This window comes from Dendrobium catenatum, unplaced genomic scaffold (assembly GCF_001605985.2).
Source record: "Dendrobium catenatum unplaced genomic scaffold, ASM160598v2 fragScaff_scaffold_1021, whole genome shotgun sequence".
In the NCBI taxonomy this organism is placed as follows: domain Eukaryota; kingdom Viridiplantae; phylum Streptophyta; class Magnoliopsida; order Asparagales; family Orchidaceae; genus Dendrobium; species Dendrobium catenatum.
In genome coordinates, this window is record NW_021319483.1 from 2691301 (window position 1) to 2754310 (window position 63010).

Consider the following 63010-nt stretch of genomic DNA (forward strand, 5'->3'; position numbering starts at 1 on the left):
TCTCCACTTCCCATTACTCCAACGTCTCATACTACTCACTCTACATCTCACAAACAATCTACATCTCCCTCACCAAATACCACGGCTACAACCACAACCTTACCAATCTCTCTAGCACCCTCTCCTCCCAGATCGCTACCCACACGACCCCTTCACCAAATGCAGACTCGCCTCAAATCCAGAATTACTAAACCTAAGCAAATCTTCAATCTCCTTAGTCACACCACACCTTCCACAACTCCGGCTACTTACAACCAAGCGGCCAAAATTGCTCACTGGCGTAAAGCAATGCTTGATGAATATACAGCTCTTCAGCAAAACATCACTTGGTCTCTTTTTCCCAATCCACCAGACAAACTGATCCTCGACTGCAAGTGGACTTACAAAACAAAAATTCTCCCTTACGGTCAGATCGATCGCTATAAAGCTCGTCTCATCGCTCTCGGCTACGATCAGGAGTTCGGCATAAACTATACCGAGACCTTCAGTCCCTTTGTAAAAATGCCAACTATTCGCATACTGCTCACTCTTTCCCTTCAAGCCAATGCTCCAGCTTGACGTCTCCAATGCTTTTCTGCACGGAGATCTTCTCGACGACATCTACATGCGCCAACCTCCCAAATTTGATGACCCTAACAATCCCACCTTCGTCTGCAAGCTCCACAAATCCCTCTAAGGACTCAAGCAAGCACCACGCCAATGGTTTCAGAAATTCACTAACTTACTTCAAACCAAACGATTCGGGTTTAGTCATTCTGATCCCTCTCTTCTTCTATTTCATCAAAACAACACTCGCATTTACATACTTATTTATGTTGACGATATATTTGTTACAGGTAACGATCAGTCAGCCATTCAACATCTCCTTACGCAGCTACACACTCAATTCGCACTCAAGCAATTAGGCCAAATATCCCTCTTTCTCGGCATTCAAGTGCTCAAGACTCTCACCGGGTACTTCCTCACTCAACGTCACTACGCCAACAGAATACTTGAGGACGCCGGCTTCATTGAATGCAAAGCAGCACCATCCCCAGCCACACCGAAGTCCAAACATTCTCCAACAAATCCGCAGCCATTCCATGACCCAACTCTGATGGGGACATCATCAGCGATTTCGACACATGTACCTTCAGGAGATGCCGGAGATCGACGGTCACGATCATGATTTGTATTTTCATCATTTATGTAGTAGTTTATTTTATTTTATGATTTTTTTGTTTTCACCCTTATGGGTATTTGGTAGCTATTATAGCCCAAGGGGCATTTTAGTACTTTACTTTCTTTGTCATTTTGAGGCCTATTTATATGGCCCTTTTCTCATGTAATAGTTAGTTTTTGATGAATGAAAAATATTTTTCACTTATGATCTCTTTGTGAGTTCACCCTCCTCTCTCTCAAATCTCTTAGTGAGTTTTGAGAAGAGCTAGATCTCTTTGTGAGTTCTAGATCTTCTTCCAATTTTCTTTATGATCAAGTAGTGTGAGAACTCAAGGAAATTTCATCCGGATTATACAACCCAGCTCACCCAGCAATCCCGCCTCCCACCCTGTTCTGCAGCTGGCTCCATTGGCCGCCAGCTTCATTGGCCCTCCAGGCCTTTGGCCGCAACCCTGCACTCGTCCCAGCAGCCTGGTGCTCTCCCCGTGCAGCCACCTCTCTACCGCCTCCCAACCTCACGGCTAACAGCCAAGCCGTGAGCCCCCAGCCCACCGTTGCCTTGCAGCCCCCCCTTGCCACCGAATCTCCTGGCTTTCGCCAAGCTTTTGAATTCCAAATCCTGGCGTGTTAATTAACTGCCTAATTAGGAATCCCTCTTAAGGCAAGGCAGTTAATGACATTTCGAGCTATTTGAAATTTGAATTCGTTTCCCTCTCATCAAAGGAAGAATACGTAATGCCTACGTACTGGACCTCTCTTGAGGCCTAACATGAATCCTACATTTAATATAGAAGACCTGTTAGCCTTTGAGACCCGAATCTTAACCCCAAAATCCACTTTTAAATTAGCCTTGTGTGACCCCCTGGTGAGATCCCCCAGCCTAGCTCCACTCCCCAACTTACCTCACTCATCGATAAGCGGAGAAGGTCGAAGTAATACTAGATGATGAGGTCATTTCCCAAAGGAAAGTGGGCAACCGAGATAACCGAGTTCATTGGATAGGGCCACCGGAGATAGAGGATACTTGGATTGCAGGGACGAGCTACAGAGCCTACGCAGATCTACTAGAGTTTACGAGGGCTCCATAGATATTTACTCGACGGGGTCGAGTTTTCTCCCACCTGGGGAGAAATGATGAGGACATCGTCAGCATTTTCGACGCCGGAGATCGACGGCCACGAGCATGACTTGTATTTTGTCATATTTATGTAGTAGCGTATTTGTTTTGATGTTTTTCCACTTTTGCCCTTATGGGCATTTAGTCGCTTATGTAGCCCGGAAGGGCATTTGTGTCATTTCTTATTTTTTCATTTTGGCCTATTTTATATGAGGCCTCATGCATTGTAATTTCAGTTTGATGAATGAAAAAATATTTTCCAGCCTCTATGAATCGTTTCTGCTTTACTTTGCTGTCCAGAAAAAAATTTCTGCATGTTAAGCTTCTTAAGCAAGCATAGTTCATTACATAAGTGTTGTCTTAGCCATTCCAACTCACCTAAGTGTTTAGGCCACTAACTACATTTGAAAACTTTGCTGTCCAGCACTTTTCCTGCACCATTTAGGGACTTTTAGGTGCCCTCAAACCCTTGTTAAGTTGCTGCCCCCCACTCTACACTCAACCCTAAACGCTTCGACAACTTACGCCATTGTGGGTTGCTGTCCACCGCATTCCAACAGCATATAGAGGCCTTAGGACCATCTTACCCTAGCGTTTAGGTGCTGCCCACATCCCAAAATCCATCCTTTACACCTAGACTTCTTCACCAACTATTGTGGTTTGCTGTCCAAACATTTGCTGCACCCAATAGTGAGTCTAAGTGAGCCTAACTTGGTGTCTAAGTGATGTATCATGCGCCCATTCTTCTTTAAGCTTCACTTAGCACTTTCCAATGGACTCGATAGGATTTCAAAAGAGGTTAGACGACCTAGTTAATCTTGTAGGCTCGCTAACAAAAACCACCAATGAGGAACTTGCTGACTCTCCCCACTCTAGGTACGTGACCCAGTCGGTCAATCATGTTAGTCGAAGGATGCCCCACTCAACTTCTCAACTTAGACCTGATCCTAGACAGCAAAGACCTCACTTAGAGTCACCTTACCGTTTATCTACCTTTGATGGTTTCTCGGACCCTTACTACTTTAGGGAATGAGCTAAACAACTAGATGACTATTTTGAATCATGTCATATCCTTGAACCCAACCAAATTAGCATCGCTAAGTCTCACCTTAAATATCGAGCTCTTCAATTTTGGATGAAATTGGAAGATCATAAAGAGTCTCGTGGTGAGTACCCTACTTGGAAAGACATGAGGAGAGAACTTAATTTAAAATATCAACCCTCTACTAGTGGCCATTATCTAGAGCACCACCCTACCCCTTTTGTTGGATCAACCCGTGGACATAACTGTGGTCGAGACCACCCACCCATTAGTAACATCAGGGTTGCCGCCCCACCCTTTGGGTCGTCACTTAACCTAGATGGCCGACCCGCTACTGAGTCTTCTGTTGGACAATTCTCTTATGAGTCCCCACCTGGACCTACTTCTAGCCAGCTCAGTCAACCTTTAGCCTCCTCAGTCTGTGACCCTACAAGTGTTATTTTAATAAAGGAGTACAATAAAAAGAAGAAATCTACTGAACCTGAATACATCCATTTTGTGGATACTATCGATAACGAGGACTTCTTTGAGGATGAGACTGAAGTGATTGAGTTAGACCCCCTGCCGGACTTAAACCCTGATTTAGGAGGTCTAGAACCTTTTAACCTCGAGACCTTAGCCCCTCTTGAGTCTAATATCATTAACGATATCCCTTTGGATAAGGTCTGCCTAGACAATATTGATTTGATCCCGAAAGAGATTGATCTGACCTTGAACACAATGAAATTAAAATAGGAAGATTCTAATTTAATTACTGAGATGAATTCGGATAACTCTGATTTAATTTTGGATAGTTCTGATGGCGACTTAGCTAATCTCAAGTTGAATGTAAGTCAATCAAATTTGTCACATGATTCAAGTGAAACGGAACCTACGGATCTTAGGATTAACATCAAACCTGATTTTACTTTGGAAGACAGTACCTTAAGTCTGAAATCCTTTGAGCCTAATTTGAATAATGAGCTTCCTTTTGTTTCATTAGAATCTAACTTTGGAGCTGCTCCTTTGGATTTATATTTGACTACACGTGTCATTCCAGATTTCTCTCTTACTGTTGTACCCACAGATGTCCTAGGAACTTTTTCCCATCTTATAAGTCCAATGCCGGCAGACGAATCTTTGGGATATCCCCTTATGGATGTGAGTCAGGACCAATCATCCTATTTTATTCCTGATTCCTACTTTTTGCCTGTTATAGCCTCGCCCTACCATGATGAGGACCATCTCTGTCCTAGTTGGATTAATCTGTTCAATTACGCTACTCCCAGTACGAGACTACCTATGAGTTTAACTGAGACTTCCCATAGAAGTACCCTGGTAGCTAAGAACGTCTTCATCACTCCTTCTACACCAGTTCCCTTAGACCGAACACTTTAGACCTCTTTTATGACTCATCCATCTGTTCTAGTATCGTGTTCGTGTGAGTTAGTATGTTGTGTGAGTGTTGTAGTCTGTTGTCTTCCTATTTTGTCTTTTGTTTTAAACTTTTGTAAGCTCATGAGTCTTGTCATTTATCATGCACACCCGATCTCTTGCATTTGCATCTGCATTTCACCTTTAGGAGTTACTCAACGAAATTAAAAGGAAAATTGAACAAACTAACATCCATCTTAAAATTATTGCTGATAACAAAAGATGGTCCAAAGAATTCAAAAGTTGGAGACTTTGTGATGGTACGGGAAGCTGCATGCTCGAAACACCGAACATTTTTAAGGAAATCTCAAAGGAGAATAGTAATGCCTACGTACTGGACCTCTCTTGGGGCTTTAACATGAATCATACATTTAATATAGAAGACCTGTTAGCCTTTGAAGGACCCGAATCTTAACCCCAAAAGCCACTCTTTAAATTAGCCTTGTGTGACCCCACCTGGTGAGATCCCCCAACCTAGCTCCACTCCCCAACTTACCCTACTCACCTATAGCGGAGAAGGTCGAAGCAATACTAGATGATGAGGTCATTTCCCCAAAGGAAAGTGGGCGCCAAAGATACCGAGTTAATTGGAAAGGGACACCGGAGGTAGAGGATACTTGGATTGACAGGACGAGCTACAGAGCCTAGACCTAGATCTCCTAGAGTTGTACGAGGGCTCCATAGATATCTACTCGACGGGGTCGAGTTCTCTCCCACCTGGGGAGAATGATGGGGACATCAGCAGCGATTTCGACACATGTACCTTCAGGAGATGCCGGAGATCGACGGTCACGATCATGATTTGTATTTTCATCATTTATGTAGTAGTTTATTTTATTTTATGATTTTTCTGTTTTCACCCTTATGGGTATTTGGTAGCTATTGTAGCCCAAGGGGCATTTTAGTACTTTACTTTCTTTGTCATTTTGAGGTCTATTTATATGGCTCTTTTCTCATGTAATAGTTAGTTTTTGATGAATGAAAAATATTTTTCACTTATGATCTCTTTGTGAGTTCACCCTCCTCTCTCTCAAATCTCTTAGTGAGTTTTGAGAAGAGCTAGATCTCTTTGTGAGTTCTAGACCTTCTTCCAATTTTCTTTATGATCAAGTAGTGTGAGAACTCAAGGAAATTTCATCCGGATTATATTCATTCTGAGGTTTTCTCCCCACAACCCAACAATCCCGCCTCCCACCCTGTTCTGCAGCTGGCTCCATTGGCCCTCCAGGCCTTTGGCCGCAACCCTGCACTCGTCCCAGCAGCCTGGTGCTCTCCCCGTGCAGCCACCTCTCTACCGCCTCCCAACCTCACGGCTAACAGCCAAGCCGTGAGCCCCCAGCCCACCGTTGCCTTGCAGCCCCCCCTTGTCGCCGAATCTCCTGGCTTTGGCCAAGCCCGTGAATTCCAAATCCTGGCGTGTTAATTAACTGCCTAATTAGGAATCCCTCTTAAGGCAAGGCAGTTAATGACATTTCGACAAGTCCCCCCTCACGGTTTTCCTCCCTTCACCCTAAAATATTCTGTGTGCTCAAGCATTCCAGCCAAGGCAGCCTGCTGTCCTGCACCATTGGAGATCTAGAATTGCTGTCCAAACACTTCCAGCACCCTACAGCAGCTGTCCAAGGAGATTTGGAACATGTTTTCTTGCTTTCCAGCCTGCTAGAAGGTCTCCAAACACCGTCCGGACATTCCAGGTCGCCGAATACACCTTCAAGAAATCGCTGTCAAGAATTCCATACTCCGGCCACCTATCCAAGAACGACGATCCAAGGCTCCTTCCTCCTCGGAACGACCTCGAGTCTAAGGTGGAGACTCTTCTTCCGCTAAAGCCTAGACTAGTTGAGCGTATGGGCTCCAAAGGTGAATGTTCTCTTTATTAATTCGTGGATTCTTGTTTATTGTCGTAGCGTACAATTATTCTTTGCATTTTCTTGAATTGATTGGTTAATCGAATGTCGCTCTTCGTTGCCTAAGCGAGTTAAAACTAAGAATTCTTAGGTTCACTCTTTTATTACAAATGATAATTTTATTTTGGATTACTTTGTTCAAATTTCTCTCTATAATTTCTTAAAGTAACTCCATCGCATGTACGTTTCACATCATCTTGGTATCAGAGCATGGCTAGCATGCTTTGCTTGTGCTAGAAATTTCTAGGGAGTTAGTCATCATTTTATGGCTCATTTGCATGCGTTCCCTTGCTCATTTAATTGAATTTTTTTATGCTTTACTTTGCTGTCCAGAAAAATTTCTGCATATTTTAAGCATCTTAAGCAAGCATAGTTCATGCGTACCCTTGCTGGCTTGAGTTCTCGCAAAGCGAACATGATCATTGGATCTTCTCATTAAACTTATAAGATGTGATTTGAAGTGATGAGTGCTCCATCAAGACTCTTGAATTGATGGGTTGGCTTGGTAAAGAGGAAGAGCCCAACTTCTCTCGATCTTTGCTTGACCTGGTTAGGACACTCATGCAGCCATCGACCATTGATTAATGCGAAATCATATTTGATATAATCTTAGAAAAGAGACATATAAGAAAAGAAAATAGACAACGTGATGAAATGTTTGCTTCATTAAGTTGGCCAAAACTTGCCCTGTTAATAGAGCTTTACAAAGGTGAAAAAATAGGCAAGAAATTAACACATCTTATTCTGAAAGGAAAATTGGAATATTACTGCGGATTTAATGAAAAACTACAACGAGCAATTGATAGAATCCTTAGAAATTAGTCCTCAAGCAACCCCATGCTAGCTGCCTTCGAATCCAGCCAAATCCGTAGCTTGGCATGTGGAGAAAATAGTTGGACTTATCATCCAGGGAAGTAACGTCAGCTGGTTTTTCCACGAGAGGAAGATCCAAGAAAATGGTTGTCCTTAATTGCGCCAGCCCAGGAGCTTGAAACTGCGAAGCCCATCCGGCCATTTATTTGCTAGGTTTCTATCTAGAGAAAACTCCAAATATGTATAAGGTAATAGAATATTATATATTATATATATATATATATATATATTATATTTCCTTGAGCAGGCTGCTCGGTAGTTCACATTATACATTATAAAAAATAGGCAAAGTTCGAAAGGAAAGAACTTGGCCAACAATGAATCTTATAAACTGACGCTATGAAATCTTCATTGATTTTATTTGTAACTTTATGCAATTGTTTTCACTTTAAATAGTTTAGAAACTCATTAATGACCTTTTGTACTGATTTCTGCTTTATTTTTTGTTCCTTTCAAACCTGCAAAGACAAAAAGGCTTCTCATGCTGAAGACACGAGAGAAATATCTAGTAGTCATGATAGTGACACAGCTTTGAAGAGGTAAAACTCAAAAAAATTCTCATCCCTTTACTTCAAGAAATTACTCCAGTTCTCCCTTTCTTAATCTGAAACTTTGGTTGGTAAGTTTCTAATTTTTTTGGCCTTTGATTTCTATAATATTTATTGTGATGATGTATTTACTTTTCTGTATAAGAAACATTCAAGTTACAGAGGCGCTCAGAATTCAAATGGAGGTTCAAAAGATGCTACATGAACAGCTTGAGGTGATCTTCATATCTTTGTGAATTTGGTTGGATATATCTGTGGCCTTGGCATCTTATCTACTCTAATCTATGGCAACTCATGTTAGGTGATTGCTTTATCTGGAAGTTCATAATAGAATTTACTCTTCAAATATTGTGATTCCAGATTCCTCCTTGCAACACCTTTTCTTTGTGAAGGGATTTGAACCCTTACCATTGCATTGGAAAATAAGTTGATGCAGTGTAGAGTTTGCAATCAACAGTCCTTTATTTGGCATTAGACTTTTGAAGAAGAAAGAAGGTCAGGTTTGAGAGAAGGCGAGAAGGGACTAAAAACAAAGAAGATGAAGGTTGTGGGTCTAACTGGTTTTATGGGAGAAATGGCTGAGGAGAGATTGAAAAAGGGGAAATTTGAAGGGAGAGAGCAGTGATCCTGAAAGAGATTGGTGTTAGGATTTAAAGGAGACGAAAATAATAATTCGATCGTCTCCGAAAGACATGCTAAATTATCGAGAAGAATTTTCGGAAGCGTACCTGAATCCATTGAAATATAAAATTGAGGTTTTCGGTCTTCCACGTTTAGAGCGGCGTTCTCCAAGAGAGCGAGAGACCCTTTCTTTTCACTCAAGATGGGAAATGAGAGAAATGAGAACTTAACTGCTTAAACTGGGGACCACGACCTTTTTATACTGTAAGTGTAAATATTTCATTTCAGCCCATCATTAAAATAAAATAAATATCCGGTCTCTACACAAATTAAGTCCATACAAAATTTAATTGAGATGCCACATAAGCCAAATAATAATTTAATACTTAAATAGATCATGAATTTAATTGGCTTAATTTTAGATAGCTTATAATGTACAAAACTTTATTTATATGTATAAGTATATGGGCCCACTTATAGAAATTTCCCAACAATTGGGAGATGCAAAGGAGAGAAAGAAAGTGAAGATGGGAGTGAGAGAGAAATAAGAGAAGCAAGTCCCTATGTATATGTACTCTGTGGTTGCATTGTGCTTATTTGCATTTGTATGTACGCGGCTATCATTTCATAGGTTGTGGGTTGATTTCTTCATTAGAATCAAGATAAATGCATTACCATGAGAGAATCATCGTCACTAAGATCATTAAGATATTTATCTTTCTCAATTTCTACAACAGATGCGAGTTCATAAGCTTTCAGGTCAACCAAAAATCCGTTTAGATAACCTAACGCTACATTATTCATGGATTGAATTTGACTTGACCCTAACCCTATCTATTTTTTAGTGTAATCTTTAAGTTATTTGGGTCAGATTCAGATTGAGGTTGTCCCAATTTGAACCTAACCTATTGATAGGCCTACTCCTTCAAAGAGCTATGCTAAAAGTTTTCATCAAGTAGATCATGAGAGAGGTGTTACATCTCATCATGCATGTATCACATATGAAGATTGAGCATACCCAAGGCATCCCATGCGGTGAATTCCCCATGCATCAAAAGTTTTCAGCCGTGCTCTCATTTTCAAAGCTTGTTGAAATGATGAGCTTGGCCATTTGTTTACTTGAGAGAAACTTAATTTTAATGAGACTTCTTAGATCTAGTAAGAAGTTTTGGGGATCATCATTGGTGTCACATTTTCCAACTTGTCACCTCATTTTAGTTCGTGAATGGCATGTATTGATTCCTCTTCTGATTTGTTGAAAAGAATTTCATGCTCATTTCAGTTTCTCCTTAGAAGGACATAGAAGGTATTTAACTTCTTTACATTGGGCATTAGGAGGAAGTTAATTTTTTTGCATGTGCAGGTGGCAAGACTTTTATTGTCACCTGCATATTCTTCAGTTGTCTGTTGATTTCTAAATCATTGCCACATTGGAAATCCAATCTAGATATTAGACTTCCCTAATGAAATTGGCGGCAAGTAGCTTTTTACGTCTTCTCGGATGGGCCTGGCGAGTAAGGCGGTAATTTTCCCGATCTTTTGCTTTATGGGATGAGATTCTCTTTGTATGTTTAGCCGATGACATATGATTTCTTCGCTGATGCTCGGTATGTCTGCAGTAGGAGTGAGATGAGAGCCAAGCATATTCTTGTCGAAAGTTGTCTTAAAGATTATATTCATTGAACTCCCCGTGTCTATCAGAATGATGCCGATTTGATAGTTGACAATTAAGGTTGTGATGATGATGGCCTCGTTGTACAGGTTCCCCCAGGCTGGTTCATTTTTGCCGCTAATGGTGATGTGTGTGCCTTCGATGGATCGCGAGAACAATGCAAAATTGACTTCTTCATTTAGCAGTTTTTTCACACGTGCGGGGGTACCCCTTCGATCGCCGCTCATGATGACGAGCACTACTCCGGTGATGTGGATTGCTCGAGTCAGCCGGGCCTTTAGGCGCTTTTTTCCACTGGGGCTTTCCATGGTTGCTTCAAATTGGCAAGGACGAATTCTTTAAGCTTCCCAACATTGATGAGTTATTCGACTAGGTTTTGCATGTGATGACATTCTTCGGTGTCATGCCCGTGATCTTTGTGGAAGGCGCAGTATCTCGAGGTATCTCGGGCACTGCCCATCTTTATAAGTGGTGGACGCCTGAAAAATTATTTGTTCTGAATTGCCTCTACAAGTTCGATCGTGGAAACCCTCAACAGAGTATAGGTTGGATATGTATAGGGTCGGTGAGCGACCTTCTTTCTCGATCCTTGGTGTTGACAATGCTTCTATCCTTGAAGGTATTAGCTGAGTGGGCATCCCGTATGGATCGGGGTGTCGTTGATTGCGCTGGAAGCTTAGTCCTTAGTTAATTCCTTCTTGGGACTGGGTTCTTTCTCTGCCCCTCCTTGGGGGGAGATTTCTCCTTGCGGCGATCCCATTACATAAAGTGCTTGTGGAGAATTCAATCACTCAATTGTATTCTTCAGCATTTACATGTCTGTTGGAAAGTTCCAATAGTTTCACCAACATCTTCGGTTGTTGCAGGACAAGTGTGTACTGGAAATGACCTGGTTCTAGGTCTTTCACATCAAGCATTTCTTTCTGGAATTTTAGTACGAAGCTTTTTAGTGACTCATCAGGTTCTTGTCTAATCTTTAACGAAATTTATGAACTTTTCGAGAGTGTGGGCACCGACATAGTATGCGACGAATATTTGCTTGAATTCGATGACGGAGGTGATCACCTCATTGGATAAGCGAGTGAACAACACTGAGTCTTTGAGAGTGATGAAGAAGAGATGACCACACTAGAGGCATTGTCGATATCGAGGAGGGAAGATATAGACTCAAAGGTCGTCACGTGATTTGTGAGATCAGTCTTTCCTTTGTAAGCATCAAGGTGAGATACCTTGAACTTGGGAGGTGCCCTTGCTTCGATGCTTGATCGGGAAAAGTGTTGGTTGGCCTTGGTTTGGTTTCTTTGATTCGTCTAGCTGGCTGGCTGAGATCTTCATCTCTTGCCTAGAGGCAAGCAGTGTTGGCTGTTGTATTTGAAGCATGTGCTTTTTTTGGAGGCTCGCGATAAGCATTAAGGTTAGTTGGTCCTTCGGGCATGTTGACGATTTGCGGCTAGTCGCTAGCAGCAACGAGAGTGTCCTAAATAGACTTCAGAAGCTGCACTTGGTGTATTATGGGTTCACATGTTCACCAAGGTCTTCGGTTACCTGATAGATTGTAATTTTCTTGCCTTCGTCATCAGATCCACGGTCACCACACCTGGGAGGATGTTAGATCCTATTTTGTTCGGTGGATGATGTCGGGTATACTTCGGGCCAACTGTAGACTGAGATTCTGAAAGTGAAGTTGATGAAGTCAGAATATGAGAGGGTGCCAATATATGACCCGCCCTAAAAAGCCAACCCAGACCTGACTCGAAAATGTCATGTTTGGGTCGCCATGTTTAACAAACGGGTTGGGTTCATGTTTATTTTTTGATCCGATTGATATATCGGGTCGGGTCGGGTTAACCCGCGAACCCGAAAATAATCAGTTTAACATGCCTCGCTCGGTCGGCTCTCGCCTCACCCGTTGCGCTCGCTGCATGCTCGCTTGCCCTCGCCCTTACTCTTGCTTGCTTGCTCACACTCGCGGGTTAGCGGATCGGGTCTCTCAGTCGAGTTGGTGCCAAGCCAAGTTCAGGCCTAAATTTTTCACCCGTTTTTACAAACGAGTTTGGTTTCGGTCAAACATATTAAGAGATGGTCAATTTTAGGTTTGATCTGAACCCTACTTGAAAACCTATTTTAACACCTCATAGAATACGATATAAAAAGAGAGAGAATATGGATTTAGATAACTTTTTAATATCCAAGCCAAATATACAAGAGTAATGAAAGCGATGGCTCTGAACTACAAAGCTTAAACTAAGAAAAGAGGAAAATTACACAAAATATCCTTTTCTTAAGAAAAGGAAAAAATGTCACCCCTCTTTCTGTCTTACTTCCTCTCAACCCCCCCACCCTTTTTTATAGGGCTTATGGAGTTACATGTGAAGTGTATGGGATACAATAGTTGTCTCATATATCTTTGATATAGCTTGGCCATCTATGCCTAGTGAAGGGCAATCACCATGAGAGAGGATGTGAGTATGATGAACTTGTGGATCGAGTCGGTGTCAACAGTAAGCTGGTCTGAGGTCACCTCGTTGAGGTGAGGGGATGAGATCGGGCCGACGTATAGCAGGAAACATGTATGAGGTTGCCCCGTTGAGGTGAGAGGGGCGAGTAGCGTCTTGACATGGTCCTGAGGTCAATCCGATACAAGAGATGTCTTGTGGGGAGATATGTATCATTAGCTTATTGGTTAATGTGTCTCGCATGGCAGACTTTTCTATGGCCGAGAGGGATAAAGATTTGTCTAACTGAGAGAGGAACTTTTAAGGATGCCCTTACTGGGGAGGGAAACTATATGGAACATGTAGTCGAAGCTGGTCTGTCGTGCTCCAGTGTTAAGCTCATTCTCAGCTCCTGAGCGAGTCCCTCGAACGGACTGTAATAACACGTTATCAGCTTAGTTATAAGAGGTAGTCAACCCAACCTTACCGAATGATTTTATAAAAAATTATGTGTTATTTCACCCATGGGGACTTTGTAGATCTAGAGTGAATAATTGTTTAAGAAGACAAATTCAATTTGACATTAGCTAACATAGGGGTTTTTGTTTAATCAAATATATCATATTATTCTTACTCAAAGATATTATGGAACGTATGAGCTCTAACTATGAAAATAATTTAATGGAGTCATTTTGTAGCAAAATCACTCAGTCTGAGAGCTCAGATCATAATTGTTTACTTATGGTGCTATTTGGTTGCATAACGATCGGTTATATGACACGTGTCACATCCTTATGAGATATTATTTGAGAATGAATTGTAATGATACATTTGGCAAGATATTAGATTTTTTTAGCTGAAGTTATTCTCAAATTTATTACCATCGATAAATAGTTGCGGAGGGTGGATCGATTTTGTTTTAAGTTATGTAATATATTTTCATTTGTAATATTTTATATTATATAATTTTTAAATTTTTATAATTTTATCTAGATATAACCCCAAAATTATTTACATCGAGATTTGAGAGATTTTTATAGATAGCCCCTTACGGTTGAGATTTACTTTCAACGTAGCTATTATTGGGGAGATATTGGAGTCAATTAAAGTATATATATTTATAACATGTTAATTTGATTTTGATAATTGACTCATTTGATTGAGATTTATTTTTAACACGGTCATCATCAAGGTGACTTTGAAATCACTATAAGTATTTATATTTATAACATTAAAAAAAGAATTTTGAGAATAGACCCCTCCGATTAAAATTTTCTTTTAAGGTGGCCATCATTGAGGTGTTTAAATATTTTTACTTCGTTATTTATGACCTTATTGACTCTACTAAAATACTTGTAAATGATTGGATCTCATTTATGTTCATTTTTATTTTTTGGTATGCTCATTTGTTACACACTTTTTTATGCATTTGTATAACGTATTCACATGCTTCTCTATATACTTCATTTATTACACTTGCTTTTAAAGTAGCGGGGCATTTTTGGAGCAACTTTACGTGCTTTGAGGCAGTACCTATTCTCAAGGCGTTGTCATGCTTCTCAAAGCTTACATTTAAATTTGATGATCATAGTTCGATGTACTTGAGATTTGAAAACATCTAATTTTAATTTTTTGTGCAAATGCATGCAAAATTTCATTTCAAAATTTTAGAAAAAGATTTCCTTCCACCTTTTGTCCGTATATATGTATGTGTTGCAGAGCCAATGACATTAAAGGCGAGTAAGAATCCTTTTAAGTATTTCAGGATATGTTTGTCATTTTGTGTGATAGGTCCTACACGGAATCATTCTTCATTTCTGTATATAGGAGTGCAGCTTGGCTCACTGCACTCTTCTCAAATTCATTTGAGTTTTCATTTGTTCAGGGGTGTTTGAGATAGTTTTGAGTGTAATATGGAGATTTTATTTACACCCATAAGTGAGTTGATTCATTCATTATAAGTCCCTTGTAAGTTTATTTTCAATTCAATACTCATTTTCATTTTATGTATTTAACATTTTATTTGTATTAACATTATCGTTGTTAGGTCCCAAGCTCGTGATGAGAAAAGTAGAGGGTTGCATTAATTAGTTAATTGCAAACATAAAACTTGTCAAACAATCTTGATATGAATTTTTAATATATTATATTAATGTTAGATTCTTGGAATCGACGCGATGTATGATTTGAAAACAATGAAAAGTGTGTAAGTGTTGTAGCACTGACACCCGCATGCAGTGTTAAATAAGTAAGGGTTCCCACATCATGGATGGATGTGGGAAAATAAGCTAGTCCATGAAATTAGAAGTATGATAGTAGTAAGTGTAAATAATGTTATGTTTTATGTGTTAATTTATTAGTGAAAATGTGTTCTTTTAGTTGTGTTTATGCAGTAAAACACAGAAAAGGTGAAAAAATTTAAAATATGGTACATCGTTGCAGCTTCAAACACAATACAGTTGTGGTGCCATCATTGACATCGTCGGAGCACCCAAATATGGACATAACGGCGCCCAGTTTTTGTTTGACAGCCTCGCAACGTCGGAGGAGAGTCAGCGCCATAAAGCCCATCCAACTATCCAAGTACCACAAAGCCCATCCAACCTTCAGCCAGAATCCTTTTTCTATGAATAGTTTGTCTGTAATGTTAATAGAGGAGTTCAATCACTTGTTTAATTTTAATCTTTATAGTATTTCTCTGATTTTTTTTCTTATGAATGACAACTAAGGAAATTCAAATAACTACTAGATACATTTCATTAGAGTGTTTGGCTTATGTTTGTGGAAGCAATTCTGTAAGTTTAAAGATGAGTGTAGAGGAGATTATTGAACTCATCCAATGATATCTTTTCTTCTATACTTTCTTTCTATTGTTTAATTAATGAAAATGAATATGTTTCACTTATTCTTCATGTCTGACTAATTTCTCTAGTTTTGGATTGATGGTGTAAATGAAATATGTAATACTAATGAGTTCTCTTCCTCAATAACTTCATGATGTTTTCAATATACTAGGTTTTCATTCAATGCATATAGTGATCATATGTGTAGTTAATATCAGGTGTAATGTGGAGCCTGAGAATAGGAAAGTAGGCACAACCAGATATGTTGGATTAGTATGATGCAAGTATATGCATAGTAATTGTCATGTATCAAATTTATAGAGATGAATTATCATTAGGGACTTTTAACAGTACATACTTTACTTACTCTTCTAAGATTTTCATAGGGTGACAGACTATGCGAGTTTAGAGTGGTATTGAGGTTGGAAGTGTTTAATCTATTATTTGTCTATTCACGCTTGACAGAGCGGTTGGTGATGCATATGCTCTGAATAACATCAATATAAAAGAAAATAATTAGGAAACATATTGTATTTATATTCTATCAATTCAAAACAATTTATTCCAATAGTGTTTCATTTAATTATTCTTTATGTTAAATTAAATGATTAAATCTTCTCTAAAATTTATTTTTATTGAGTAGGATAATTGTTGTAGTTGAAGTAAATAGTACTATTATTTGCAAATAAATATTCTTTCTCGTGAGATCGATACTCTACTCTATCAATATATTACTTGACTCAACACGCGTATATTAAATGAGATTTTAATAATTTTTATATCAAAGCAAACCTAAGTATTGTTTAGAAATTAATAGAGCTCTAAATCATTTTCACAATTCTTTAGGTTACTCTACCATCCCCATCAGATAAGAATTTAGAATATAGGTTTTATTTCAAATAAATTAATGAAATTAATAGATATTATGATTCATAGGAAGATAAATATTTTATGTATTCAAAAAGCTAAATGGTTTGGAGAAAATGTTTAGGAGATTGATAGTGTAGAAGTTAAATAATGACATTTAGGTAGGAGTCTTACTAGAATTGGTGATGTGATTATTAATAAGAATTTGGAAGATAATGTTATAGAAACTAATAGAATTACTACTTTAATATTATTGTAGATGATAAAATTATTAATATTATTAGTTCTTATGCTCCTCAGGATGGTTTGAATGTGTATAAAATTAAAATTTTGAAATAACTTAAAAAAATATTAATTCAAAGGATACCTTTTGAAAAAAGAATTTTTATTAGAGGAGATTTAAATGGACATATTGGTAAATGATAAGAGATTTTAAAAGCATTCGTAGTGGTTATGTATTTGGAGCGACTAATGAAGGTAGTATAATAATATTAGATTTTACTCAAATGAGTATATATATATAAAGGTTAGAGTAGCTCCAATGGTAGATAAGATTAGAGAGAGTCGCCTAGATGGTTTGGTCACATAAAATTTTGACCTTCCGATGGCCGTTGTTAGGAGTAGATATATTTAATCCGATCTATGTTAAGAAAGATAGAGATAGACCTAAAGAGACTATTAGAAAGTATTAGAAATTGCCCTTTATTGTTAGGTTTAAATGAGAATTTGAGCCTTAATCAGATGTAATTAAGAAAAAAGATTCATGTAGCTAACCAAACATAGTAGGATAAAGGCTTAATGATATTGTTATTGTTCACATTTTATTTTTTTTCATATTTTTGTGGTTTAATGAGTTATTAGCATTTTGTTCCCCAAGGATGCATTCAAACTAAAATTTGACAGCCTCATCTCCTACATGTAAGGGGCGCCATCAGAAGTGGTAGGCCTTCCCACCTCGCTTAAAAAGCAAGATGGTCGGTGTTTAACAACACCATGATCAGGGCCTTCTACTCCAACACTAAAAAAAATGTGTGTTCTTCATCACATGCATGAGCAGAAATATAGATTGTTGCCTTGGAATAATGTGCATGCACGCATGCTTTTTTCACAAATTTTTATGTTTTGTTGGAATAACGCGCATGATTACTTATTCCACAAATTTACTATTCGTGTTGGAAAAACACTCACGAGTATTTATTTCGTAAATTTTCCCACCATATTGGATGAATACTCATTTAACAAATTCTTTCACCACATTGAAACGACGCGCACTAGTGCATACTTGGGGACTTTTCAAAGTATACTTGACGATGATATAATGATAAAATTGCAAGGCGATTAAAACATAAATTTCCCCTTTCTCCGCAAATATAAATATTCTTTTCTTTCTTTTTTTTGTTGTTTTCTTAATAAATAAAGGAGGAACTACTACAAATTAAGCAGAAATCCTCCATTTTAAGAAAATAGGAACTCAGGTGTTCCAATCTCATTTGGGTTCCCTTTGTGGGCAAAATTATAATGAGAAGAATATGACTGTTCTATCTAAACCGCTTTCTTTCCTTGTCAAAATCTACGTGATGAGCAGCTTGAAACACCAATGTCATATCATCAGTTCATTTGACTCCATTCTCTTCATATTTTGCATATTCCAGGTGCAAAGGTCTTTGCAGCTACGCGTAGAGGAACATTCAAGATACTTGCAGAAGATAATTGAAGAGCAACAGAATACAACAAATTCCTTGGTTTCTTCAAACCAAAACCAAGCCTTGAAATCGCAGACCGAGTCCTCCGACCAGTCCTCACCGGTGCGACCCGCCGGTTCAATCTCCTCACCTACCAAAGATAAAGATTTGGTGACCGAATTCAAGAAGAGGAAAGTCCAATAACCAAGCATTGAAGCTGAGCATGAAATAAGTTCCTGATCTTTGTATTCAAGACTTCAACAGATGTTTGAGAATAGAAGAGATTTGGGTGTTGTTTTTTTCCCAATTCATATGTATAATAAAACTTTAATTTAAGGTATAGCATTGAAGCCTTTGTTTATGCGTTGAATAGTTAAAATCGGGTGGATTCTGCAACCTGAAGTATGATTGTACTATCAAATATTTGCTAAAAGAAAAGAATTTGTACTCGTAGTAAATGAGCATGAAGTATGATTGTCGGTCTAGCACCTACCAATGATGTATTGTACATTGATTTTAAAGTAGACAGAGATGATGAAGAACAAAAATATGATGAGCACCATGATGACTTCATGTATGTTTCACTTTTAAAGCATCCAATGGATGTTACCACTCATATGCAGGGCGGAACCCCATGCAACCTGCTCCCCCCATAATTGTAATTTTTTGTACTAAAAAATTGTTTTAAAAAAGCAATAAAAAAGTCGTCACAAATGAAGTCTTTTATTTAAATATTGTAATATTTATTTTGAAGAGAGACTATGAGATTGATTTGTATTCATGGCAAAACAAATGAAAGTGAATGCAAGTCAATGCAAGAATTAGATCCACATAACTTGAGACACTGCAATTTTGATCATTTAGAACTTAGTTCAAACACAATTTCATAGCTAATGTTTGAACTCTTTGTTCAAAATGGAAGCTTGAATAAGGTTCCAATATGGTTCAAACCCCATATTCCATATTCAAATTAAGTTCGAGCCCAGTTTTGAAAATGTATTTTGAAGATAATTTTAAACTCAAAGTTTGAAACATAAGTTTGGACTAAGGCTTCGTTTGGGATGGCTTCCTTACTGTTTTTTAAAATAATTTTTTACATAATTTTATTGAAGTAGAAATTGTTGAGCTAGAAAGTTGCTTTCGAAAGTAGTAAGAAAGCTGTCTCAAACGAAGCCTAAGTTTAAGCCGGATTCAAACACAAATTGCACATACAAACCAAGTTCAAACACTATATTATGGGTTTGAATTAGGTTCAAACCTCATATAAGTGGTTCAACCTTTTGTCGAACTGGATTGAAGTTCTACTTCGAATATAGGTTTTAACTTAGCGATCAAAACAATTGTTCAAATTTAGAACTCAAACTAATCTTTTTTTTTTTTGCAAGCACGAAACAACACCATGAGAGGGATGACATTGGAATGGACAATGAAAGGATTGTAACCTAAATACAAAATAAATAAAAAATCTCATAATCTATTGACATCAGAAAGGATGGAGAGAGATAGATTTGTTGAAAGCTTTGATCTTTAATATGTTCAATCTGGAGGTGGGCGTCTAATCAATTTATTAAGGAGATCGACAAAGAAGATGAAAGATAATAGTAGGCTTGAGTTTTAGGGTTTGTTTGATTAGCTAAAAAAATGCATTGTAAAATCAATGTAGTATAAAAGTAATACAATATAAAAGCAATATTTTGGAATTGTTCGGATGAGTGTAAAGTAATTTTTTTTGTTTGATATGAAGTAAAATGAATATAGTATAAAGCCCAAAAATGATGCAGCCCGACGAGTGGCAGCGACGATGATGGCCAGTAGCGGGTGGCTATAGTGGTGGCCGACTACTTGTGGAGCGGCCGACAGTGGTGCTAGATAGTGGCGCCGGCAATGGATGCCGGTGATGGTGGTTGGCGGTGGTGGTAGTTGGCAGTGGTAATGGCTTGTGGCGGCGGCCAGTGGGTGGTGGCGATCGGAGGTGTTGGGTGGCAATAAATAAGCGAACTTGTTTGCGTTGTAATCAGTTCTTGCTCAAAATTAGATGAATTTAGTTTATATCAAAAATGAATTAAAATTATTTACACTATATTTATTTTAGTTTACTTTGCATTCCTTTTTTATTCAATCAAATACTAACATTTTAAAATTCCAATTAATTTATATTTATTTTACTTCAAATCAAATAGCTAATAAATGACTTTAAATTTTTGTATGAATAAGAAAACTTATTCCTGATATTTTAATCTTAAAAAAACTGAGTAAGAAAAGTAATTTGAGGATTTTTAATCAACAAAAATAAAAGACATGTTAATCACACAACTTTCCTTGGCCTATTGGTTGAGAGCTAAGGCTCTCAACTAAGAGGTCTAAGATTCGAGTCTATGTGTATATATCGTGTGTGTATGAATTTGCCTTAAATGACCTAAATGTCCCAAAAGAAAAGACATGTTAATCTAAAACTGTGCAACCAGAGCAATAAAATCACGAAGTATGATGACAGATTTGGCAATCCAACAAATACGGGTGGCCCCACCCCGCCTCCGGGTTCAGCTAAATTGCAGTCATAGTGCGCCTCACTGATCCATTAACCCTGCGTATGCCCTCTCTTTCTAAAATCTCCACCTCTCTGTTCGTATTCGTTTTGCTAAAACCTCCGCTGAGAGGACGGCGGAGGCCGAGGACTCGAGGAGCTATCGAGAGGTTGCAGCGTCAGTGTAGGTTTGCGTGATTCTTTCCTTGGAACTCCTCAAAACTTTTTCTTTTTATTTATTTTTCCTGTTTGTATTCTTTCGATTCGCGTGATTGCAATAATGCGACTTGATCTGTCGAAACTTTGTGTTACTATTTGCTCAGCCTTGCACAGTTTAATGAATCCCTAGCTGAGTTTATAATTTTTTAAGCATTTTTTTATTGGTTTCTGGGTGATTTTTTCGTTCGGAAGTTAAGTATTTAGGGTTTCTTTTTTGGCCGCTCAAGCTCCGTACGATAATGCCACTTAGTTCTGCTCAACTTCGTTGTTCTTTCATGATTTATCTTGCTATTCTGTTGTTTCCCTTTCTTAAATCTTCGAAAAATTGTGGGGAGCTGAAGAGGGAGGAATATGGTGCCTACTGGTGCCGGTTGGATGTTTTTGATATAATGAGATACGGAGATGATGAACGATTTTAGCATTTCAGTTTGAATGCTGCTTTTTTGTTAAATCAACAAGTGTGCCTATGATAGATGCTACTACGTGGGGTTTTAGATACATGGTACGTTAGTGATTATCTGGTAATTTCTCTCTATTTAAGGTAGCAATGAACACTGAAGCAGGAGATGCAGTTGAGGCCCATGGGATGGCCGTGGACAAGGATAAGAGCAGGGTGCAGTGTAACTATTGTGGGAAGGAAGTACGTGGATTCAACAGATTGAAACACCACCTGGGAGGTGTTGGTCATGATGTAACTGCATGCATTGGGGCCCCTGATGATGTTAAGGCACGGATGAAGGGTTTGTTGTTAGAGAAGAAAAAAGAGAGGCTTCTCAAGGAAGTTGGGGAGATATACCATCCTGATCTTCCTCTAAAGAGACATATCTCACCTACTTTAAGTGACCCTAAACGTGTGCAATCAAAGCTGACCCACCTTTTGCCTACATCAAGTGATGGAGAAGGTAGCACAGAAATGAGAAATGGGGAGAATCAAAATGTCGTTGACCACGCTGGACCAAGTCAACCAGCTTCATTGGATAAGGGAAAGAATGTCATGGAGTGTCCACCATTTGAGAGTGGAAGCGTTTATGGTGGCATCCATATTTTAAACAAGATGGAAGATGCAGATGTCATTGTGAAGGAGGAAGTCAAGGACGATTCATTCTCACATGTAGCAAAGCTTATAGGTTGCTTCTTCATTGAGGCAGGTATTGATCCCAATGTGATCAAATTATCATCTTTTCAGAAAATGATTGATGCTAGCATTAGCTGTGGATTTGGGTTTAGGGTTCCCAGGCATGATGAGCTTAAGGGGTGGATCCTTGATGAGCAACTAAAAGAAGTGTGCAGGCATGTTGAAAATGTTAGATCTTCTTGGGAAAGAACTGGATGCAGCATCCTGTTAGATGGTTGGACTGACCAACAGGGAAGAAGCTTGATTCGTTTTCTGGTAGATAGCCCACAAGGCACAATATTCCTAAGATCTGTTGATGCATCAGATGCGATCAGCAATGCTGATGCATTGTTCTTGTTGTTCAGTAAAGTTGTTGAGGAGGTAGGAGCTCAGAATGTTGTTCAGGTTATTGCCCATGAGAAGTCATGTTACATGGAGGCTGCTGGTAAGAAGCTAGTGGAGAAGTACAGGTCTTTATTCTGGACGGTCTGTGCAGATTACTGCATAAATCTCATTTTGGAGAAGATAGGAGTGCTGGATCATGTGAAGAAAGTCTTGTTTGATGCGAAGGCCATCACAAGGTTTATTTACAGTCATTTGCTGCCTTTTGAGCTGATGAGGAAGCACATTCAAGGGAGCTATCTGGTTAGACAATCAAAATTGAAATCAATTTCAGATTTTCTGACCCTGGGAAACATATTGTCTGAAAGAGAAAACTTGATTCAAATGTTCAGATCGGAAGCATGGAGCAGCTCCGAATTGGCTTCTAAACCTCTGGGAAAAAAGATTTGTGAGCTAGTCAATGATCCTTTTTTTTGGGCTGCATCTGCTGATGTTACAAGGGTCACAAATCCAATTATTCGCGTTCTGCAAAAGATTGATGGTTGTGATACTGCTCCAATGGGATTCTTATATGATGCCATGGATAGAGCAAAAGAAGGAATTAAAGGAAATCTTGGAGGTGAAGAAGCAAGATACCTGCCCCTGTGGTCTATAATTGATGAAATATGGGACAATTATCTGCACTGCCCTCTTCATTCTGCTGGTTATTATTTAAATCCAAATTTATTCTGCTCAAATGATTTCTTTGTTGACACTGAGGTCACTAATGGTCTCCTTGGTTGCATAGTCCGAATGGTTGAGGGCCCTACCAGTCAAGCTATGATAGTTCCACAACTTGAAGCTTATACATTGTTGTCAGGGGCAAGCCTCAATGAGATGGCAGTGGATCAAAGATCAAAAATGCCACCAGGTTTGGAAGCCTCATTTTCTTTTATGTTAATCCGCTTTGTTTACATTGGTTTTTATAATACGTAAATGGAAAGGTACTTTTATCCTTGTCATTTTTTAGATGTGATGACTTGCTGGTTAGTTCGACACATATAGGTGTAGATGAGGATTTCTTAAATTTTCATCATTTTTTCTTTCTTAATTAATTTTTTGAATTATGTCAAGTCATTCCTAATTGTCTATGTTGCATTTTCTAGTAATTGAGGATAAAATTTAAGTTTTTTTTTTTTTTAACATCTAATATATTTGTTTTTTAGGTGTACAGTTTCGTAGATTTACATGGAAAGCATGAATTACTATGCATTGGAATGCTGATTGTAATTTTTAATCTTGAATTTGTGTATTAGAAGAAACAAATTGATGCACTTGTGTTTTGTTTTACTATTTAATTCAATGTTTCATGTATGGAATGCCATTATTCTCACGTTCTGCTTATGTTGCTCTTTTCTTGATGGTCTTCAAAGAGTGAAAGAAAGTGATTTAATTAAAAGTAAAAAAAAAGAACAACAGGAACGTTTTCTCTTATTTGACACTAGGCCAGGGAATAAGCTGAAGACAATACAACTCCAAGCTAGAGAGTTGATAAATCCACTGGGCATTTTCAATGGATATATGTACTTTCCAAACTTTTGTTAGCACATAAATTTTTGTTTCATGAACAATACTACAATAACAACAACAACATCAAGTCTTTATCCCATTACGTGGGGTTGGCTACATGAATCCTTTTTCTACATTGTGTCATGTTAATAGGTCAAATTCTTATTTAAATCTAATAAAGAAATGTAATTTCTAATGTTTCTTACGAAATCTTTTTAGATCTGCCTCTACCTTTCTTAACATAGGCCAAATCTAATACATCTACTCTCCTAACCGGGTCATTGGAAGGTCACCATTTTATGTGACCAAACCATCTAATGCAGATCTCTTTCATCTTATCCTCCATTGGGGCTACTCCAACCTTTTCGCATATATGCTCGTTTTGTATCATGTCTCTAATAGTAAAGCCACTAATCCACTCGAGCATCTCATCTTTGCAACACTTAACTTAATATTATGCTTCTCTTTTAATGGTCAACATTCTGCACCATAAAAAATTGCAGGTCTCAGCACCATCTTGTAGAATTTCCCCTTAAGTTTGAGCGGGACTTTTCTATCACACAATAAACCCGATGCATTCCTCCACTTCAACCATCCAACTTGAATTCTACTTATAATATCCCATTTATTTAACCATCACTTTGAACAATAGACCCAAGATTTTTAAAACATGTACTCTTATTAATGATTTGATCGCTCAAAGTCACAATCCTCCCCCACTCTATTACTATTGAAATTATACTCCATATATTCAATTTTAGATTTAATCAAATGAAAACCTTTAGACTCTAATGTTGACTTCCATAATTCAAGTTTATCTTCAACTCCCTCTCTAGTCTTATCAACAAGAAGAATATCAAGCATACACAAGGGTACAACCTCTTGCAAATGTCTAGTGAGAACATCAATGACTAAAGTAAAAAAGATATGGGCTTAAAGTTTATCCTTGATGTAATCCAACTGAAATAGAAAAATACTTGGTCAAACCACCTTGTGTTTGAACACAAGTAACAATTCATGCCTACATATCCTTAATGACTTGAATATAAATATTATTAACCCTTTTTTTTTCTAGAACTCTCCATTGCACTTCTTTTGAACTTTTATCATATGCTTTCTCTAAATAAATATCATATGTAGATCCTCGTTATTCTCTCCATACCTCTCCACCAAACCTCTCAATAAATGTATAACTTTTGTAGTAGATCTACCCGCCATGAATCCAAATTGATTTTCAAAATTATTAGTATCATATTGTAACCTATACTCAACAACTCTCCCATAGTTTTAAAGTATGATACGTCAACTTAATTACTCTATAATTCACACACTCTTGGACATCACCTTTATTCTTAAAAAAAAAAAGAATAAACACACTTCTTTTCCACTTATCTGACATCTTTTCAGTCTCCAAAATAATATTGAGAAGTTTCATAAACCAAGAAATTCATTCATCTCTTTAGTATTTCCACACCTTTATTGGAATATCATCAAGTTTAACAACTTTTTCATGCTACATTCTTTTTGAAGCCTGTCTAAATTCGGTTTTACTAGTTTGCCGATAAAAAAAAAAAAAATTTCATTTAGGGTGCTAAAGTCATTGAAGTCAATCATATTCTCACTATTTTCAATGAAAAGCTTATTAAAATATTTCATCCATTTTTGTTGAATTTTCTCTTCTAATAAAAGCATTTTTTTTCATCATTAATGTACTTCACTTGAATTAAATCCTTATTTATCCTATTTCTTTGCTTGGCTAACTTATACATATATCTCTCGCCCTCCTTAGTATCTACTTTATTAAATAAATCATTAAAAGCTAAATTCTTTGCATCACATATTATTTTCTTAGACTTTTTACATGCATCTTTATATCTTTTCCAATTTTTTGAGTTTTTACGTCTAAATTAATTTTCATAACAAAATTTCTTATTTTTGATATTTTCATGCGCATTTTGATTCAACTAACAACTATTTTTACTATTTGGAGCTTCTTCTTTTGATACTCCAAGCACATTCTTTGTAGCATTCTTAATATCATTAGTTATTTTTCCCACATAATATTAACTTTCTCACGTACAGTCAGAATCTTAAGATTTTGAATCTTATTCTTAAAAATATTTTTGTTAGTGTTTTTTAAATGCCCCCATCTAATACTAGGATAATATTTATTTTATTTTTCATATTTCACCCCCTTCATCTTAAAGTCCTAAAGTAATAAGTAATGCTGGGTACATAAACTTTTACTCAGAATAATTTTACAATATTTTCAATCTAAAAGATCTATTTTCTTATAAAAAAAATAATCAATCTGATTTTTATTATAATCATTCTTATAAGTGATGGGATGCTCCGCTCTTTTCTTAAATAAGGTGTTAGCAATTATAAAATCACTCGGAATTACAATCTATACGATCTATGTTTCATGAACAATGAACTTAAAAATTGTATAACTTTTAGCTAAAGCTACCTTCTAACTTATAGTTAGCCAAGAAAATCTAATTGTATTTAGTTTTTGTTTAATATTCATATGCTATTAGTAGAGGGGTAAATTGAAAGAGTAAGCAAAGAAAGCTTTTTCATTACCATGCATTAGGAATCTAATTTGTCCTTTCATGGAATTTGGATAGTTGAATTTGGTAAGCAAATGGATGTCTCATTGGCATAGTGGTCAAATATCCTTTTATGTGGTTTTACCTTTTTTTTTTATCGAATGTAATCATGTTGAGTTTTTATGGGCTGTTGTTATGAACTATCCATCTTAGGTTTAGAACTGTTGAAGTTTTATGTTCCATCAAATTGCAGCGTTATGGTGGGCATCTTATGGGTATCAGAGTCCTGAGTTGCAAAAATTTGCCATCAAAATCCTAAGCCAGCCTTGTAGCGGTGCTCCAAGATTCAAGCTTAAAAAGGATGTCTCAGAGCAGATACATGACAAAGGAAGGAGTTGCATCGAACAGCAAATGTTCTGCAATATTGAGTTTGTCCAAAACAATCTCCGTCTAAGGGATACCCCACTATATTCGGATCCAAGGGACTGCATTGGTCCTGAAGACTCTTTCCTAATGGATGATTGGATTTCAAAGGGCTAGGAATTCCAACGTGACTGCAACTGTATAAGAAATCCAAACTTCTTGCTGGATCTGCCCCTTCTTTGCATTGATGACCGATCTTCACATTGACCTTGGATTGGACGATGAAATTATGTTTGTGTCTATTCTTTCAAACTTCACAATAAGCAAACGAAGGCTTTGATGGCGCTACTGTTCTAGTTCTGGTATGAAAGTTGCTGATTTTGTTTTGACTCTTAGTGTTTCTAATAATCTTCTTTTTGGATAATAAGCATGGCTTTGCTGTTATATTTTTGTTAATGGTACAATACATTTCTTTTATTAGCTGATATTCATATACTTTTGGGATCATAAATATTTTCGCTTTGTGTAATATGAATAATGGCTAGTCACATCTAGCTGAAACATATCAATCTTTTTAAAGAGCCATTTCCTTTCTAAAAATAATCACTTTGAAAACTTCCAGACTATATATATGTTTGTTTGTGTTGGGGGGGGGGGGGTGAAGATGTAGTCAGCAAGAGCTAAAGGAAACTCCAGTTTTTTTTTGTATTGTATATAGTCTTTTTTTTATCATTCTTTTAATGATTTATTTTAAGGTTATTTGAATCTTAAATACTTAAGAAATCTTCCTATTATGAACCAAAAATGTTTTTAACCTATGTTACATATATGTGGGTAATTTTAGTTATTAATCCATTGCACATTATGATTTCCTTGAAGTATTTGCAAGGTTAGACTTTATATAATTCATAAAAGGGTGTACGTAGTGGTTGGAGCTCCCACTAATATAGAGTTTGAGGAGGGGTTTATGTTTATGGCCTTATCTTTACATTTGTAGTGAGGCTATTTCAGTGACTTAAATTTGGATCTCTAGATTACCCAAGAGGCAACTTAATCATTACTTTGGAACCATCCTATATTTTATATAATTCATATAAGACAAGGTTAAAATCATGTTCAATGGTTTGGCTTTTAGCTAAAATGGTCACAGCTCAAATTGGCCTCCAACTAGTCAAATTGGTATCTTACTAGTCCATTTTTTGGGGAGAATGTAGTAATTAACAGGTGATAATGCTCCACATCACTACTCTTTGGAGCTAAAGTAACCTCTCTGTGTTGTAAGTAGTCTTTTTTTAATATCTTTTAATGATTTATTTTAAGGTGTATTAGAATCTAAATACTTAAAAAATCTTCCTTTTATGAACCAAAAATGTTTTTTAACCAATGTTACATATATAGTAGTAATCCATTGCACATTATGATTTATTTGAAGTATTTGTGTGATTAGACTTTATATAATTCCTAAAAGGTTGTACTTGCTTGGAGTTCCCACTAATATAGAGTATGAGGAGGGGTTGATGTTTATGGCCTTATCTTTACATTTGTAGAAAGGCTATTTCAGTGACGCAAACTTGGATATCTAGAGCATCCGAAGTAGTGATTCCCTCCCTCACTCAGGAAAGCAGAAGTTTCCAATATAGTCTATAAGGTAAATGCTCAGTCCATTGGATGCCATGCATAATGAGTATAAGGATCTCAAAAGAACCTTTTTTCGTTCTATGAGCTTTGAGGTGTATGAAGTCTCATATTTTACTCTTGCAGCGGAGCGCCCAAGAGGCAACTTAATCATTGCTTTTGATCCATCGTATACTTTATATAATTCATATAAGGCAAGGTTAAAACCATGTTTAATGGTAGCTAAAATGGTCACAACTCAAATTGGCCTCCAACTAGTTAAATTGGCATCTAACTGATCCATTTTTGTGAAGAATGTAGTAATTAACAGGTGATAATGCTCAACATCATTACTCTCTGGAGCTAAAGGAAGCTCTATGTTGTATATAGTATTGTTTTTTTTTTCAATATCTTTTGATGATTTATTTTAAGGTGTATTAGAATCTTAAATACTTAAAAAATCTTCCTTTTATGAACCAAAAATGTTTTTAAACTTATGTTATGTATATATGGGTAATTTTAGTTAGTAATCCATTACACATTATGATTTCTTTGAAGTAGTTGCGGAGTTGGATTTTATATAATTCATAAAAGGGTTAAGGGTGTACTTAGTTCTTGGAGCTCCCGCTAATATAAAGTTTGAGGGGTTGATGTTTATGGTCTTATCTTTATATTTGTAGAGAGGCTATTTCAGTGACTCAAACTTGGATCTCTAGATTACCCAAGAGGCAATTCAATCATTGCTTTTGACCCGCCTATACTTTATATAATTCATATAAGGCAAGGTTAAACCATGTTCAATGGTTTGGCTTTGAGCTAAAAAGGTCACAACTCAAATTGGCCTCCAACTAGTCCATTTTCATAACAAACATACAATAATTTATTAGATTATTTGATAGGTTGTTATAATATCATTTTTATTGATATTAAAAGTAAGGAGGGGCATGGTGTCACGACCCGGCCCGGTTAGCTCGCAAGTGCGAGGCGGGAACAGAGATCGGACATAAAGAAGATAAAAGAAACATTACAAGACAATTAATATAACTCCAAAATTGCGAGGACTAAAGCGCCATTTTCGGGTTTTACACATGGCATATGAATATTATATGATTAATTAAATTTTATGCCGAGTTAGTTTGAATTTTTTGTAAGGGGACTTTTTTTTTTCTTTGTGGGGGGGGGATAGTTTTAATTTTTGAATCTCTTGATGAGTGTATGTTTTAGTGCTGTTAGCACATAGTAAACTTTTGAAAATTAGAATGAGAAGAGAAGAGAGTTGAAAATGGGAATCTTATGATCAAATATTATTTTCTTATTTTATGTAAAAAATAAGATGAGAATTTGTACATTACTAAGTAGATAAATAATTATTAAGAAAAGAAATAAATATAGAAATTTGTCTTTAATTTTGGAATCCAAAATTTACTATGCAATATAAATAAAATTTTATTGTCCATGGATTATTAGATTGTTGTTGATGGAAAGCTAATATTCACATATTAGTAGATCATTATTGATGAAAAAGCCAATATCCACATATTGTGGAATTATTGTAGATTGAAAGTTATTGTCTACAGATTGTTAGATTGCTATAAATGGAAAGTTGTCAACAAAATACTAGGTTGTTATAGATGGAAATGTGTTGGCCACATGCTTAGGATTATTTAGACCTCCCTTCAAGCTAGGTTGTATATGTTGATTATGCCCAACTTATTGATTATTTTATCATAACTCATTCTAGATAAAGCTTTAGTGAGGATATATGCAGTTTGAGAATTTGTTGAAATTTAGTTTTGTTGGACTATTCTATATTCAATTTATTGAGATGAAATGTTGACCATTTTTAATGTATTTAGTCCTATTATAGTGGACATATTTTTTTTGCAATAATTATTGCAACATGATTTTCAGAGTATACTTTAGGAGATTTTCACTTGATTATTTTATTCCTTTAACAATCTTTTTAACTATCATCCCTTCGCAAACACCAATTATCAATGCCCTATATTCAGCTTCAGTAGTACTTCTTGAGATTATAGATTATTACGTTCTTGTCCATATAATTTTGTTTCCCTAATAAGTACAATCACAAGAGGTCTTCAGTCTAATGCCTCCAACTTAATAAGCATCCATTAAAAAATTGTTTTTTCTTTGTTTGATGACTTTTTATATAACATGCCTTTTCTTTGTGCTTTTTTGAAGTACCTTAAAATGCATTTATTAACTTTCATGTGGTCTTTAGTAAGGGTTGTTTATGTACTAGTTTACAATACTAATAGGGAACTCAATGTTAGGATGGGTGCGATAGAGGTAGATGAGTTTGCCCACAAGGCATTTATACCCACCTTTATCAATAGGTTTGCTAGTAGTGGTGATCCATTTTTTTGTTGGATTCATTAGAGTTTTTGCAGGCTTATCTCCAAGCATTCTTCTTTTAAAGCAAACGAAGAATTTATTTCTTTTTGGGAAATAACATACTGTGTTTTGATTGTGCCGCTTCCATACTAAGAAACGATTTTAGATTTCTCAAGTATTTTATCTCAAATTCTCTTATCAGAAATCCTTTTAATCTGATTAACTCTTCCTCTAAGTCTCATGACAATATAAGTTCAACTGCGTACATGATAAGAATCACTTTTTTCTTTCTTAGGTGAAGGAGAGTGTGATCAGTTTTACACTTAAAGTACCTATGCTTTTCAACATATTTAAAGCATTTATCAAAATAGGCATGAAGAGATTGCACGAGGCCATATATAAATTTTCTAAGTCTACATATCTTATTGATGTTTCTTTGATTTTCTAATTTTGTTGGGATGAATACTTCTTTGATGAATACTTCCACCTTAAGGTTTCATTAAAGAAATCATTCTTTATTTCAAGTTTCAATATCTGAAATCCAAATATAAAATTTAGTAAACCTCATGCTATAGACCGTTTGATGGTGATGCTTAACTTTGCTGTCAAATGTTTCGCTTTGTGCTTTTAATTTTCTTCATAGCGCAATATGTGTATTGTTCTTTGTTAATGTAATATGTGATCCTTTTTTATGGCCCAATCATTCTTATTATTTTTTTCATCAAATTTTTAGTTTTGTGTAAATCTTGTGGAGGGTTTTGATACAGGAGAGCACAACAGGCTAGGGGCATAATGATGTGAACCATATGAAATGAAAACCAATAGGAGTTACTTCAAGAAATTAAGAAGTTAAAAGATTAAAGTTTTGCTCCTTTTAAATTTAACGCGAGCACATAAAAGTGAATTAAGAATTTGAAAATGTTAACTTTATTAGGTCCAAAGAAATACAATTGAAATTAACCGTAATAATTCATTCAAAATTCCAAGAGATTTAGATGCAAGGTACAATTAACAAAATCCAACGCTTAACAATGATAATTTCACCTTGAGGGCCGTTTCACTCAACTATTAGTAAGCTTTAGCGGAGAAGAAGATCCAAATGATGAAGGATATCACCACTAGAGAGAAGGCGCCGAAGAACTTCGTTGGTGGAGAGGTAGCCGGTGGGGATGGATGTCGTAGGTGGCCGTCGAGACTCCAATTGTAATTTGAAAATCGTCGGTCGATGATGCTTGCAAGGATCGGCATGACTCGCTCCAAATATTCTTCCACGGTGGTTTCGTCTTCAAATCCTACGTCGAAGCACGGAGATCATAGGATGTTGATGCTTCTGTCGGCGTTGAAGACAAGACCCCATTCACGCTCGGGATCCGCCATTCAACATTGAAGAGAATAGGAGAGGGGCCGTCCACTTCGTCTCTAGGCTTCTCAATGCACGAGAGAAGGAGAGAAAGGGGAGGGGGTCGGCGGGATTCTCAAGGGAGAAGATGAAGCCAGCGGATGCAAGGAGGGAGAGCTAAGGTTTGGAGAAAATATCTTAGGAAATTATGGGAGGGATTAATCAAATCTGAATTTAGTTTCAGTTTTGAATAATTTAGGAGGGGAATTGACTTGAAATTTGAATTTCAAATCAATTGTAATTAAAGATTTAATTGGGGAATTAATGGGGAGCTTGAGGGGAGGCCGGCGGTTACAAGAAAGGGGAGAGGAGGGGATTAATTCCCAAATCTGAAATTGATTTCAGAATTAAGTAATTTGAGAGGGAAGATTTATTTGAAATCAATTTAAATTTCAAATAAGAGAGAGCATTGAATGACCCAATTAATGGGGAAGCCCATCCTTGGGCCGGCGGCAAGGTGAGAGGGGGAGAGGGAGAATGGTGGTGAGAGAGGTTTCCAAATGGGTGTGATGATGTGGCGATTAATTCAAGATTCCAATTTAAATTAAATCGAAATTGGAATTTGTCTTGAAAAACTTTCCAAATTTGGAATTCCAAATTAGGAAAGATTTTGAAATTCGAAATTCAAATTTCAAATTTGAATATGGCGTAGAGATGGGGTGGACGGGTGAGGGGAAGTCGCCGGCAAGGTGGTTGGCCGGGGCCGTGGATGTGGCCGGCGGTGATCCTCCAAGGGGCGACGGCAATAGTAGTTGGGGGGAAATTTGATGATGTGGTGGAGGAGAAGATGAAGGGAAATCACAAATGATCAGATAGGATAACTAACCACGAGCCGTGGACTCTTCCTACGACTGGTGGGCCTTGCGATTTGCTCTCCTTGAGCTCTCTCCCTTCTCAAGCCCTCATGCAAGAAGAAGTAGAAAATAATACACCAATTTCATTCAAATATTCATTAAGCTCAAAATAATGCATGAGACTACTATATATAGGTCTCAACTCATACAAAGATAAAATACGAAATTGCCCTCTGGGCTACAATAACAAAGTAACTCTCCACAGGGGTAAAAATGGAAAGACTGCAACTAAAATAAAATAACAATAAAATACATCATGACATCTTAATCAAATTTAGAGGCGTTGAATCGTGGCCGTCGATCTGCGGTTTCGCCGGCGATAAACATGTCGGTAGCGTCTGTCGATGTCCTCATCACATAAAGGGCAAGGGATTCGGCCCCCATTGTGGGGCCCATTAAACCTATTGTTTCATATGTGAGAAGAGGAATTAAGGAAGGGATAAATTAGAAATGTTTTCCTAATTGAAATTCAAATTGGAGAGGGAAATATATTAGGAAAGGGGGGCTGATTTAGGAAAAGATTACTTAGAAAGGTTTTCCTAGCGGCATCTAGGTTGTTTGGGAGAGTTGATCTACCTCTTGAATTGTAGATCGCTTGTATCTTTTTTTTATTATTGAAGTTATTATAAAATATCAGCCATCTATATTCATATTTCTGCAGTTTTTTCATTGTGTTTGCTGTTTTTGTCTCCTAGACGTATCAGGTTTATAGTCCTCAGTTGCAGAGTTTTACCATGAAAACTCTGAACTGGTGCTGCCAAGATGTCTCCATGTACAAGCTTGAGAAGGATCACTAGGCAGGTGAATGCCAAGGGAGAAATTTTGTGGAACAACATGAGTAGCTAGTCCTTAGTAATATCTTATTTTGGAATATCTCATCAATCTGGGATCAGAAATGACCGCTGTGTTCAGAGGGGTCTGAAGAATGATTTGATTGCAGAGGACTGTCAAGGGCAGGATGAGATCAAAGATGACCCTTAGTAGAACTTGGCGGATGTACAAGCTAGTGAGAAATCAGCACTGTTACTTCTCTTGCCGGTATTGATTTTGTCCCCAATTAACCGGAAGAAAATATCATGATCTATATTGTTTATCCTTCCAAACTTTAGAAGAAGCAGTATTTGGAAGAATTAAGGATGCTGGCGTGCTAATTTTGGCTTCAATGAGTTTGTCCGTTTGGCTTTGGCTGTTTTTGAGTTGCGGTAAGTATTTTAAATTTATTTTTAATGGTAGGTTAGCATATACTGTATAGTCTTATGGCTATTAATTATGGCAAGATTGTTTTCGGTTTTCCTGTTTATGGCGCATCACATTTCATTTGTTCTAGAATACCCATACATATCTGTGATAATAAAACTTTTGTCTGTGTAAAAGATTGGCAAATTGCTACCTATAGAACGAAGCATAGCCCTCTATTGTTCTGCAAGCAAGTACTATACATGCCTTCTGATGTAAGCAAAATACAGGGACCCAAATTTTTGCTAGAAAAATACAACCTTTCTAGATAATATAAAAAGCATAAAAAAGACAAATTAAACAAACTTTACTTATATAAAATAAAAGACTTACAAACTTGACTCTTACAAACGACACAAACACAAATTAAAGACATAAACTCCTAAAGTTGCTTTCCTTGAGAAGAAGGATACAGGTGTGGTGTAAACTTGTGGATAGAAGAAGAGGTTAGAAGCCAAGATGAAAGAGGAGAAGCTCGCAAGCTTTCCTAGAAGAGGAGTAGAAGAGATGGAACAAGCTCGTAAGCTTTTCCAACAAAACCCGCAGGTTTACATTTTCAAAAATCATTCACATAACATGCTTTAAACAGCCACAAAACATCTTATATTTATAGACAAGAGAGGGGAATACAAACAGCCCCAAAAACCCTTCATATTCTTAATTAAATAAGGGAAATGAAAAGCCAACAGTCAACTCCAGGAAACAAGGCACCATAGCCACGGAAAAGCCCCCCAAAAGCCACTGGAAGCAGCCCAGCCAGGAACCCGAAGAGGCAACCACAAGAACCAAGGAGGCAGCCGTGGGAACCAAGGAGGCAGCCGTGGGAACCAAGGAGCCAAGGCACGGGAACCCAAGAGCCATCCACGGGAAACGAATGGACAAGGGGAAGAAGAAGAGACAAAAATTAATGAGCTACTAATAAATTAATAAGTGAAGTAAAAACATAGCTCATAATGAGCTAACTCTTAGTTCAATAAATGAACTAAAAACCAGCTCAAAATGAGCTAAATCTTAGCTCAAAAATTAATGAGCTAGCAAGCTCAAGGGAAGTCAAAACCCAATTTTTTTGGGTTTGATTTGCGCCCCCCTCCCCCGTCTACATCACCTTCTTGTATTGTTCTAGTATATTAAGGAATGTTAGCAAGATATCTCTTATGGTTTTTATGTTTCTAAGCTTATAGGACTCAGGAAGCTAAAATGATGTGATTTCATATGTTCTATCTGCTGCTTGGAATTAGGATGATTATGCTTAGTAATATTTTTCTTCGTTTTGAAGTTGCCACTCTGAAGTTAAGCTTAGTATATGATTCTGGATTATATATTTTTAAATTGATGCTTTTTTTTTCCTCGTTAATAAGTATTTGAGTGTGCCACTGTTCCACTTTAAAAACAAGCATTTTATCATAGTATCCTAGAGAATTGACATAGTAATATAGGCTCAAACGTGATTGGTTGACTGGCTTTAATGCAGCATTTTGTTGCTTGTGCGTGCTTAGATATGTTTATCCTCTATTGCATCAGCAACTATAATCCTGCTCCATAAACATATATGAATTTTGATCTTGAAGCTGGTTCGGTTGTGTTTTATGCATTCTATGATGCTAATATTTTTCAAAAAAAATTACGCCATTTTATTAGGTTGAAATTATTACTTATAATGTACGTAATAACAACACAGAGAGCTGTTGCAGCTTCCATGTATTGGTATAGACACTACCTCTGCAAATCTATATCAGCCACTCAAGCATAACAACTCAAGCTATCACAGCCATTGAAGGAAAAGTAACTTCTGCTGCTTTCCTATCTCTCTCCTTCTCATCTTCTGTCACGACCCGACCCAGAGACTCAAATTAACGAGGCGGGAATGAATATTCGGACGGTTAATACATATTTACCACAGTTATACATAACATTAATTACTAATATTCCTCAAACACTAATGAGCCACTAACACTATTTGTACATTGAATATGAATTTAAATATAAACACATTTTACTTGTTTTTATTTGAGCGTCGTCTTCTGTAGATATACTTCTCTTTCAGTCATTAGAAGATTTATATGAAAATGTTAATTTGATAGAGTGAGTTTACCAAGTAAACTCAGTGAAAAATCATACATATAGCATAACAATTTTACTTAAACAACCGAAACATATTCATGGGCTTTCTTTTGCATTTACATGTATCCACACACACACACATCTATGTTGCACCGATACACCTATTTATGAAGGCGTGTTGTATCCGATACACGGATACGCCTCTGATACGCCACCGATACGTGTCAGATACGCCCAAGCCGTATCCAATTAAAATACTATTTAATTTCAAAAGGACACGCATATCCGATACCCGTGTCCGTTGAAAAACAAAAAAAAAATCCGAAAAAAGACGCATCATATTTACTTCCATGGTTGCGAGCAAGGTTCTCTCATTTCCGAGATGGATTTGAGTTTCTTGATGATATGAGAATATTAGAAATTACTAATCTTTCACTTGATGAGCCTGAATTAGAAGCTATGATATTTATTGAAGATATATGATATAGAGGTTCAAAGACAAACCAGTGAAGAAGCTAATCATATCATTCATTCTATTGAATAATTGAAACTTCATGTGATAGACAATTTATGTTTATTCTTTTGTTGTTGTACTAAATATTTAATGCTTACTTATATTTTGATATTATAAGCTACAAGGTTATAAATGATGTTGTTGTCATTTTTTTTTTGTAATTTTAAATATTATGCTTTGATTGCTTTCTTAATTTTTATGTATGATTTAACAATTATAATGTCGTGTCCGCGCCGTACCCGTATCTTGTATTTTTAAGAATTGACGTGTCCCATATCGTGTCGTATTCGTGTCGCCGTATCCATATCGGTGCAACATAGACACACACACACACACACACACACACACACACACATATATATCTATTTGTCGTTATCAAATAACATATTCTTTTCCCTTTTTCATTTAGTATAGGAGCACCGTCTAAATGTACTAATAAAGGTACATCCATTTCTTTTTCATTTCCATTTAAATTGCACGGGTACGTTGCTTCCCCAACTAGTATCATACGGGGGTGAATACATATTTCTTTTCTCTTTTTCATTTATGCTTTCATTTACATATTATAAGTTTATTTTATGATTCTTTACATATATCTTTATAGGTATTTCAAATCAATATACAATATTTCATATATATATATCAATTTTTAATTATCACATATACATTTGAATATACATTTGAATTAACATTATCTTGCACATAATAACATTCAACAAAAGTAAAGTAAATATACAAAGTATTACATTTACAATTTAAATAAAAATAATACAATGAAAATTTCATAAATAACTGTAATTACCTACTTTAATTGTTTCTGTACTTCAATTCCTTTCAAATAATTCGTCCCTGAGATAGCATTCCGCAATGCAACCAAAAATTGCACATCCAATTATATAAATCTTACCATCTTTAATTTTCATTAATTTCACATAAAAATTTTCCAAATACAATCTTACCTCAAATCTCTTTTTGAAGTTGAGATTCACCACTAGTTTTCTTCTCCCTATTAGATGATAACTTATTATTTCATCAATTAAAGAAATTCAAAATGATAAATTTGAATGTAAATAATAATTAGATTACTTATCATTTCCTCCGCTGCCAGAAAATGAAAGAACTTCAAATGCTAAATTTTCTTTTTTTTCTTTTTATCCTACACTTGAAATAACATCGATCTTAAATTTCTAAAAATTTGAACATAAATAAATCTTAAATTAAAGGTAATTACACTCGAATACTTAGTTGACATTCTTCCAATTTTCTTCCCTTTCCTCACTCAAATTGCTTCCTCTACATTCAAATTAAATGTCGACTCTCCCTTATGTTTCAATCATGGGATAGATGATCAAATAAAAATGAATACATCTTTCAATCTTGCGGATTTCATGACACTATCCCTGTCATGATTGCTTACAACAAAAAGCCATATACGGGCTCCAACAAGCACCAATACAATGACGGTTCTCGACTTTTTGAGGAAATTTTCTATTATAGGGATTCAAATTAGCATTGCTGATCGATCGCTTCTCATCCTTCATCACAATTGGATCAGCTTATGTGATATGATGCAAGAGTTGAGTTACACAAGATTAAAAAGAAGATTTAAACACTAGCTCAACCAATTATATAATCATGTTTCAAATTAAATTTGGCTACAAGAATTCGTAGTGTTTAACTTGTTTAGGCAAAGGAATTACAAGGAGATAACCAAACTATTTAAGCAAATACAAAGGAAAACATAAAGTTAAAAGCTAGTGACTGGAATCCAATGACTAATACGGAGTTGTTCACCTTGAGGCCTCTTCTCTCTTTCCTACGAAACTAGGTTGAGCGGCGGAAGATCGTCCAAACTAGTAGTGAGGTTGCCACGAGGAGGGAGGAGCCAAGGAACGTCGTTGTTGAGAAGGAGCTCGGAGGTGGAGGTGGCACGGGAGGATGACCTTTGATGATCCACGTGTAGACGGAAAAGTGGTCGTCGATGGAATCCACTAGTGTTGGTAGAATCCGATCCAAATACTCTTCGACGGTGTCGTCAAAATCAAAGCCTACGTCGAAGAATGGTGATTTGAGGATGTCAACTCTTCCTTGGTTGTCATACGCAAACCCGAAGTTCCACTCGGGTTCCTCCATGCATTCTTGAAGGTGAGAATGGGTGGTCGCCGCAAGAGGCTCTCCAATGGGAGGGAGAGAGGGGCGGCGGGTTGGAGAGGGGGAGGGTTTGAGCCGTGGGATTGAGGGAGAGGTGGCTGTTTTGTGGGAGGAGAAAATTTGAGTTATAAATTCAGGTTTTGATTATGGAAGAAAAGAAACGGACATTAATTTCACGTTCAGATTTTGAAATTGAAATTTGGTTAAGAGGGAAAAAAGGAATAAATGAAATATTAAAAGGTGATTACGTGGCAATTAGGGAGATAATTAAGGGACAAGGGTGGCCGGCCATATAGCAAGGAGAGAGACTTTGGAATTTGGAAAGTGGGGCCCACGTTTGAATAAATAATTCCTCCAATCAAATCTGAAATTGTAATTTCAAATTTGATTATATTTTAAGTAACTCCCAAAATTGAGTTATTAAGAAGGAATAGAATTTGAATTTCAAAAGGAGCATTTATCCCCTTAAATGTCTTTCTTAATTGGATGAAACCCAATTAGGAAATTAGCTTAATTAGGGGTAATTGGAAATTCAAACACGTTTGGGTCCAAGGGGGAGATCTGGCGGCAAAGTGGATGCTGGGCGGTGGGCTAGGGATCACGGGTGGCTGCAGGAAGGGGGAAGTGGGGGTCGGTAGATGGGCTAGCAGCGGGTGGGATCAATTGGCCGGCGGCCAATTCTCTGGCCGAGCCAATAGGACCGGCGGCAAGGAGGAATTGGGGATGGGGTTCTAGAGCTTGGAAGCAGGAAATTTTTTTTTTTTTTTTGGGAGAAAACTCAGAATTTCTAAACTCACGCACCTCTTCTTCAAGCTCTCAAAGGGAAGTAATAAGGATACCGGAACTCACACAGAGATCCACGGAATTTCCCTCAAGAACTCACGGAGAGAACTAGGGAAATGAAGAACTCACAAAGAGATCAATAGTAGAAAATTTCATTCAATAATTCATTACCTCATACATGATACAAGGGGCCATATAAATAGGCTCCAAATGAAAGCAAATGCAAAAGTCTAAAATGCCCCTCGGGCTACAAGATAAAACTAATACCCACAAGGGTAAAATGGGAAAAAACTGAAAAGCAACAAGTAATGTAAGAACTGCAGATACAACAAATCATCAGTAGTAAAGGCTATCCATCATAGTTGTCGATCTCCGGTGTCGTCTCTGATAGGCGCGCCGGAATCTCCTGTCGATGCCCCCATCATTATGCCTTCTCATATGTGTCAACCGCATTCTTATTACTGGCAGTAGCAACAAAGCTGTTTTAACGCTCATACAAAACTTGCATATGGAATTCAAAATGAAACGGCAAGGTTCCATCTCATTCTTTCTAGGAATTCAGTTTCTTCCTATACCTTTCGGACTATTCCGTAATCCGGAGAAGTATACACATGAACTTCTAAAAAAATGCAGCATGGCTGACTGCAAACCTTCCCTTAATCCTATACTTTTGTAGCTGCAGATGGACAACAGCTCCGGCAAAGACTTAGGTTTCGTTTGGGATGACTTTTTTACTGCTTATTAAAACAACTTTCTAGTATAAAATTATTAATATTTGTACTAAAAAGCTGTTTTAATAAAAAAATAAAAATTTTGTACTAAAATTAAGAAAGCCTATCCCAAACAAATTCTTAGACAAACCAACACTATTAAACCGCATTGATCTCTTTTTGTTTAGTATTGTGTCATATATATACTTGTTCGCTCTCCCATATCAGCATGAGTCTCATCCTTGTGAAATTAAACTTAAATGGTAAACTGCACTTTTTATTTTCCCTAAACCAGAGCAAGTGGGCGTATTGTCCCATTTGTTGTGCCCATACAATTGAATTTGCATATCTAAGTTCAGATATGGTAGGATCTAGAGCCATCAAAGCACACTTTTTTTGTAATACTATATTGTTTCAAAGTAGCTATGTTGACCATGACTCTGTTGTAATCGGTGGACCATAAGCTCTGATATTGGAAGTGCTCGAGATTTCTCTCTGATTTAACACCTAATAATCAACTGAGGACATCTGTAGAGAGTTTAAATGTGCCTTCATTCCTTTTCTGTCGAGAGAAATTTCTTACCTCTATACTTGTGGCTTCCATGTAGTAATTTTATTGTCTGCTCTTGATGATATCAATGAAACTTGGTTATGATTTTGATATAGATACATTTACTGGGAGTATGTGCTCGCTGGACAAAAATACAAGCTTGGATCACCTTGCTGTTACTGCCTCATAGTCACCATCTTCGGTAACATGACAACATTTACTTGGACAAAAGGACGACTCAACAATATCCTGCTTATTCCGAGTCAGGAATCACCTTCTACATCCATGATTAAGGCTTTGTTTGGGACGACTTTCTTATTGCTTCTTAAAGCAATTTTTTAGTACAAAAATTTTAATTTAATTTTGTACTAAAATGTTGCTTTAAGAAGCAGCAGGGAAGCTGCCCCAAATAAAGCCTAATACAGTGCTGGCAAGTCGTTATGCACGAGCAATGTCCTGCCGCATTCTTTACACGCAACACTACCAAACACAACATGACTCTGCTGCATGGCATATCAGAGCTGAAATGTTATTTGGTGAACGGTTATGCTCTTGTGGCTTGCTGCGGGAAATGATGAAGGCTTCGTTTGGGACGGTTTTTTTACTGCTTCTAAAATAGTTTTTTAGTATAAAAGTTGAAATTTTTGTACTTAAAAGCTGTTTTAAGAAGTAGCAAAAAAGTCATCCCAAACAAAACTGAAGTGAGAGAAGCACTGCTCTTTTGCAGATTGGAGTATGTTTGACTAATCTTTGATATATTCAGAGATGTTTTTGCCCAGGATTACGCACGGCTTCATGAATGGATACATCGCTGTGATTGTTAGAAAATTGATTTTCATTGTCATCGGCTGAAACCGTAAGATGCCCAACCCTGGCAGATTTTCTATAATGTAATTTCTTCGCCGTGTCTGCTTTTGTCGATCTATTTTGTAAGTTTTCTTGATTTAAAATTCTCCGTGGGATTGTTTTTCGCGAATTTAACAATAACTGGAATCCTTTTTTTGTTCTATTCTATTCTTGACCACCTGAGATTTTCATTGAACACCTTTTATAAGAATTTTATGCTGATTGATGCTATTGTTGTTATGTGAGGCATTTGGTGTCATTTTACTGATATAACTCATATAAGAGAGTGAATATGAATTCCATCAACGATGATCACGCACAGCCATCCCATAGCCATTACAGGCTTTAGTTCCACTGTTCAAGGCAGCTGGTGTGTGAATTAAATGATCTTTTTAGGCTTCGTTTGTGGGACGACTTTCTTACTATTTTTTGAAGCAACTTTCCAGTAAAAAAATTTTTAGTTTAAAAATTTTATATACTAAAATGCTGCTTTAGAAAATAGTAAATAAGTCGCCCAAGGCTTTGGGTGGAATGGCTTTCTTATTGCTTCTTAAATCTATTCTCTAGTTTTTTTTTTTTTTAACTAAAATTCTGATTTAAGAAGCAGTAAAAAAGCCGTCCAAACGAACCCTAATGCTTCGTTTGGGACAGTTTTTTGGCTGCTTTCTAAAATGATATTTTAGTACAAAATTTTCTTGAATTAAAAATTTTTATACTTAGTTGTACGAAAGCTACCTAAGTCATGAACAATTATTACGTCCTCCGACCGGATGCAGAGAAGCATCCGGTCGTAGGCAAAAAAAACTCGGTACCGTGGTGTACCAATTTTTTTGAAAAACTCGGTACACCATGATACCGAGTTTTTTTTGCCTACGACCGGATGCTTCTTGCATCCGGTCAACTGAACCAAATAAAAACTCAAGTCATACAGTTCAGATGTCGGATAAAAAACTTGATTGACTGTTGAGAAGAAGCCAAGGTTTTGCTTTTGACAGACAAAAGGTGTGTGCTGGGAACTGTAAAGGGTGAAATTACTATTAATTTTAATGTGGAGAGAAAATGGTTATTTATAGAAGTTTATGGGTCGGTAAGAGAAACCACTTAATGTTTTTTTTTTTGGACATTTAAGTCATTTAAGATAAATTTATACACACAACGCATACACTTATACTCGAATCTTAGACCTCTTAGTTGAAAGCCTAAGCTCTCAACCAATAGGTCATGGAGAGCTGTGTAAACCACTCAAGTTCAACTCATATACAAGATCAACGCATACATTATTAATATTACATTTAAGATTAAAAATATAAACTTTTATTTTAAAGGAATATTATAATTATATTTTAATAATTGTTATAATTATATAAATATATTATGATTTAAACACTTATAAGGAAATTATAAATCATGGAAATGCATTAGAGAAATTTAATGATGTTATGATTAATTCAATTTATATCATATAATACATTATCAATTTTTTAGAATACCTAAAGCTTATTATATAATTAATTAATTGATTTAAACGTATGTAGAGGATAAGTATTTGTTTCTATACACAATACAACTCTAAATGAGAAGTTTCTTTAAGATAATTCAAGAGTTAGCATTAAAAAATGTGATGAACTCTTGTTGCATTTCCCACCAAATTATCCCTATTATCAATTCACTAACTCTCTTTTGTATTCTTTAAATACTTATTGAAGACACAAAAAAGTGATTTAAATGAGATTAAATTTCAAATATGTTTGAAATAAAATCGTGAAATTAGGTCAACGACGTGTGCTAGAACAAGAATTCTGATTATAATGGGTGCTTGTCGGGGCTCACAAATAAGAGCAAATGCAACCATGGAAGTTGGGAGCTTGCAAACATAATTGGTGAAGCTCGAGGCTTACGATTAGGACTAACTTATAGATGATAATGATTTCATAATTGGCGGGCTTATTCATGAGTTTAAGTGCATGAAAATTTTTTAAGGCAAATTATATGCAATATCATAAAATTTTTAAATATTTGAATATGCAGCATCAATTTTTTTACATTTAATTATATAATTTCTTAATATCTACATCACATCAAAATAAATATATTTAATGAAATTATATATTTATAATTTTAATAAATTAATAATAACATTTTTTTGTAATTTGAATATTAATCTATTATATAAATATGAATATGAATAGGTCTGTTACTCTTTTATTTCTCCCCGTCTACACCTTTGCTTTTCTCCTTCGCTGTAGCCTCATATGCCTTTGGCCGTCTCGGCTGCTAATGTGGCCTTCCTCCTCCATTGCCCCATCCTATAGAACCGCCAACTGATAAGACTTACTGAAAGCTAGTTCGACGCCCTGCTTGTGGACTCCCGTAGACCTAGGATATGATTCCAAGGCGGGAGCCCTGCAGAAATTTCCAACGCGGAAGGTACCCTTCTCCGTTTAAAACCCTCAGTTCCGTTTTTCCGTGCATGCGTTTTACTAGCACGCGTGGAATCACTTCCGTATTCTCTCCTTGTTAGCTTCATCCAATTAGGGCAGAATAGAATTAAAACATCTAGAAATCGTACAACTATTTTTGTTATTTTTCTTTCCTGTATGATTTATACTTTATAAAATTAAACTCTTTACGTGTGGCCTTTTTGGAACAATATAATTGTTGATGTGTATATGTTTCGGTGAATTCTGTTGAAATGGTGGTCAAAGATAGGATCATGGGAGTCGGCATTTTTTTTTTTTTTTTGCAATAGGTATCGGAACTTGGGTCATTAATAATAATGAGCACAAGTTTTATATCTTGGGTCTATTGTTCAGAGTGATGGTGAAATAGATGGGGATATTATTATTTATAATTCAAGATGGATGGTTGAAGTGGAGGAATGCATCGGGCTTGTTGTGTGAAAAGTCTCTCTCAAATTTAAGGAAAAATTATATAAGATGGTGGTGAGACCTGCAATTCTTTATGGTGCAGAATGTTGGTCATTAAAAGAGAAGCATAATATTAAGTTAAGTGTTGCAGTGATGAGATGCTCGAGTGGATGAGTGACTTTACTCTTAGAGACATGATACAAAACAAGTATATATGTGACAAGGTTGCAGTAGCTCCAGTGGCATATAAGATTATATAGAGTCTCCTTAGATGGTTTGGTCACATAAAATAACAGCCTTCCGATGACCCATTTAGGAGAGTAGATGTATTAGATTTTGCATATGTTAAGAAAGGTATAGGCAGACCTAAAAAAACTTTATTAGAAAACATTAGAAAATACATTTATTTATAAGATTTAAATGAGAATTTGACTCGTAATAGGACCAAATGGAGAAAAAGGATTCATGTAGTCGATCCCACATAGTGGGATAAAGGCTTGATGTTGTTGTTGTTGTTGTAGGTATCATAACTTGCAACTGGTACAGTGCCTTTATAATATTTAGAGCGCACTGATGTTGATGTTTAGAGCTTTGCACTTAGTTATCCTACAACTGTAGAGTATGTATTGTTTGTAATACAGGTAACTAGTTGCAGCTCAATTAGCATATTTGGTAGAATGGGGAGTAAAAATAGTTGGATCATTTCTTCGATTATAAGAAAACTAATAATTAAGTTGGAAAAAAAAGTTAGGGTCAGGATAACCTGACAAAATTTTCAGTTAGGATGAGCCTTGAAGCCCTCAAATTTATTTTAAGATGAGTGCAATACAAATTAATTATTTATTGCACTCATCTCAAAGCATGGATGTAAATGAGTCGAGCTTGAGTCATGCCTAACTCGAGCTCAGGAGGCGAGCTCGAGCTTGGCTCATGGTAGTAATTGGGGGCTCATGAGTTTGCTGAAAAAATAATGAGAAGGCGGGTTGCGGGCGGAAGTAGAAGAACAGGCAGAAGAAGAACCAGTTTAGAATAAAAGTTGTATGCTTTAATTAGCCTTTAGAGCTTTTTATTTGCCTTAAAAGCTATATGTTTTAATGCCTTATAAGCTACACCTGTACTCATTGTTGTCTTTTAAAATGAAAGCTATGCTTTAGAAACATTATATATATATATATATATTACATTTATTATGTGCACTATAATTATTAATTTTATTTTAAACATTTAAATATAAATAATAATTATTTAAAAGATGATTCGAGCCAGCTCGCTAGCTCATGAGCCAAGCCTCATCAAGCTTGAACTCGAGCTCGAGCTCGCGGCTCTATAAGCTCGGCTCACAAGTTCATTAATGAGTCGAGCTCAAGCAGGCTTGTGACGCGAGCTGGCTCGGCTCACTTACACCCCTATCTCATAGTAATACTAATACTGCAAAGCTCATCCTAACTATTTTTTGGTTAGGGCATTCTTATACAAATTTTTTTCTAAGGACTAAGTTTCCATAGATATTTATTTTAACAAGCAAAAGCTTTTGATGGTATATTCCATCATATGACATGTTTCGAGAGGATCAACAGGTGGACAATATCTAATTTTTTTAGATGATTGATAATTAAGAGGTAAGGTTTGAATTTTCATTTATGTGTCAATCAAAAACAAATTTTTTCAAAGGTGAGATATTTTATCTATCCTGTGTTTGGGCCCGATGCTCCATGTACTTTCTTCTTTTACAAAATTACAGTTGAAGAAAAAAAAGATAAAAAAATATAATATGAAAAATAAATTAATTTTTCAATATCACAAACAATTGCGTAGACAATTGGGATAAATTTTAATTGAAAAATTTATAAATCTTTACATAAAATGGCAATTAAGAGTTTATCTTTTTCCACTAAAAACTAAATGCGATCAAGGAGACCGACAGCAATTGCTTTGAGCTTTCCATGACTCATTACTGAAATGTGCATATTGCTTTCATTACTAAACCATTAATATACCAAAAGTATAACTAGCTGCGCAAAACACCATCTCCATATTTCTTCAACTAATGCAAAAACGAAGAAGGAAGATTGTTTCTACATCTATTTTTGATCTGTACAAAAGAACATCTTAAACCTAGCATGCACAAATATCTGCAACTTTGTTGCAGTGGATTATACTGGAAGATAATCTGCTGAAATTAAATAAGGAAACCTAGATCTGGAGTTTGAAAGGGTAGGGAATGCCACCTATTTGGTTGGAAGCTTTGTCGGAGGAAGTTAAGGAGACTATATGATGTGAAACAAACATGCGGCAAGAGTTGCTTAGGTTTTAACAATAAATATTGAACATGAACTTTGCTATTTAAGAACTTATGCTTCACTCAATTCAAACTCGTAGAATTTTCAATAAAAGATTAAGTGATGACAAAAGTTACAAGTAGGATAACAAGACAATCACAATAACTACGAAACAAAATAATAATGCTAATAGCAAGTAAACAAGAATCATAGTGTAACATCAAGATATAGTCACTTAGAATTCCTTCTCACTCAATCACTCTTTAGGGGTTAGCAGGTGAAGACGAAGCATATGAGGAAAGAGACTACCACTAGGAAGATAGTACTGACGGCCTTTGTTGATGGAGAGGTAGCCGAGGATGGAGAAGGGGTAGATTTCCCAATGAGAAGCCAATGCGTCGTAGGTTTTTGAAGGTCAATTGTCTCCGCTAAGCAGTAGAGGATTCAGTTGACGTAGTCTTCCACCGATTCGTCGTATTCCCAGTCGGGCTCGTAGAAAGGGTATCAGAGAATGTTGATGTCCCCTCGGGCGTTGTAAGCGAAGCCGTGGTTGACCTCAGGATCGGCCATGCATCAAGGACGATGAGAATGAGAGAGGCGTTTGTCTTCTTCTCTTGGTGTCAAGTTTCATTAGAGAGCTAAAGTTTTCCAATGGAGGGGATGCAAGCGAAAGAGAGGCGGTCATGGTGGGGAGAAGGGGAAGGGGCGGTTTGTATGAGTGCTTGGATTAGGTTAGAAAAAGGGAGGGGAAAGTTTTAACCAAGATCTGAAATTAATTTCAGATTTTAAGTGAAATTGGTGGGATTTATTGAATTTTGAATTCAAATTCAAGTGGGATGGAGGGGTATGGGGAAGATTTTAACAAGTTTCCAAATGAGGTTTGCCAAATAGGAAAGAGAATAAATGACCATCTTTAATTTAAAATTAAATCGGATTGAAATTTAAAAATTTTCCTTATTTGGAACTTTGCAAATTAGGAAAGTTTTTTAAATTCAAATTTTAATTTCAAATGATGAAAAACTTTCCTATCTTGCCTGACTCAATCTAAGGAGCCATGATGATGTTTGGAGTCATCATAATGGTAAGGAGCCATGTGAGGGGCGGCGGCAAGGGGAAGTGGAGAGGAGTTGGGGTCGGGTTGGAGGAGAGGGGCTTGGGCCATCGGTTGGGGCTTGAGGTGGTGGAATTTGGGAGAGAATTTAGGTGGGGAGGATGGCCAGGGTGGAAGAGCTAGGAGGGGTCGGTGGGTGGAATGGGGAGGAAAGAATAAAACAAATTGAAATAAATGGAACCACGAGCCGTGGACTCTTCCGACGACTGGTGGGTATTGCGCTTGCTCACATCGAGCTCTCTCTCTCCCTTCTCTAGTGCTCACACAAGAAGAAGAAGCAAAGAAAATTTTTCATTAATCATTCATCATTCTACTACAACACATAGGGCCACTATATATAGACCTCGAACATGAAAAAGGAAAATTACAAACTTTCCCTCCGGGCTACAATAACAAGACACTCCCCATAGGGATAAAATTGGAAAATAACAAAACTAAATAAAACATAATGCATACAACAAGACTAAATAAAACATAATGCGTCAAAAGTAAAGATGCTGAATCGTAGCCGTCGATCTACGATTCTGTCGCCGGTACACGTGTTTGAATCTCTGAGCGATGTCCTCATCACTATAATTGTCACCCTCAATAATAATGCCCTTAGTCTCATATATCCATAGTTGAATAAAGTGCTTAAGAAAGACAACTTCTTGCATTTCAACCATTGTGCTATCCCAATGCTCCCAAGCAGTGCCAGCCGCCATTATAAAACTGCCCTCATCATCAACCGAGTCCAACTTTGTGAGAGGGAAGGAGAGCTCCATCAATATGACAATATTGGCTTTAATCCACCATGATTTGGGGTGGGGAATCCACAATGAAGTTGAGAATGGCTAATGAGGGCCAAGTAGTGCTCCATTGCTCTTGGAAATGAGAAGTCCATGGCTTAGTTAAGGCCTTAAGAATTGTTGCCGCCAAAATAGTTGGAGTTGCTTTTGGCTGGTTGTGTTTAGTGGCATTATGATTACTCCAGTTTTGGTGAATGGCCGCACAATAAATTCAAGCTCATGCAATGTCAGATTTCTTAAGCAGGCTGAATTCTGCAAGGAGATCATGAAAGTTGGAAAATGTTGGTATTGTAAGGGCCCATCTGGCCTGAACTTTGAATATTTCGATCAACCACAGTTGTCATATTATGTATTTTCCTCTAGTTGGTAACCCAATTGTCAATACATTGATGAAGTAAGTCCTCTTCTAAGCAGCCATTTGTTGGTGGGAATAGCATCCTTTAAAAGCCCCCACCAAAAGAATTTCTCTCTATGATGCAGTTGCAGTTTGCAGAACCAAGGAAATGGTTCAGCAACAATGGGGAATTGAATATCATTAGGAAGAGCTGAGAGTCTTCAGCAGTTAATCACCTCATTATAGTCTGACTTGAGATGATGGTCACAAGTATGCTATCAGCTGCTAGGCTGATGCTCTTCATCCATATTGCTTGACAGAGGCTAATAAATGGTAAAAGAAGTGATAACTGTTCTGTTTAACAAGAGCCATGTTATATGGTTTCTTACTTCTACCGGATTGTTCTTTTATTTGTGCAAAATAGCCTTTTTCTTGTAACTAGCAAATTCAATAATACTCAAGCATGGTACAAACACACAAACATGGGTCTCAGTTCATATTATCGTAATTTGCTATTCTTGTACTTCCTTCTCCATTAAAATGTATTTAATTTTGTGCTTTAAGTGATTTTATTTTGTTTTGAGATTGCATTTGCTTTCAATTGAATATTTATCTTTCACCCTTCATTGGAACTTTTATAATATTGTCCTTAATTTTTTTAATATATATTAGAACATACACAATCATAACCTTTTTTTGAACTTTGAAAACTCATGCGCTTGCATCACTTCTGTCTAGTTGTCAGTATGGAGACCGTTGTAAGTTTCTCCATCTTACCCAGCCACAAACAAGGTCCAATCCTTTTGGATTTGGCTCCCAAAGCTCTTCACAGTTTTCACGAGCCAGTCAGCAACCAAAGCCCAATACATTTGGATTTGGGGTTCAGGATACTACCCAGTTGAGTGGAGTGAACAATTTTGTTGCTAGAAATCAAAATCCTTCTAAGGTTGGTCTTCTTGCTGCTTTGTAGTGAATTTCTCAACGTACAATACAAGATTTTTCCGTTCTTTAATGTAAATTTTATTATCAGAATATTATTTATCGACAAGTCTGCTCTTTATATGTGTGATTTCATTTATACTAATATCGTGCTTTTTGGGCCAGCTGTTTGAAAATAAGTGGATCCGGCCCACAGCTACAACAAACTCTACGTCCTCTCAAGAAACAGATACTCAAAAACAAGCAGCCGTTCATGAGTAAGTTTTCCTTATATAGCTCAAGGATAACACCCCTTCCGCCCTTTGCCTGCATTACATTTATGTTTTTCTTGCTAGTAAGATTTTTCAAACAATTTTTGTTTTTGATCATATAGGTGTACAGATCCCGAGTCATGTAAACGTCAAATAATAGAGGATCTAAAAAATGAGGCACCTCTTTGGAAGCTTACTTGTTATGGCCACTGGAAATAGTAAGGAAGATAATATTGAAGAGCTTTAATATCATGCGATGTGTGAGTTTTATACTTTTTTATGCAGCAACTTTAGACAAATTATGCTCTTAGAAATTTTTTAAAAATAATATGGTACAGTATGAATTTTATTCCATTCACTTATTGTTTGGAAATTGTCATATGATGATGTTTAATTTGCTTCTGATTGTGTGCTTTGTTTTCAGTCTTCCATGTGATATTGTTGGTGATATTAGTTATGAAGAATTGCGTGCAAATGCATATGAGGATGCAAAAAGAGGGTTACCACTGCAGTCAATTGTAAGCTGAATGGTGATTTATTGCTGTTATTATTTCTCCTCACTAACTCCTTTCCTCTACCAGCTGAGTGTATCTCATTTCATTGTGTTATAATTAATGGTTTATTTGCACAACTTAAATAGTACCATAATTTCTCTAATAGAATCCTAATGATCTATTAATTAAAATACAGATAACTCGAAGTAAATTTTTTTTCTTGTTATCGGACAACAAGTTCCCTTATACCACAGATTGCTTTAATATTATAGTTTTGCCAGAACAACCACCAGAAACTTTTTACCTTGTCACAAGGCTCGACTTGCACCCGAAGATCTCCTGGTGGCAGCAGTAGGAAAGCAGAGTGCAAAGATGGCTGTTCTGAAAGCTTGCAGGCAGTGAAAGTGGGCAGTAATGGTAATTGGCGGCACTAGTAGTAGCTGGCAAGCTAGGGGTGGCAGTGGTAAGGGAGGAGTTAGGGTTTGTGATGCTAAATTGGATTTTCAGTTGGAAGATAGGGAGAGAAGATTTGAGAGGATTGGATTGATCTTCTAATTCAGGATATATTCTTATTTATAAGTAAATTAATCCTTATCAAGGTGGCCTGGACATATAAGACTCCATGGATTGTTCAACCATGCCATCCTTGCTGCCCACATTATCTTCATCCAGTTATTGATATTTTCTGCCTCCTGATCTTATTTATCAGGTGTCCGTTCAACAATGTCTTCAGCTGTGAACTCTGGGTGACTTGTTTATTCTTGATGATGCGATGTGGGAATAATCATTATTTTTAATATTCATCAATAGATTTGATTGTCAAAATTTCAATATTTTCTATTTCTTTGATCTCTTAGCTATTTGTTGCCCAAAACACATTCGTGGTAAATCTGTTGAATCATCCTCAAGATCTAATCCCCTTTTCATTATTTGCTTTTTTTTTTTTTTGATGATATCACTTTTGTGAAATTTTAGTGCCATATGAGGTCGTGTCAATTTTTGGCACCCCTACATGTGAGTCTTGTGAATACTTCCAAGAAAATTTTGTGCACTTATTCAACTTCAACCCCATCATTAATGGTGGGGGTGATGGAGATGTGGAGTTTAAATTAGCTTTGTGGCAAATGCCAAACATACTCCTAATCACTTGTTTTTCATTTTCAGTAATGCAATCGAGGAACTACCATTATTGGTAATTTTCATTAATAGATCAGACTGTCAAAATTTTAATCTATATACTTTTGATTTCTTCTAAACTCTCTCTCATGGTCAATCTGATTACTGGATCTAATACTAGGTAATTTGAAAATCTATTATTCACAGTATATCTTGTTACAATTGCGTTTAGAGGTTACCCTGAAATTGATGGATATCTATCTACTATTTTCATTTATGAATCGTTGATGAAACATCATACAGCATGTAGTTGAATATGGCGTTGTTCTTATTGCAGGTCGAAAGGGAGAGAAACTTATGGAATTCAAAGGTAGCTGAATTTGATAATCTACTTCGGAGTCCGTATGTAATACGAAGCTCTGGTCCTACTGCAGTGAATCAATTTTCCATTAGTAGTAACACTTTGACTGTCAGTCCTTTGAGTAATAAACCACCTACATTTTCAAGTTTTAGTCAGCTTGGAACATCAGCTAGTGTTGCACCTTTCATGAGGTATGGCATCCTCTGCCTGAAATTGATTCCACGTTAATAATAAAAAGATAGAAAGAGCAGCATTTGTGGTTGTTTACTTAAAATATTTTTGTTCAGTTCTGGAAGCCTGATATCAGGAACTCCGTCAAATACTGTTTTTACTCAGCCAAGCTTTCCCAAAATTGCAAGTCAAATTTCAGGTGGATCTGAGATGAAATTTGGTGCTTCTGGTAAGATCTTCATTATTTCCTGTCTCGTTTTTAAAGTAGATAATCAATATTCTTTTCTTTTCCTCTTTCCTATAGATTCATTCTATAACAATATTCTATTTATTGCAGTAAGAACATAAAAAAATATTGCTAGGTAACTAAATCCCAAGGTCCAAGAGACTAAAAATTGAAGGTTTTTTTTTTTTAACTTTTTTGAATATTATGGACTATTAAGAGAAATTCTTTTGATAGCACATACCAAGCTGTTCTGAATTGTAAGCTCTTTTTTTGGTTGATCAGTGAGCTTCCCGGTTTGCTTACAAGCTTTACACAAATGTAGCTCATAGTACTTACCTGCTATCTATTAAAACTTTGCACTAATGACACATGAACTTCTCAAGCACAAGATTATGCATGTACGACCATAAGCAGATTTTAATGTTAGGAAGGAATTAGATACAGAGTTTGTGCAGGTGGGGATAGCTAGAGGTCATGAGCGAGCACAAAGATGCTAAAGGTTTCGTAGGAAAGGCTGAAGTCATGTGTAAGCAGGGGACGCTGGAATTTATGAGCAGGGGAGAGCCATAGTTCATTATCGAGCAAGGGGATACTAGAGTTCACGAACAAAGGGAGAGCTGGAGATTGCGAGGAAATTATATATTTGGAGCTCACTTAATTAGAACTGGTTTCAAACTCATAAAAAATGAGTGGTTGGAGGTATTTAAACCACGTTAGAGAAATACTTTAAAACACTAAAAATTTACTACCTCTATATTTATTCTATTCTACACTCCTGATACATCAAACAAACAACCCCTAAAAGGATTTCATCGAGCTCGTATCAACTCCTTATGCCGCATTATATGATTGAATGAGAAAGAAGGATACATTGAGCTCTTTTTGGCTTTTGGATAAGGATTAAGATTAATTCGATGAAGTGGTAAAAGGGGAACTATGTAGAGAACCTATGCTAGAAATTATTCATATTGGTTTTGATGTGAAACTACTAGGAGTTAACACGAAATTAAGAAGAACAATTGTTCAAAACTTCCCAATATAAAATTATCATTTACAACAAAGAAGGATTTGAGAAATTCGTAGTTTTCAACTTGCTTAGGCAAGAACTACACTTTAGATTAACCAAGACAATTCAATCAAACTTCAATGACAAGAGTAAGTATTATGAGCGCATAACAAAAATCCACAATTTAATAATAAGAGGTTCACCTTGAGGACCTTTTCACTCATTCACTCTTGGGGTTAGCGGAAGAAGATACTCCACACTAGAAAAGAGATCACCACTAGGAAGAAGAAGCCTAAGATCTTCATTGATGGAAAGGTTGCCGGCGACGGATGGATTGGTGGACGTCCCATAATCTATCACGATCCGATTGGGAGGTGTTCCTCAATTGACGGTGCCAACGTGAAGGTGATGCGGTCAATGTAACCTTCCACAGAGTCGTCGACGTTCAAGTTCAAATCGAAGAAGGTAGATCGAAGAATGTACGTCCTTCTTTGGTCATCATATACGAACCTGAGATCAACGTCGGGATCGGCCATCCATGAACAAGAAGCTTCCTTTGGTGGATCAAAGGTAGGCCGGTGATTTGAGAAAGGGAGGGTAGAGGAGAGTGGTGGTCGGCCTTATGAGGAGGGGATGGGCTTAGGCCAAGGGTGAGCTTTAGGCTTTAGGATACGGGTTGTAGAAAAACTAAAATGTGAATTAGGCTTCAGATTTTCCTAATTTGAAATATCAAAATTTAGATTTTGAATTTCAAAATCAAGAGGTAAATTAAGAGGGGGAGAGTATCAATTAGATACTTAATTGGGGCTTCATTTGAGGAAAGAAATAATGGAAAGGAGAGAGAAAGGGAGGCCAACCATAAGAGAGGGGGAAAGGTGTCTAGATGCATTGTATTTGGGACCCAAGCAATTAATGAAGATTAAGAAATAAATCTAACATTAATTCAGATTGGAGGATTAATTTGCTAGCTTCCTAAGAGAGCATTATATTAATTGGGATGATTTGAAATTCAAACTAATTTGAATTTGAATTTATAGTCTTTCCCAAATTAATAAATCCCAAAAGAGGAAAGTGGTAAAGGCTAATTGATTGTAGATTCAATGGGGGAAAATGAGGCCTATGGCTGGAATGGAGCAGGTGGCCGGCGGCTTGAGAGAGATGGGGAGGGGACAGCGGGTGATGGGAAAAAGGGGCTGGGTGCCGTTAGTTTTGGGAAATAGGGAGGGGTTGGCTGGTGGTGGGAGAAAGGAGAGTGGTTTGGCCGGGTGTGAAGGGGAAGAATGATGACGAACGCGAGTCCCAGAATTCATCGGTGGCTGACGGGTGTTGCAAGACCCTCTCCTAGGGTTTCTTCTCTCAAGAACTCACAAAGATATCAAACAAGAAAAATATTTCAAATTTCATTTATCATCCTTTTACATTAGAAGATGCCACAATATATAGGTCTAGAAAATAAAATAACAATTACTAAAATGCCCCTTGGACCACAACTCAAGCAATCTCAAAAGAAAGGATACAAATGTAACTAGCATATAAATAAACTACAATACATAAATACATCAAAAATAAAGACTGTGAATCGTAGCCATCAATCTACGATTCCTATGCTGATAGACCCGTCGATATCGTCTGTTGATGTCCTCATCAGATTTATTTAAATTAATCTAGTAAACGTAGAAAAGTAAAAAGCAGAAAAAAATTATTTTGAATTTAATCTTTTGATTATGTACGAAGTATAGAAATATATATATATACTTCTATAAAAATCTAGCAATAAGAGGGATCGACGACAAGCAGAGGTAGATTAGGCACACTAACTATAATCTAAGGGCCATAAAAGGTCGATCCAATGGTTAGAACTCTTAATCTATGTGTTTAAGGATCCCTATGAACATTGGTTGACTTGTGGCGAGTCAAGCTGATTCATGAGCTGACTCGAGTACGTGATTTGAGCTTATCGAGTTTCGAGGTCAAGCTTGAGTAGAATTTCTAACCCGTTGGATTATCACGGCTCGATTATATGTGGGATGGTCATTGAACCACCCGATTTTACACGAGAGGTGGAAGGCTCGTGACTCTCGAGCTGTGAACTGCGAAACGCGGAAGAACGGAATCGGCTGAGCATGTGAAGTGTGAAACACTGAAGGCGGGAATTGGCTACGCCGCATGTGTGAACTACGAACCGTGGAAGCGGACCTCGAACCGTGGAAGGCTTGTGAGCTTGTTTTCAGTGACACAAGCCGAGCTCGCCTTTTGAGCTTGACTCAAGTTCGAGCGCGAGATTTGTCTCGTGATTCAAGCTCGATTTGACTCGTTTGCACCCCTATAAGAAGCTGCTAAGTTCCGTTCCGACTCTAGCTCACACCGCCAGTCCTGTCCGACTCCAGCTCTCAAGCCATCACCGACCACCTGTAGTTGGGTCTCTCTCCCTCAAGCCTCCTTTCATTCACGTATAGCAAATGACCGAATCACTCAGAGCCCTCTCCTCTCCACTATAACCACTTACGAAGCCTGCATCTGACCACATCTCCTCACACGAGCTGCCTGACCTCCCTCACCCATCTCCTTCTCATGGCCTGAGCCCCCCCTGCTCCTAACCGAACAGCCTTGATCTAATCCTAACCGAACAGCCCACTATCAGCCCACCTTACCCACCCTCTATGATGTTCTATTTATGCTTGTTAACTGAACTTGTACTTTGTTTCTTGCATATAGAAATTGTTCTTAATGAAAAGTGAAAAGAATCAAAATGGTCTATTGACTTTTTATGAAAGATTAAAATAGTCTTCAACTATATTAAATGATCCTCAACTCCTTAAAGATGAACCAAAATAATCCCACCTTGAGACTATTTTGATTCCTTTTAAAAGATTTGATGGACCAAAATTGTTGTTTAATATAATTGGAGATCTTTTTGATTCTTCATAAAAAGTCAAAGGACTATTTTGATCATTTTCTCTTAATTAAAATAATTTTTAATTCTAAAATTACAATTGAATGGGATCTATATTTTAGATGTTTTGAATCTTGAGTTATTAAAGATTATTAAAAGAATAATACCGAAAATGAGCACCTAAATGATTGAATCTAAAGCTAATGTAGCATGTCCAAACTGAAACCAAAACCGAGGATAAAAGCCTTGTATCCCTAGTTTATTACTCTGATTACAAAGTTAAGCTAAATAATCAACTATAAAATAATTCGTCTTTGCTCAATTTCTAGCGAATGATTATGATTTTCGATTTATACAAACCTGTAGATTCAGCTTTATTTCCATATTTACCGGTTGACATGATATTCATGCTTCTGACTTTTGCAGGAACTGTCGGTGGGCAACTACCAATGCAACAATTTGGGAGTTCACCAGGACCAAGCAACTCTGGAAGAACCAATGGTTTTTGCATACCTGCAGACACTGCTTTATTTCATTTTAACTGGTTGATACGAGATTCATACTTTAGGTTGTTGCAGGAACATTTGTTGGTGAACCGCGATTGCAACAATTTGGAAGTTCACCAGGACCAAGCAAGTCCAACATCACCAATGGTTTCATGGCTATGGGAACTGAGCAAGCCCCCTTACGTTCAATCCCTCAATTTTTTAGCAGCAGCAGTAATCAATCATCAGGGTCTCTTGATGGACCTAAAGCTGTTCAAAGTGCACCTAACCAGGCAGCTGCAGGGTAAGTTGGACTAGTACCTATTTGGCTAGCCTCGCAAAAGGAACAATAGAATGGAAGCAAGTTTTCCCATTAATGGACACATAACATAACAGGAATATAATCTATAAGTATCATTGGCTTCCAAATTGAGTTTTATACAAATAAAAAAGCTGACATGGATGTGTGATAAAACTAAGAAAGAAATGATTATTTTGGAGAGATGATGGGAGTAGTAATTATTAAAAATAGTAAAGATGAAGATACCCTAATAAAATGGATAAATAATATGTACGCAAAAGTATAAGGAAATATGAGAGCCAGACAAAGGATAACATAAATAAAAGTGTACAAGTATTTATGCAAATTTTATTAATGTATATTATGTAGCATTCAATAGGAAGAAATGATGAAGGAAACTTCATAAGGCCAATTGTGAATATGGCTAATGATAATGGTGATGATGATGGTGGTGGTGTTGGTTTTTATGCTAGGTTGGGGAGAGGAACTTTGTGCTTTCCATGATAATTTACATTATTCATTTTCTCATAACAATTCAAATCAGTGAAACGTTTTGTTTTTTTCTGAATGCAAGCGGAATTTTGTTTTGTTTTTTGCTAGTTCAAATAGATTTATGCTGAATCCACCTTAAATGATCGAAAGAATAAGTCTAGTTACACTAAACATGGAGATGCATTGTATATGAATATTGCTTTAGGTGTAGAGTTTTGAAACTACATCTTAAAATTTTGCTAAGGCGTTTTGCACAATTTTTCTTGACATTCCTAATACATATGGGTAAAAATTGTGCACGCAGTGCAAGAGGTTGACTCTATATTGCGGTCTTGGCCTTAAACTTGCATAGCAAAGAGATTATTTTCAAATTTGATCAATAACCTCTCTAGTCAAAGTTTGCAATCCTAACTATGATATAACTCAAGTTTTTTTCCATGTAATTTGGCTTGTGTTGGGTAGAGTTGGAGCTGCGCGTTCCTGTAGGGTTTGTGATTGAGATTCCTGATCTTCTTTATCTAATGAAGCTGCAAATAATGGAAAAAATAATCTCTCTCATAAAAGAGAGCAACCATGCTAGCTAGCCTCTTTTGAAAAAATTTTGTTTATCATAATTATACGTGGTTAAGATAGAATACGATGCTGTGTTGGGACTTTATTAAGCATTATTTTCTGACTGAAGAATACTTTGTTTTCTAATTCTAGGGACAAGCAAGATATAGGTGCTGATGACACGATCTGGTTAAAGGAATGGGATATTGGAGAGGTAATGAAAAGCATATTTTTCAACTTTAGAGACCTTTTTAAAGCTACGAGCTATATAATTGTAGCAAACTTAATTTCAGAGTAAATGTAAGCTTATGTTAATATATGTATTCTTATTGATACCTTTACTTGATCATCCTGTTATGGATTCAAATTTGTTTGTTCTCTTAGGGGTTATTTGGTTGCCTAAAAAAGGAATGCAGTGTTTTTAGAATACTTTAGTGCTATTTGGTTGTCTGCAATGTAAATACTCCGGAACTGTTTTCTGATAGGAAACACTTGTAGATCTCAAGTATTTCCTATCAATCTTCGGAAAATAACGAGATTTCTCCACAAATCCATGCAAAATCACGAAATTAGTAGATAGTTTGTATTATTTGATGAAAGGGAACAAAAAATACCAAGATACAATTGATCCTCTATTCGAGAGGAGGATCGATCAATCCCAATCTTTAGACGCCGCTAGAGCCCAAAGAAAACCTCAGAGATCTCAAATTTTAGCCAAATTCAAGATGCCCTAACCCTAGGAAAACAAACTATTTAATCATACAATTCAAAAGAAAATCTCTAAACAGTCCCTACATTCAAATATCCCTCCTAACTCCCTTAAAAATCCTTCCTAAAATGCTTTTTTTTTACTCCTACACTCCGAATGACGTACATGAGAGGCGGAGATTTCCGCCTCTATTCCGCCTAAGCCGGTCCCGCCGGACCGGCTGGACCGGTCCAATAGAACGGTCTAACAATACTACCCTCCAAAAAATCCACCTTGTCCGCAAGGTGGAAAGACGACACCCTCCTCCATTCCTTCTTCATCACAAACGATAAGAATCTGAAGAGTTCGGTGCTTACACCTATGCCCTGACGTATACATCTCGTCACATCTTAAACAGATCCCCTTCGCCCTCTTCTCTTGTAATTATGTTTTTGTGAGCTTCTTGAAAGTGTCACCAGGTTTTTCTCCAGCAGACTTTTCCTTCGAAGTCTCCTTAAGAGTACTCGGTGTTGGCTCCTTGGGTGCCAAAAAGGTGGTGTTCATCCTATACGAGCCTCCTGATCTACTGCCTCCTCTTTTTTTCAGGTGCCTCTGATCCTCCACCAACTGAGCTAGGTCCATAGACTCTCCCAAGTCCCGAGATCACATCACTCTGACTGCTACGCGGATCTTTGATTTCAGTCCCTTCATAAAGTTCCTCTCCAGTATAGTCTCTGGAAGCCGATCCAATCGACTGGCAAGGTACTCAAATTGCTCGCGGTACTCCATCACTATCCCCGTCTGCATCAAAGAGAAGAACTGCTCGTAGAAGTCCCCTCCCCTGCTGGTTTAGAAACGTTCCAATAGGCAGTCCTTAAACTCCCTCCAGGTCCTTATTAGTCTCCTCGTATCCCTCCACTGGTACCATGCTAAAGCTTTCCCTTCCAAGCACATCCCGGCTGCCATCAGTCTCTACCCCTCCGTCAACCTGTTGACGATAAAGTACCTTTCCACCGTATAGATTCATCCATGGGCATCCTTTCCCTCAAAAATAGGCATCTTCAACTTCCTCTCCCTCATATCACCTCTGTTCCCTTCATAATCTCCCCTTACCCAAGGGGGTGGTTCCCCCCAAGTGTTCCAATCATCCCTTCTATGCTCATACCCAAGCCTTTCATCAAATTCCCACAGTTTCCTTTCAAATTCAGCACCCCTTGGATTATAATAAGTCCCTCCCCTTTCAATTCCATCCCCCCTTTGATCATAATCACCTCTTTCCTTTTCGAATTCTACCCATCTCCTCTCAAATTCAGCACCCCTTTGTTCATGCTCCACCTCCTCATGCTTCTTCCCATACCCTCTAACCAGCTCAAACAGGTTCTACGGGAGGCATTCTCACTTTTCCCTTTTAGTCTCTACCTCCTGGTCTCCTCTTTGTCTTAGGGGCTGTTTGGTTGCCTGCAAAGTAAACGCAGTGTAAAGTAAATGCAGTGTAAAGTAAATGTAGTGCATTCTAAATACTTTGAAGTTGTTTGGCTGTGTGCAAAGTAAACACAAGAGAACTGTTTCTTTTGTTTGGTTAGATATATTCAAAGTAAAGTAAAAGCAGTGTATTTGTAATATTTTTTTTTCATTATAACTAGTGTATTTATAAAAGCAGTTATAATTTTTTTTGAAATTATATGATATAATATTTTTATTTCTCTCACTCTTTCGTGTATTTTTATAAGATAACAAATCTTTTATGCAAAGAAAAATTCAGATGTTCTCTCAATAATTATAAATTGTTGAGCACGTTATATTTTTCCTTTGATATCAAGGAAGAAATCAAAGTAATTTTGTGGTTCCTAAACAAAACTTCTTCCACCCTAAGCTTTTCAGAGTTCGTTTCCCTCAATCTCTTCTCCTACCCATCCATCTATAGACCCCACTCCAAGTCAAGCTAACTTCCAACCCCACCTTTCTTGCTTCACGATCCCAAACCCACAAGCCGAAGCCTGTCTCCAAGTTGTAAATCCCTTCAATCTCCATCCAGATCTGCTCAAAGCCCGTCACTTTCTCCTTCCGCTACTCCCTCATAGTGCTCTCCATCCACAGCAGCTGATTGAGGCCTCTTACCTTTTCTCACCAGTCAAAATCCCCAACAACAACTTCTCAAGAAGCCTCAGACGCAGGAGTCTCCTGCACCTGCAACTAGCCGAGCAATCCTTGCTCACTGTGGTTGCCGAAATCCTCCAGGTCTTCGTTTGAGCTACCATCCTCTGCTCCATGCTAAAATTCAACATATTTTAAGATTGTTTGCTGGAGTGGAGACAAGCTATAATGGTGAGTAATGGATGGAAATAAATTTCATTGACTTATGTATACACTCGCAAAGTAAAGGCTTTAGAGGCACTTTCAAGAAATTGATAGTAGAAACAAAATCTTTCTTCATATTTTTTTGGGAAATTTACATACATACCACTATATACCTGTCATTTTACATATCTAACACCTCATTTATTAATATTACACTAATACCACTCAAAACCCTATTATACATCATTTCTACCACTCCGTCTCCACGCACGCTCACGGAGTCTTCTTCCCGCCGAATTTTTTTCTTCTTCCCGCATAGTGCTGGCGCGTCTTCCTTCCCGCAAAAATTCCTCTATTTAATGGCGATTCTCGCGACTTCCCTTCCTCAGCCGTCTCATGTATCCAGTTCCTCTGCTGTTATAAATCGCTGATCGGTCTTCGTGCTTGATTTTGCTTATAAATCGTTGTTATTCTCGCGACACAGGTGTTTCATCTTCGTGCTAATATTCACAGGTGTTTGTCTTCGTGCATATTTTGCTTGAGAAGTTTTTTCTTAGGATACATTTGAACCAAACAGTGAAGAAAAATTTTGAGAATTTTTGTCTTAAGGAATTTTACATGAATTTTTGTCTGCCTTTGTTGACAAAGAATAGGCTTAAATGATTATGTTGTGATTATGATGTCTTATTTAAATATTATACTAATCTGCAGCTTAAAATTGTTTGAAACAGAAAGTTCAAGAAATGTGTGATTTTAGTGAAAGCAATTAATGATGTGTTCCAACACGACCAATTTCGTAAGTGGTGAATGATTTAAGTTAAACGGTTTTATAATTTTTAAATAACTTTTAAAATATTGAAACTGCAGGCTTATGGTGACAATATTGAAAATAATTTGGGCGGAGTGCAGAAAGAGTACATTGCCGTTGTATTTAAGTTTGGAGGGATTTGGGTTAAAACCAATGTCCAACACAGAAAGAGGTATGATGGTGGCAAACAAAGGACTGTGAAAGTTGAGAAAGGAGAACTAACTGTTTCTGCACTTAGAGAAGAGATTTGTAGAATATGTCCATGGCTTAAGGGTCATCCATATAATTTGTCTTATTACATATATGGTACATCACCAAAAGAATACAAAGAAATGAATTCTGAAGTTGAGGAGGCTAACTTTGTAAAATTATCGAAAGATAATATGCGTGCTGAGATTGTCATTACAGTACAAGAAGTGGAAGAACATGATTCAAACTCTTATCTTATGGAGTTTGTGAGTTCTGAAAATATGGTTGAATGTTCTTATAACGATGTTCTGAATGCTCCAATTCTATGTTCTAAAGATATAGCAGTTGGCACATTATTCCTTGATGCATTACGTTTCAAGAATGCTTTGCGATCAGTTGCCATCAGGGATAACTTTGGGGTCAGGATCAAGGCCAGTGATAAGAA

At 36.8% G+C, this 63010-nt stretch overlaps 3 protein-coding genes across 11 annotated transcripts in view; all 3 read left to right on the plus strand.

The window, feature by feature from the left end:
- LOC110106283 (protein PHOSPHATE STARVATION RESPONSE 3) overlaps positions 1-18649 on the plus strand; it is a 34742-nt gene extending 16093 nt beyond the window's left edge. For 3 of the 4 annotated variants that reach the window (XM_020836122.2, XM_020836123.2, XM_028697881.1), the window contains exons 6-8: positions 7980-8052; positions 8207-8276; positions 18152-18649. In XM_020836122.2, coding sequence (XP_020691781.1) covers positions 7980-8052; positions 8207-8276; positions 18152-18385 — 377 coding nt within the window. In that variant the 3' untranslated portion in view covers positions 18386-18649. Of the gene's footprint in view, positions 1-7979; positions 8053-8206; positions 8277-15231; positions 15606-18151 lie in introns of those variants that run through there. The other variant, XM_020836124.2, reaches the window with a different exon arrangement.
- Positions 18650-20737: 2088 nt separating this feature from the next.
- LOC110106281 lies at positions 20738-41848 on the plus strand. 6 transcript variants are annotated; one of them, XM_020836116.2, is made up of 5 exons: positions 20738-20889; positions 21470-23290; positions 26734-27205; positions 33761-34267; positions 41187-41848. In XM_020836116.2, exons 1-3 carry the CDS (start codon positions 20772-20774, stop codon positions 27018-27020), a joined length of 2226 nt encoding a protein of 741 aa, XP_020691775.1. In that variant the 5' UTR covers positions 20738-20771; the 3' UTR covers positions 27021-27205; positions 33761-34267; positions 41187-41848. The 6 variants fall into 6 exon arrangements, with proteins under 6 accessions (XP_020691775.1, XP_020691776.1, XP_020691777.1 ...); XM_020836117.2 differs by having other exon boundaries at positions 33770-34267; XM_020836120.2 differs by having other exon boundaries at positions 20759-20893; positions 21466-23290.
- Positions 41849-44122: 2274 nt separating this feature from the next.
- Positions 44123-58796, plus strand: LOC110106272 (zinc finger CCCH domain-containing protein 46; the record flags this gene model as incomplete). Its single annotated transcript, XM_020836105.2, is given in 10 exon segments — positions 44123-44343; positions 50034-50241; positions 50400-50491; positions 50608-50703; positions 50910-51003; positions 52433-52647; positions 52744-52856; positions 57179-57253; positions 57331-57541; positions 58736-58796. Coding segments are annotated over 10 exon segments (1209 nt in total), but the record flags the coding sequence as incomplete, so codon positions are not given.
- Positions 58797-63010: the final 4214 nt, after the last annotated feature.

Excerpts from the sequence above, each read along its gene's own strand:
- LOC110106281 (XM_020836116.2), top strand. The coding sequence starts at position 20,772 with ATGCCCTCTCTTTCTAAAATCTCCACCTCTCTGTTCGTATTCGTTTTG. Across the intron at positions 20,890-21,469 it reads CGAGAGGTTGCAGCGTCAGT|CAATGAACACTGAAGCAGGA; the intron begins GTAGGTTTGCGT and ends TATTTAAGGTAG. Across the intron at positions 23,291-26,733 it reads AAGATCAAAAATGCCACCAG|CGTTATGGTGGGCATCTTAT; the intron begins GTTTGGAAGCCT and ends ATCAAATTGCAG.